A 72,089-nucleotide genomic window follows, 5' to 3' on the forward strand; every position below is an offset into this window, starting at 1 on the left:
ATCAACATTCATTGAAATTGACACTATAGAGATTCAGAGAAGAGAGAAAAGAGGGAAGAAAGGTATCAGAGAAGACTACCTGTGTGTTCAGAAACTTGCTTGAGTAAGATTCCATGTCCCTTGATCGATACTCCCAAGACGTAGCCTACACATCAATTTTTATGCAGAAATGAGGTCAGCAGAGGGGTACATCAGGCGCTATCAGCGGTGTTGTGTGATTCTATGGTATGGTGACTAAGATAGTGTGTAGTATATTGAAAGCATCCAAGGTTAGTGATATCACTCAAATTACCCTAATGAGTGTTACTCTCATCAAAAGAGGTTCAGATGTAGTACTTAGGGATCAAATCCACAGAGACTCTAGGATTACTCAACAGACTTAAATAATTAGAAATGAAGATAGAATAAAAGGTTTTAATAGTTTTAAAAGCAGTAAATGATAAATCCAAAACAATAGTGATTCAATAGATTGAATTGAAGTGGTTTCAAGATTGGGAAAGCATCTAGATTCAGGCAATTCTCAGGTATAAAATGTATGCACTTAGTTTAGATTAAAGGGTTTGATGGTTTTTGAACTAAACAATAATTTAACCGGATAGGTTATCTTCGCTAGATTTCGGATCTCAACTGTCGTCTTTTGATCTCGAGAGAGTGTCGATCGATGCGACTTGATGTACATCGACCGATACACCTTTGTAACGATCGACCGACAGAACGATAGTTGCGTCGATCGATGATATTCTAGCGAGCTTTACGAACGGGTTTAACTTGTTCTCTAACCTTCTCAGACCAACTGTCGTTGCGCCTGAGTTAGTTAGATCACGCAAATGGGTTCAGGTATTGAGGGGAAACGGTTAGTTGGACTCAATTAATCCTAAGATCTAAAATGAAAGTGATCAATCTTAATTTTAGCATTAAGTTCATAAGCAATGAAAGAACAATCAAAACACCTTTTTAATAGTCATATTAGCAGTACATAATTTCAACCATGGTGAGAAACCTAAATCTAACAATTGGTTTACTCAAACATATTCATGAGAGACAAAGTCATGATGGTGTGAAATAAACTCAAATGAAACATAGAACACAAATAGATAGATTAATAGAAATAAAAGAGTTCAAGATCTTCTCTGTTTTGCAGTCTCAAATCTATCTCTTCAATCCTAAGCTCTCCTAATGGTAGCCAAAATGCTCCTTCTCCAAAACTAGGTCTTTGCAAGTGTCTGCCTAGAAATGATACAAAACCCTAGTACATATAGCCTAACAGGCGGCTAGGGACTTAAGTTGTAAATAATAGATCTTCTGGGAGATGAAATCTTATAATTTGTGATTTCATTCGTGTGACTGGGCATCGATCGATGCACATGTGTGTATGTCGATCGATGGTAAGTGATTATGATCGATCGATGTTGCTCTTCAAGCGTCGATCGATTTTCCTTGCGTAAAAGCATTCAACAATGTCCCAAAAGTATTATTTCCTTCCATCAGGTGAATAAACATGTATTTGCTTTGAAAAGACTCTAAAACATGATTAATACATCTTAAAACCTTTATATACCATGTATAAAAACGGGTGGAAATTATGGTATATTAACTCCCCCAGACTTATCTTTTGACTTGGCCGAGCTCGGTCGCTACGTAGCGACCGAGCAGGACGAGCGCTCGGTCGCTACGTAGCGACCGAGCTTTGGCTCGAGCTCGGTCGCTACGTAGCGACCGAGTGGGTTGGATGTTTGGTCGCTACGCAGCGACCGAGATCGGCTCGGACTTGGTTGCTACGTAGCGACCAGACAGCGTGTATGTTTGGTAATTACGCAATGATCGAGCTTGGTTCGTTTGCTTTGAATCTTCAAGGATACTTCTTCGTAAAAACTTCGTATTGGTTATTTTTTACGGAAATTATATCTTTCTTTTTACTATCTCTTTCAGAAATGTGATTTCCGAGGGTTTTCGGGTGATAATTCCGTCGTGACCGTTTTTGACCCCAACAGTTAGCCCCCCAGCCTGTTAGGACCGTGCATCGTAAGGTCCTGGCGTGCGGTTAGGCGTGTTTGGCAAGTCAGGCGTGTTGGATGGAATTAATATCCGAAAGTCCGAGTTTGAATAGTAAATCCTCATGCCTATAAGAAGGGAGGTAACTTGTTTCATAATTTTTTCACTTTCTTGTTTTCTCTAAGATCTATCTTAAGAAAAACTTTCTTTCTTTCTCTCCACCCTTTTCCTCTATTTTCTCAAGAGAAGTGTAAAATATCGAGCAAGAAAAAGATTGCAAAAAAGGGTCTTCATCCGCGAGTGCTTACGAAGAGCTCATTGTTCCGAAGATGGAGTTCGTGCCTCACTCGGTAAATCCCGCCGAGAATGAGGCATGGTGGGTTGCGCATTACGGTTCGATGACTCCTCCCAAAGAGAAGTCGTTCCCGGTCCTGAACCATCGTGCAGTCGAGAAAGGGAGGCCAAGCAGGAGTACCGACGAGTTTCTCATGATCATGCGATTGTTCTACCATATCCCGGATGTTGTGGAGTTCCGGGTTCCCCATCGTTGGGAGTGTGCTAACAGCCCCCCGGAGGGTTACTTCACTTGGTACGAGGCGTTCGTAGTGCGTTGTCGCTTGTGGTTCCCAATCCCTGAAATCATCGTCCGAGTGAGGTTGCGATAAGCCAGTTGACTCCCCTCGCCATTCAGCATCTTATTGGAGTCCTGATCCTGAGCTACGAGCATGGCCTTTCCCTTTCCGTTGATCATTTTGAAGCACTTTTGAGGCTACAGCTCGTCAAGGATAGGGACAAGCATAGGCTGGTCCCTCGGAGTTTTATGTCAGTGGTTAAGAAGTTCATCTCAAACTTCAACTCGTGGAAGAATTTTTTCTTCTTTGTTCGTATAGACGCTGCATCTGTCGAAGAGAGTTGTATTCCACTGTTCCAGAGGTTGCCGAACGATCGTCCCTTCATCAATCCTCTTGCTCCGTTCCCTGAGGACATCATTGCGGTGAGGGATCTTCTTAGGAACAGTCCCTTCTTCTGGACTTCCTTTACGCTGAAGAGGGTTCGGAAGGCACTGAGGTTCGTGCACCCCGGTCCTGCTTCGGTTGCGGACACGGGAAGCGACTCCGAACCTGACGACCAGAATCCCGTTGTAGCTCCAGCAGCTGTGCCGGAGTCGAGCTCTTGGAAGGGAAAGGATATCGACCTTGGCGACATAGAATTTTTGATGGATGACTCTATGCTTCCAGGATGTGATCCGGACCTTGCTTATGGCGACGGGAGTGGCTCGAGCGAGGTCCCTATTCTGGATTTTGATGATTTCTTTGCTGGTCTACCACCGGGTTTCGATGCTCCTCCACCTACGAAAGAGTCGGCGAGGCCGAAAGTTGTCGCGGAAGGGTCCCAAATCATCAATGGGGTATGATTTTTTCGAAAATATTTGTGATTGCCTAGGTATTTCTTTTTTTTGCTTATAATACGTTAATTGGTTTCGCAGGGCCTCAACTTGCTTGGCTCGGCCATTGAAGCGAGCCATAGGGAAGCTATGGTCTATCGTTTTAAAGCGGAGAAAGCGGAACGAGATCTCGCTCGCGTGCAAGGCGAGATGTTGGAGCGAGAAGCGCAACTTACTCGTGATCATGCGCGGGCTGTCAGTAAGGCGGAAAGGAAGGGCAAAAGAGAAATCGTCGAGGTGATGAAGACTCGTGCTTCTCAGTTCCAGGTTGAGTATGGGAACCTCAAGAATGCATTTACCTCAGTGGGTGATTTCCGTGAGTGCCGCGGTTCAGTCGGAAGTCTTTGGAGGACGCAAGCCGATGACTATGTGTTTGAGAAGGAAATGAGCTTGATGAAGAGTGGCATGAACGAACGTGCCCACGCTAAGGCGCTCATTCCTTCGATCGACGAGCGGATTCAAGGGTTCTGGGATTTCATCCCGGTTTCCCCTGATACCGACGAGGTTCCGACCGGGTTTCCCGATGGTGGCGAGGAAGTGGATCGTCCCGCGGATGCGTTCGGTGCTTCGTTGTCCGGGGACTTTGACTTTGGACTATGAGACGTGGAGTGGTTATCGAATAATGCTCGTCTTTCCGTTTTATGTTTGTGGCCGAGTGTGTCCTTTATTACGAGAGATTTGTATGGGCCTGTTTTGGCCGTTTTTATTGCTTATCGGGACTGACCGTTGGGTGATTTGAATCCCTTACCGCTTTACGCGATTTTATATATATGACGAATGTTTTGTTTCAAGTTTTTCTTGAGTAGGTTTTAGAAGTAGATATGAGTTGTCGTCTCATATTTAATTCTGATGAGACGTTCAGTCTGTTGGTTCGTTCGTGATTTTCGTAAAAAATTTACTTATCTTTACGATTTTCGGGAACATTGAGATGTGAACGGAGAGACATGGTTTAGGATCTCGTATCTTTTAGATATCATGTCTTGAGATGTTTGAGACCAGAGCGTTGGGTTTAGGGCAAGACCTAGGTTTACTTTCGGTTAAGGTTTGTGCGGTGACTCGCCGGCTATCGTTTTTCCTGTTGCGATTTCTTCCTGACTCGTACCGATTTAAAGTCCGCGATAGGTTCTCGGCTTATATGACTTGTATGGTACGAATCGAGCATCTTATCAGAGGCAATTTTTAAAGCCAACTGGAAGTGCTAGACCAAAATTTTGGATTTTTGTTGTAGCGCGCTTTCATCCTTGTGTTGGACGTTTTTGAAGATCAAAAGAGTGATCAAATTGCGTTTGTTTAAGACGGCTGGCGTGTTCGTCGGGGCCAATCGATGAACGGGGTGTAAGGTTTTAGTGGTCACGTTCGGACAATTTGTTCGTATTATCTTCGAATTTTAACTTTGCGACGTCTCGCAGTAGTTTCGAGGATTATACGTGTATCTTTGAGTCTTTGAAAGATGACAATTTTACGATTTTGGGCCGGATGAGGCCGCAGACAAGAGTCTTATCGTTTCCAGGGGTGTCCTGAAAGTGTTTGCGTTTAACTGAAGCGTTACTCGTTTTCGATAAAAAGGGAGTAACATAGATTGTAGTAAAAGTTTTTGAAGTTTCGCAAAACTCGATTACAATAATGATGACTTTTCTAAGTGGGAGTATACGAGTATACGCACCCACTCCCCCCCCCCTTTTTAGAGAGGGGGATAGCTGAACTCGTCTTTTGACGAGCTGCCTACGTACCCCTTTCGAGGATCAAGCCATCTCGTAGTTCTGTTTTATGCCGCGAGCGTTTTAACTCGGCGGTAGACGTCGCGCTGTCCGCCTTGACTGTGTTGATCGTGGCTGGGTCAACGCTGTTTTCCGGATGTTCCGGTTGAGTTGTAGCGTCGGCTTCGGACTCGTGTTGAGTTTCGACGTCCGATGCGTTTGCGTCGGCAGACGATTTTAATTCGTCTTTCCTTGGGGCGTTTTTGGCCGAAGATCGATCTATCTTCGTGCGTTTGCCGTTTGCAGTTGCAGAAGTCTTGATTTGCCTTAACTTGTGCTCTGCGAGGAAGCATAGCCGCGACTGTTTTTAGCATCCCCAGATAGCCGCGACTCCGCTTGGGGTTTGGAATTTGAGACCCAGGTGGTAGGTCGACGGAACTGCCTGCATGGCGTTGAGCCATGGGGTTCCCATGATCACGTTGTAGATAGCGGGATGATCGACTACCGCGAACTCGACGATTTTCGTGATCTCCTTGGCCATGACTGGCAACTGGATCGATCCAAGAGTCATTGATACTTCGCCTGAAAAACCCATGAGCGGTTTTGGCGTCGGAATTACGTCTCCGAGTTTGATGCTCATCCGCTTGAGAGTGTCGCGGAAGATTACGTTGATCGTGCTTCCCGTGTCGACAAGTACCCTTCCGACTTCTAAGTCTCGTATGACGAGATCTATGACGAGCGGGTCGCAGTGAGGTTGATCGATGCCGCCGGCTTCTTCCTTTGTGAAGGTGATCGAGCAATTTTGGCCATCTCGGGGAGGAGACCATGTAGGCCAATTTGCACTCGACTCTGCCTTCCGTTGGTAAGCCTTGATGGCTGACACAGTATCGATGCAGTATTGTGATCCTCCGATGATCATGTTGACTCTGCGACGATTGTTATCGTTCCCCTTGTCGTCCGGCCTCCTACCGCGTTTATCCCCAGGCTGGTTTCGTTGAGGGTATTTTTCAGCGGGCGGATTTCTGTCTGTTTTTGGAGGGCGATCAGAATCGAGGATGAGATCCTTGACGCTAGTTACTTCCGAGAGCTCTCCAGCGAGTAGCTTCGCGGCCAGCCTTGCTCCCAAGACTTTGCAGTTGGTCGTGGAGTGTCCTCGGGACTGGTGGAACTCGCAGAAGGTGTTTTCATCATACCCTTGATTGCGAGTCCATGTGTTGTCCGTGGTTCGGCCTTGATCCGAATTGATCGCATAATTATGCGCCCCTTGGAGATCTTCCCCCTCGTGATGGACGTACTTGTCGTTACGAGAGTTCTTCTTTCTCGTTTACGGATCGACGTCCTTCGAGGATGGTCTTGCCGCCTTATGTTTTTGCGATAAGACTTTAGTTTCTTCCTCGACTATGATGTAGTCCGCTGCTTTGTGGAGGGCGTCCTGGATCGTTCGCGGTTTGTCGAGGGTTATCCACTTTCTGAATTTCGACTTGTACCAGAGCGTTTTTCTCAGCGCGTCAATGGCCACTTTGTCGCTTATCCCGCTGAGCCTGGACATTATCAGCTTGAACCGACTGATAAACTTGCGGAGGGGTTCATCTTCCCTCTGGGAGAGAATGCAGAGATCAATATCGGATGTTTCTCTGTCTATGAATACAGAGTACTGTTTGAGAAATTCCGATGCGAGCTGTCGGAAACTCCCGATGGTGTTGCGATGAAGGCGTGCGAACCATTCGAGCGCCGCTCCTTCCAGATTTTCGACGAACAGGCGGCAGTAGCCGGCATCCTTTTCGCTGTCCTTCAGCCTAACTCTTCCCATTGCAATGTGGAAAGCCTGAAGGTGCGCTTTCGGGTCGGCCGTACCATCGTACTTCGGTACTTTGATTTTTCCCGGATCGGATACCCTCATGTCCGAAATGCGACTGGTAAAAGGGGTCTTCCGAGCTCCTTCCAGCAGTCGATCGATTTCGGGGGCAGCACTAGTAGCATGATGGATTTGAGACTTTACGGCCCTCACTTCCGCCGCAGTCTTGGTGATGTAGTTGCGAAGATCGCGGATATCCGATGTCTCGTCAGCAGATTTCCGAGCCTGTCGGCGTTTCTGCGAGTGAGCTCGGTTTTCCTTTCAGCCAGCTCCTCTTGTTCGTTCCAATAGGCGATTTCCTCTTCTTCCGTCATTGGTTTTTCGAACGGGGAGCCTTCCCGAGTAGATCGGCTTCTGGTCCTTCTTGGATGTCTGTCCACGTCCTCGTCGGTGTCGTTGGAGACAACGCTAGGATCCAGGTCAATGCGCTAGGCTTTGTTTCCCTCTGAGTCCTTTGCAGGGGGCAGAGGACTTTCAGGGTTCCCCTTTTTGATGGGAGATTTCTCGCTAGGGTTTTGACCCGAAGGTCGTTCCCGAGCGACTCCAGATCTGTCGAGTGAGGTAGCGAAGTAGAGCTTCTTCCCGCGGATTTTGGTGGTTCCGCGGGGACAGATCGCTCGAGTCCTTGCCGTTAAGGTTTCGACCTGTTTGGTCAAGGAACTCACGAGCTTATCCTGTTCTTCCGACCTTTTCTCATAGGTGGCGAACATCTTTTTAAACTCCTCGAGCGTCGCGGCATTGGCTGGTGCGTTGGCCGCGGATACGTCCGCTGCTGGAGTGTGGAGATCAGTGCCGCTGCCTCCGTTAAGAGGAGTCTGCACGTTATCCGCGTCGTTAGTTGACATGTCTGATTGAGCGTGATGTGGCTTTTGCGGGTTAGATTGATCCGTATCCCCCTCCTTCTAGCGCCAAACTGTGGGAACCGAAATTCGCACTGTTGATTTCCGTTTAAATAAGGAAACTAGGAAACCCCTAATTTCCCAGAGGATCCGGATATCTGCTAATTACCACACGTCAAGCAATTAGAACACGAGAATAACAACGATAAAGTATAAGAAATCGAAAAAGAGAGCAAAGAAGATCTTATTCCGAATTTGCGTATGAGCGTTTACAACAAGGTATAAGCCTGGGCTCGAGAGCTGTCGGCGAGATTCCTAGTTCTACCAACCCTAAGACGGCTAAACCTAATTGAGTCGTAGCTCGAAATAACAAAAACGGAAAAATGCCTAAATTGCTCTAAGTGCTAAGTTTGCTCTGAAAAAGTTCTCCTCCATGCTCCTCGCCTAGGACTCCTTATATACTAGCTCCAAGGTCGGTTTACGCTTTTACTCTTCTGCCCTTAAGCCATCATAGCATAAAAACGGAGATATTCCATTTTCCCGATCTTCACAATTATCTTCAAAACTTCCGTATTTATCCGCGGAAACTTGACAGTTATCCTTCCTTGTGGACCAAGCGTAAACCGTGCTGTGGTTTACGGGCCTTTGGTTAAGAAATCGTAGGATGGGCCTCGAGTCGTGTCTTAGGTCCCTATGGACCGTCTTCCGACTCGACACGTTTACTACGATTTCTTTCGATAAAGAACAAACTTTCCGCGGTTTTTAATCCGCAAAGTTTGATCGATGATTTAGAATAGCGGAAAACATAGATTGAGCTCGCTACGGTCTTCGGGAGATAGTATTTGAGGGTTTGACGAGAATGCATGGACTGGTGTCGTATCGATGTTTGAAAGAGCTCGGTCGCTACGCAGCGACCGAACTTTGGCTCGAGCCCGGTCGCTACGTAGCGACCGAGCGGGACGAGCGCTCGGTTGCTACGTAGCGACCTAGCGGGACGAGCGCTCGGTCGCTACGTAGCGACCGAGCGGGTTGGATGCTTGGTCGCTTCGTAGCGACTGAGATCGGCTCGGACTTGGTTGCTACGTAGCGACCGGACAGCGTGTATGTTTGGTAATTACGCAATGATCGAGCTTGGTTCGTTTGCTTTGAATCTTCAAGGATACTTCTTCGTAAAAACTTCGTATTGGTTATTTTTTACGAAAATTATATCTTTCTTTTTACTATCTCATTCGAAAATGTGATTTCCGAGGGTTTTCGGGTGATAATTCTGTCGTGACCGTTTTTGACCCCAACACTAATCTTATTATCAATCTCCTCAACTAACCTCATTTCTTAATGTAAAAAGTGTAGGCTTTACCTAGGGAGTATCGATCACAGGATGCGAGGATTTCAGACAAGTATCTGGAACTGCAGGATTGCAGGATAAGTGACCAAGATTGGACAGGCTTCCATGAATCAAAACTTAATGGTGGTTGCCACCAAGCTCTGTTCACTTCTTTTTGACCTATATCCAAGAGTTCTTTGCGAAAGCGAGCCTTGAAGATTGCCGCCTCCAAGTCCCGTTTCGAACTCTTTTATTGGAGTCTTTTATGAATCAAGCCTTAATGGTTTTAACCACCAAGTCCTGTTCAGACTCATCCTAATATATATATATATATATATATATATTTTTTTTTTTTTTTTTGAAACATACTAACTAATCTAGGGTCGAAATTAGAGAGAGGAATGTGATATATAATTCTACACAAGGCTTTAACTTCCAGACTTGTCTGAAAAATCCGATCCCATGTATACCAAGCCCCAAGACAAGCAGTGAAGTCAGGTTAGTGTTGGAGGTTAGCTTCGGTTCTTTCTAACAAGCTAGCAAGTGTGTATAGATGACTGGTTGATCCACTTTAGCATCTATAGTATTATCTGCAGTCAGTGAATCTACAATGGTGCTAGAAAGTGGTTAGACATTCAAGTAGAAATCATTAGTTCATAATCCCCTTCTTGACTCAATAAAATTATTTTTGAAAAGATTTTTGACAAAAACTCAAGAAAGTGGTGTTAGTAACTACCTCCCCCAGACTTAAATTGCACCGACTGGGTGCAAAGTGCCTAAGGGTAGGTTAAAATCAAGTTAGATGTTTGAGAGTGTTAGACTGAGAATGAAGTACCTATCCGTACTACACATCGATCGATGTAATCCTCTCCATATCGATCGATGTTACTCGCCCATAATCGATCGATGTAATCCTATCCATATCGATCGATGGCGAATCACAGAAATTTTTGCATGTGCTTGGAGTCAAACTCGAAGTTCCTTGCCTAATGTTAGCTCTGTTAGACAACCAAGCATAAGAAATAATAAGCATCGTCAAACATAAAATATAAGTTTAAAAACATAAATCCTACTAGTTCAGAAAATAAATAAACAAGTTCATAATAGGAGGAGAAGAGATAGAGATGTGAGGACTAGTCGGTGTCCTCATCAGTCGCCTCATCGTCCTCGGGGGAAGGGTCCCTGCGAGCTGCTCCTGCTCCGACAAGACACTCTAGCCCAGATGGCCTGAAGAGCGTCCACCACGAACCTCTGAAAGTCTCCCTGTTCGTGCATAGGGATGTCCGGTATGTTCGGGAAATCGGGGAGAGGAAGTGCCTGTGCGTCCTGAGCTCTGGTACGACGAATGCTAGGAGGTCGGCGTGACATGTTCCGCGGGTTGCGGAGGAATGCCTTGTCTGGAATGCATCGAAGCTGCTCCACGTTGTTGCCGAAGTCAGTGATCCTCCTGTCTGGTAGGGGTAGAAGGTGATGCTCATCGTGGATCCTGAAGCGCCAGAGTTTCCCTTCCTCGAGCCATAACGAGTGCACCAAGTGCTGCTCGTCGAGGAAGGCGTGGTCGCGGTCGGCAGAGTGAGTGTGATAACCCGCTCTTTGGGATAAAATGGTCGAGAGAGCAAAAGTCAGAATCCAGAGCCGAGCTTTTGGGAATCAAAGCAATTGAAGGAATGTTAAGTTTTGATCACTTAAGACTCAAGATCTTCTCTGTTTTGCAGTCTCAGATCTATCTCTCCAATCCTAAGCTCTCCTAATGGTAGCCAAAATGCTCATTCTCCAAAACTAGGTCTTTGCAAGTGTCTGCCTAGAAATGATACAAAACCCTAGTACATATAGCCTAACAGGCGGCTAGGGACTTAAGTTGTAAATAATAGATCTTCTGGAAAATGAAATCTTTTAATTTGCGATTTCATTAGTGTGACTGGGCATCGATCAATGCACATGTGTGTATGTCGATCGATGGTAAGTGATTATGATCGATCGATGTTGCTCTTCAAGCGTCGATCGATTTTCCTTGCGTAAAAGCATTCCAAAATGTCCTAAAAGTATCATTTCCTTCCATCAGGTGAATAAACCTGTATTTGCTTTGAAAGACTCTAAAACATGATTAATAAATCTTAAAACCTTTATATACCATGTATAAAAACGGGTGAAAATCATGGTATATCAGTTAGTAATGATTCACTTCCACCTATCATATTTTTAGAAGTTGGAGTAGTGATTTTAAATTATGTGAGTCCCTGCTGTTTTCAAACCTCTTTCAGAGAGACTGTCGCTTGTTTTGCTTGAGGACAAGCAAAATGGTAAGTCTAGGGAGTTGATATGCCATGGATTTGACCCACTTTTAACCATAGTTTGTAAGTGTTTTAATATATATTTACTACAATATAAAGTCTTTTTAGAGTATTTTTCAGGTTCAAGGACGATTTGGAGCAATGCGGTGATTTTGGTGTCTTTTAGAACCCTTTTGAGTGCAGAACTGCACAGACATATCAGATGTCTAGCTATGGATGAAGACTTTCCCACCATTAGACTGAGACCATTACTATTATCTCGGTTTATATGTTTAGAAAGTTATCTTAAGACTAACTGATATGTAATAAAATAAAATAAAATTAGAAAGCTTTGTTCATAGATCAGCTTTTAAATAATGATTGGACAGTTTAGGGTTATGATACAATTATAGTGTAGGTGATAGTAGTGGTTGGAAGCCAGGGGCGAATCTAGACTTTTATTGTACTGGGTGCATCAATGATAAAAAAAAAAATATACATGCAGAAAGAAGAGACTCTGAACTTGTAACATTATGGGTGCACCAATGATGTTTTTACCATTATACCTATGGATATTTTAATATTTCACACACAAAAACGTAAATATAAATATTTTATTGCGTGCACAGGCCCCGTAGTCTATACTGTGGCTTCGCCCCTGTTGGAGGCTGTACATACATGATTCGATTCTTCTCTTCTTACAATTGATTGAAATAAATATAATCATTATAATGTATGTTTATATATTTTTTTCTAAATTACATTTTCTGTGGTTGCCAATTAAGTGAATATTTTTATATAAATCGTATTGAAGTAGTTTATGCTATCGATGTGTATAAGGATGATAATTTTTTGAAAACTATTTATCTTATTTTTGTTACATGATTGAAGAATATTTTAATGTCCATATTAACCTAAATTAGTTTTCTATATAATTGTGATTTCGTGTTATCCAATCTTATCATTAATGTGTCTCATTATCTTACCAAAATTTATCATGTGATTACAACAATATATTTGGAACATTCTAAACTATATAGTAAAGATTCCTAATTTTTTTTTGAATATATTTTGTTAATCAATACAATAATAGTTAAGTATTATAATCACATTTATAAAATTATATTTTTGATTTTTATATGAATATAGAAAGCTGACTTTGACAAATCAATTAATTACAAATCTTCAATCAACATAATCGTAAATAATTTAAATCATCTCATATTAAAACTAATCAATGAACTACTAATACTCATATAAGATATTAATTTTTATTACCATAATGTGTAAAACGTTAAAAACGCTCTATAACTTGGAATTCCATATGCTCTCCTAAATCATTAGTAAAAGTTGAATAATATATATAAACATGAACTTACCAAAATTTTACACATTTATATGAAATTTGGAAAGGAAAAATTATGCGCGCTTTCAAAATATAGTACATATTTAAACTAACAACCAAAGTTTTTAAAGACAAAATCTTTACAACCATAATTGTAAAACCAAAGCATTAAGCAAAAGTCTTTACTAATCTGAACCATAATAAGCTAATTTTCAATGAATCATGTCATTGTTTTAGCGAAAGTGATGTGATGACGTCGTATCAATAGATCTTAACATAATTTCTCAGATAATTTTCCAATGTTAAAGGGACAGAAAACAATTATAATCTTTTCACCACTATTGCCAGTTTCTCAATAATTATTAAGTTGCCTGATCTTGATGATAGCAAAGTGAGGTCTATTTTTCAGAAATCTAATCATAACCAAAACACAATGTTATAAATATTTTTTTACCATTTTTGTTCACCATGTTTGTACTCCAAATGCTTGTTTCTATGGCTACTACTGACTCTACAAGCAACAAAGAACAGAAAGCACAAAAAAAAAGAGAAATAAAATAGACAGCAAACATAGGAAGATATTTTAGTCCACTAAAATAGTATCATTATGAGGGTTTTGAGGGGAAGTATCGGCAAACACTTGAGCTTCGTCTTCATCTCTCACATCTCTAAACATCGACAGAAACGAGTTAAGTCCTTCTGTGGGAGCACCGCCTAAAATTCTTAGTAGCATCGAACTGAACGAGCTCATCGCGCCTGCTTGTGGGTTAGGCACTGCGGGAATGGTATTTGCTGTGTTAACTTCTTGATGTTGATGTTGATGTTGCATTGGATTCCCGACTCCTGCTGCTGCTGGAGAACTTGTTTCTGTGTTTTGGTTTAAGGTATTGTTGTTTGGACCAGATGAAGATCGGTTTCTGTTCAGCCGTGTGATGTGAAGATTTGATGCTAGGATTGTTGAGGAAGTGATGTGGAAGTCTGGGTGTTTGTTTGATCGGAAAACGGTGATAAAGAAGATGTGGGTTTAACAAAGACGTTTTATTATGGTCGGAAGAGACGATTAGTCGGTTACAAGAGAGATAAGAAAGTGCGACAGAGAAGAGGCCGGTAACTCGGAGAGCTACCGGAAAAGTACAAATAACGGCAAGATGAAGTAAAGGTGAAAACCCTAATCTAGCCGCCAAGTGTTAGTCAGATGATTTCGGATCCCTTTCTCGTTCCTCTTCCTTCTCCTTATATAGTCCTCTGATGTGTCGTTCTTGACCTAACTTAGGTCGTCTTCGTGGGCCTTCCTTATTGGGCCGAGAGGCCCGCATTCATCCGAGCGGTCGCCGAGCTGGGTGCCTCTTAGTCGACGTCACTCGACTCGAGATACTGTAGAAGCGAGCCGAGAGATTGACCCTTTAAGCCGACTACCCAAGCCATCATTTTCTCTGGTCCGGGCCAGGCCTTTTATTCCTTGGGCCTTGTGGGATGATTAAATCCATCCCCTACAGTAAGTCCCCCCGGTCCATCAGTGAGCGAAGAGTCGCCTAGCTCATGATGGATTCTGGAACTCGAAGGTTCAAAGGAATAGAAGTCCTGTCGGGAGATTGAAGTGATGGGTCGATGGATCGCGGGAAAGGCTGCGGTAATGCCTTCTCCCGGAGTCGTTGAGTCGCAGGCTCCCAGATCTTGATCGGCAAATCTTGATTAATTTATCGGTTTAGCCGATTTTAGGATAACCGTCGGTTAATTAAGATGAGAAGCCGGAAAGTCGCGGGAGTCGTTGGGGTCTTTGGGGGAAATTCGAGGCCCATTTAGGCCCATTTAGGCTTAATCATGACATCTCGAATCTTTCCCCCTTTTACCCCTCATAAGTGCATCGAGGAGTCGAAACGCCGCGAGGGTCCGCTGGGTTAATAGGGGGAGTTTCGAGGCCCATTTAGGCCCGAATAGACCTAATGATGACGCCTCGAATCCCTCCCTCTCTTCTCCTTATAAATACGCGGACTCCCCTTCATTTCTTTAAGTTTCCTCCGCGATCAAAAGGTACTTTCTCTCTCCTTCCTTTATCTCTCTAAGCATTTGTTAGATTCGTTCAAAGCGCTCTTCACTGTTCCGTTCCGCGATGTCGTCGGGTCAGAGACTATCGAGGCAGCAGAAAGGGAAGGGAGTCGCCGCAACGCCGAATCCGACAAGGAATCCCGACGGGGATCGTGTCGAAGATCTGGAGGTGATTCATCGCGCGGCGATGATGGATACGGTAAATCTATCTCGTTCCCAGAGACTTCTGGTCGCGGACGCTGCGAGGCTCGCGAGAGAAGGAGGTGAAAACGTCGTTGCGAGAGATGCGATGGAATGTTCGAGGGACGGGCAAAGCGGAGCGATGCCTATTGACTCGGTCACCCCGAGAACTCACCCTGCGGGAGGCGGCCCCTCGGAAGGCGATGATTCTGAGGCCGAGTTACTTCCGACTACCTTTTACCCTGAAGGAATTTTTGAAGAGCTTCCTCAACTCCATCCCGATGTGAAGAAGGTTCTTCGGGCCAAGGGTGCCACCGGCGTGACCTTCCTTATCCCTACGAAGGAGCAGAGGCCTTGGTCTCCTCCGATTGGATATCAGACGGTATACGAGTCCTACTTCCAGGAGGACACTCGCTGTTGGTTCCCGATCCCGCGATTAATCACCGCATATGCTAGGCGGCGAGATCTCACGATTAGCCAATTATTGAATGGCTCGCTGCGATTGGCCGTCACCCTATCGGTTTTAGCGGAGCAAATCGACATGCCGATGAGCGTCAGGTCTTTCGAGGAGATGACCTCGATAACCGATATGAAGGATGGAACCTACTCGGTGAAGATGCGACCAAACTGCAACGTATGCGCCGGTCATCCGAACAAAATGCAGAATTGGCAGCGTTCTTATTTCTTCCTCAAATCCGACGACTCGGCTTTCGAGGAGCCTCCTCAGGAGGATTATCGGGTTCTTTGGAACCGTTCTTGTGGTAGAGTATCTTGTCGCGAACTACGTCTGACTTTGTTGTTCTTAATGAAACTCTCTTTTCCTTTTGTTCGCAGTTGGCCATCCTACGTCTCCTGTCTATCCCGAGGACTTCCTGAAGAGCGTTCAAGCCGTCGCTTTGCTTAGAATCTACCGTTGGTCCGAGATCACCGTCGAGAAGACCTACGAGCTTAAAGACCGGATTGCTCGAAGTGCGTTCTCTCGCCATATCTGGTATTCTTTCGGCAGTATGGTTTATTTATCGCGTGCTGACCTTTCTGCCTTATGTTTTCAGGGGGGTGGAGATCTGATCTTACGACAGCCCTTCCCATTCGCAAGAAGAGACTAGAGATCTTTCCGAGGGACATCCAGAAACAAGTCACCGAAGCAAAGAGAATGGGAACTCTCCCTGACTTAAGCGCGATACTAGCTGCCCAACTGGGGCTGACTAGCGGGGGCGGGCCGTCTACCGCTGTCCCTCGTACTGGCGAGGTTCCCCCTTCCGGTGCTGCAACTACGGGGAAGAGTAGGAAGAGGAAGAGGGGCAGCTCGGGAGTCGAGGGGAGTGCCGAGGAGGCGAACGACGTTCCTCCTTCCAGTGAACTTCAGAAGAAGAAGAAGAAGAGGAAGAAGACTAAGAGGTCTGTTGACGCGCAGTCGGAGAATCTCGAGGGACCGATTGAAATTCAGGGGGGAGGCGTTCAAGAAGAGGAACTTCGATCCGAAGAAGAGGTTCTTGAAGACGGGGCCCTAGGAGAGAAAGATGACGAGGAGGAGGCCGTCAACGAGGAAGAGTCCGAGGCTTCCCTCGGAGACGCCGGCTCGGACAATCTTGAAGAGGAGTCTGAGGGGTCGCCACTTCTGATACGGAGGCGTGGCGACGAAGCAGGTAATGAGGCGTGGTCTCCTGCTCCGATGTCTCCTCATGCAGAGGCTCCAGTTCGTCCGAACATCGGAGCTGTTCAGACTGGTACCTCTTCTCCCGGCGACGCCATCTTGAGAAGGGTACCCGGAGTTAGCTTTCCCGACAAAGTCGACTTTCACTACGAGGGACCGGCTCCTTTGGCGTACGTCCCGGAGAAATGCGGGGAGCTCCTTCGTCAGTTTAGGGGAAGGGCGAAACCTTTGCCCGCTGTGGAGGATCTTATCTTCGGGGGCGAGTACGAAGAGGCTGCAAGGGCCAAGCTGTTGGTAAATAGTTTTGACTTCCTCTTGTCTTTTCCTTGCTCCATTCCCCTAATGCTAATTTCTTACGGTTTTCGTTGCTTCGCATCTTTTAGGGGGATAGCGCGATGAACATCGTGATTGACAAGTACGATACCGCGCTGAAGGGAGCTTTGGGCGAGCTCGAGCAGGCCAAGAAGGAGTATGCGGAGAAAGAGGAAGCTTCTGCTCGTCAGCTAGGTGCATCGAAGGCCAACGTCGAGAGACTTAATGGGATGGTCACTCGCGCAATTGCTCGACGGGACGAGCTCAAAGCCGATTTGGTGGCATCTCGCGGAATCATCCACGAGCTCGAGCAGAAGAATGCCGAGCTTGAGAGCGAGAAGGCTTCGCTTGCTGCTTCTCATGAAAGAGAAATGAAGCGCCTTAGGGATTCCAGAATCCTAGAGGTCACAAAGGAAAGGGGAAGAGTTGAGGCCGAGATGGCTGCGAAAGCTAACCATCGCTTCGCGAGGATTCGTTCCCGAGAAGAGCAGCGAGGTCCTTACGACAAGGCCCGGTTGCTTCATAGTCAAGCCTTTGGGACCAGGAAGTGCCTTGAGGCCTTGAAGAGGGCCGGGAGCGACATCTTGCAAGCCACGATCGATCTGTTCGCGGAGCAAGAGAAGAAATACGAGCAGGAGGCCGAGGAACTCAAGGTGGGCGAGATACCCGAGGGAGACCTTGCACTTTCTCCTCTTGTACTGGATTCTCAATTCGTGGATGCTCAGATTCTGGCAAGTCTCGACCATTACGGGTCCAATGCCGGCCTGATCGACCCAGAAACCGCAGCGAATCTTCTCGTTCTGCCTCCTCATCCGATCGAAGATCGTCATGGTGACCCGACGCCCTTCGTTGAGGGTTCTTTGGCTGCGTTGGAGGGAGAGATGCCTAATCGAGGGACCAACACTGCCGAAGATGATGCCCCCGTCCATGTACTCTCGGATACTTCGGCTGAAGGATCTCGTCGAGGCAACGAGGAAGCCGTTGCCCGTGAGTCGAGTGTTAGGGCTTCGGAGCTATCTGCCCTTGATGATCGCGAGAGTGACCGAGAGGATTAGCTTCGCCTGTGTGTTGTTTCTTTTGAGTCCCATATGACTCATTGTTGTAGCTTTTCGAAACTCTGCCTTTGAGGCTTTTATTTTGTTGTTTTGTTTGCAATCTCGACCTCTTTTAGTCGTTTGAACTGATTTACTTAACTTAGATTTGTCTATCAAAAATCGTGATTTCTCAAGATTTGAAGTGACTCTGTTCGTTCGGTGTAAATGCTGTTCGAGACGTCGAATCGTTATAATTTTAAGCTCATTATGACTTTGTCTCGGTCGATCTCTTTGAGTCGCGACCGTTTGCCACTTTGAGTTTTAATCGTTAATTAAGAATTTTCGACTTTGACGGTTCCAAGTCGATCCTAACGTAATTTTCAAGCGTTTGGTTGGCCAGACCTTACTTAGTTAATTATAGGATGAATTGGAGTCATTGTCTCGGCCGTGTTGGTTTAGGTCGCAACGCGGTCGACTCCCGTGAATATGTGTCTGATCAGGACGTATTCAACGTGGGATGCGAGTGCCGATACATTTGTTCGACGAGCCGGGGCGTACTCGTGTAGGCATCGCTTAAGTGATCGTCTGCTTCGGAGATCGATTCCTCGGGGAGGGGTTTGTTTTTTTATTTTTATTTTGGCTGGACCCTTTTTCTTTGGGCTGCCTACGTATCCCTTTGCGGGAATCAAGCCATTCGTAGTTCTTAGATTGCGAGTAAAAGTGGCCTTTGGGGCGCATTTACTCGATTCTTTTTTTTTTTTTTTTTTTTTTGCGAGTAAAAAAGGCTTTTGGGGCGTATTTACTCGATTTTTTTTGCGAGTAAAAGTGGCCTTTGGGCGCATTTACTCGTTTCCTAGGTTGCGAGTAAAAGTGGCCTTTGGGGCGCATTTACTCGGGTTGGTGTTTGCCTTGATTAAGGATGGAAGAGGCGGAGATGTTTGGAGTTCCAGGCTCTCGGTACTGCTTCGCCTGTTGAAGTCTCGAGGCGGTATACTCCTGGCTTGATGACTTCGACTATCTTGTATGGTCCTTCCCAGTTGGCTCCGAGCTTGCCGGCTTTCCACTCCTTAGTGTTTTCGAAGACCTTTCTTAAGACAAGGTTGCCCATTTCGAGAGGACGCGACTTGACCTTTTTGTTGTAATAGCTCTCGATTTGATGTTGGTAATTCTGGATACGGAGTAACGCTTGGTCGCGCTTTTCCTCGATGTCGTCGAGTGCGTCGAGGAGCATGTCGCGGTTGAGTTCGGCGTTCTGTGGCATTCGCGATCGGCGCAGACTCGTCACGTTCACTTCTGCGGGAGCCATTGCCTCGACGCCGTAGGCCATTGAGAAGGGTGTAGTCTTTGTCGCTCCGCGAGGAGTGGTTCTGTGGGACCACAGGACACCATCTAGTTCGTCTGCCCAGCAACCTTTCTTTAAGTCGAGTCGTTTCTTCAGACCGTCTATGATGGTCTTGTTCGTCGATTCGGCTTGACCATTACTTTGCGGGTTTCTCGGCGTCGACATGTTGAGTCGATGCGCCATCTGTCGCAGAAGCCCTTGAAATGATGCGAGATGAATTGCGAACCGTTGTCCGTGATTATCTCGTATGGGAGCCCGTGTCGGCAGATTATGTTCTTCCAGACGAAGTTTTGTACCTCCTTGTCGGTTATGCTGGCATAGGCTTCGGCTTCAACCCATTTTGTGAAGTAATCGGTGAGGACCAGGATGAACTTCTTTTGCCGAGATGCCGGCATCGGACCAATGATGTCCATTCCCCATCGCATAAATGGGTATGGAGCAGTCAAGGTGTGGAGAAACTCCGTTGGGCTGTGTATGGTTTTGGCGTGACGCTGGCACTTATCGCATTTGCGCGCGTATGTCTCGCAGTCGGCGTTCATGGTTGGCCAGTAGAATCCGAGGTTTTTAACTTTTAGTGCGAGAGCTCGCCCGCCTGAGTGGTTGCCGGCTGCTCCTTCGTGTGTTTCGGCCATGACGAGTCTCGTTTCTTCGCCGGCGATACATTTGAGTAGTACCTTTGTTGCAGTCCATCGGTGTAGTTCCCCATCCATGACGACGTAGTGTGCGCTGCGTCGTTTCAGTCGCCGGGCGTCCCATTTCTCGACGGGCAGTAAACCTTCCGCGAGGTAATCGATGAGTTCCTTGCGCCAATCTGTTGGGTGATCGTCTTGCGAGGGAGATTCCGCTTCGTCGATGTCCATCGCGTCGTTGATCGCTGCTATTATCGCTGCCTGTTCTGCCTTCGTGTCGATGCTTGGTTTCTCGATTTTGTGGATCGGGATTGTCCTTTTGACTTGGTCGTGTAGCTTGCTCCCCAGAGCGGCGAGGGCGTCGGCACAAACATTTTCTCCGCGAGGAACCTTCGTGAGTTCGAAGAACTCGAAGTCTCGCGTAAGGTCCTGGACGAGTTTGAGGTAGGCGTCCATCCTTTCGTTGCGGACGTCGTAATCGCCGAGGTATTGGCTTACGACGAGTTGAGAGTCGCAGTAAGCGCTGATTCGTTTGGCTTTCACCGCCTTGGCGAGACGGAGCCCCGCGATGAGGGATTCGTACTCAGCTTCGTTGTTTGACGCCGCAAAACCAAAACTGAATGACTGCCGAATGAGTTCTCCTGTTGGTGATTGCAATTGCACTCCTGCTCCTGATCCTTTACTCGTGGATGAACCGTCGACGTGGAGGATCCAGTTTACACTTGGTAGGATGAGGTCTTGCTCCAGCTCTGGCGTCAACTCGATCAGGAAATCGGCAAGGACTTGTGACTTTGCTGCTGTGCGATTCTTGTATGCGATGTCATGCTCGCTCAGCTCCATCGCCCATTTGGTCAACCGTCCCGACTGGTTAGTATTTTGCATAACCGTTCTGAGTGGTTGGTTGGACAGTACTTCGATCGTGTGCGACTGGAAGTAGGGTCGCAGTTTTCTGGCCGAGGTGACGACGGCTAGGGCCATCTTTTCGAGTGTTGGATATCTCGTCTCTGGCTCCGTCATTCTTTTACTTGTGTAAAAGATTGGTTTCTGTTCTCCCCTATCTTCCCGAATCAATACGCTGCTGACGGCGGAGGATGTGACGGCGATGTAGAGAGATAGTGTGTCGCCGGCTTCTGGCTTCGATAGCACGGGTGGGGTCGTGAGATAATGCTTGAGTTGATTGAACGCCTCTTCGCATTTTTCATCCCAGACGAACCTCTTGTTTCCCCTTAGTAGCTCGTAGAAGGGAAGACACTTGTCGGTCGATCGCGAGATGAACCTGTTGAGAGCTGCTATGCGTCCCGTTAGTCGCTGCACTTCGCGGCTGTTTTTCGGGCTTGGAAGGTCGAGAATCACCGAGATCTGCTTGGGGTTAGCTTCGATTCCTCGCTGAGTGACGATGTAGCCGAGGAATTCCCCAGAGGTGACACCGAAGGTACATTTGGCCGGGTTGAGTTTCATCCCATAGTCGTTCAAGATCTTGAAGCAGTCGCGTAAGTTATTTAGGTGGTCGTCGGCCTTGAGCGATTTGACTAACATATCGTCGATGTACACTTCCATGGTGTTGCCAAGCTGATCAGCGAACATTCGGTTAACGAGTCGCTGATAAGTCGCACCGGCGTTTTTAGCCCGAAGGGCATCACCTTGTAGCAATAAGTCCCTCTGTCGGTGATGAATGCTGTCTTCTCGCGATCATCGGGATGCATCAAGATCTGGTTGTAGCCCGAGAAAGCGTCCATGAAGGTTAGGAGTTCGTTACCAGCGGTTGATTCGACGAGACGATCGATGTGAGGGAGTGGGTAACTATCCTTTGGGCATGCCTTGTTGAGGTCCGTGAAATCGACGCATATGCGCCATTTGCCGTTCTTCTTCTTAACGACGACCGGGTTGGCTAACCATTCAGGGTATCAAACTTCGGTAATAAAACCCGCGTCGAGGAGCCGGTCGACTTCGTCGTTCAATGCCTTTGATCTTTCTGGACCGAGTTTCCGTCGCTTCTGTCGGATGGGTTTGAACGTCGGGTCGACGTGCAGTTCATGGGAGGTAACTGCGGGGTCGATCCCCTTCATGTCGGAGGTCTTCCAGGCGAACGTTGAAGCGTTGTCTTTGATGAAAGAGATGATCTTTGAACATATGTCGTCGGACAGGTAGACGCCAACTCGGATGATTTTCGTTGGGTCGGATTCATCGATTGCGACTTCGCGAACTTCCTCCTTCTGGGGGTATATCTTGTTGAGTGGTTTACTGACGGAGTTGACGAGGGAAGCCTGTTGCTGCATCTTTACAGTTGCAATCAGCAGTTCTCTCGCGGCTTGTTGATCTCTCCGAATCGTCTGTGTTTTTCCGTCTTTGCCGGGAAACTTGACGCATTGATGGTACGTCGAGGGAACGGCTTTCATGGAATGCAACCATGGTGTTCCGAGGATGGCATTGTAGGGTGCTTTGGCTCGGATGACGGAGAACTTGACGGTACGGGTTATACCACCTGCGTATACTGGAAGACAAATTGTTCCGATCATTTGCTCCGAGGCCCCGTTGAAGCCAGTGAGCGTGCGAGAGGAAGGCTTCTTATCTCTCAAATCGACTCCCATTTTGTCGAGTGTGTCGCGAAAGATGAGATCGACTGAGCTGCCGGTGTCGATAAGGACTTTTGCGACTAGGCATTCTCCGATGTCAAGGTCGACGAGGAGAGGATCGTTGTGTGGCGTGTGGACGCCCTTGGTATCTAGTGCCGAAAAAGTGATCTGGTGATCATTTTCGACTGGAGGCGGCCACTTCTTGGAGGTGGTGGCTTGTCGTTTGTAGTCTTTGACAGCTCGAACTGAGTCGCCGCAAGGAGGTGATCCTCCCATGATTACGCTAATGTGTGGATTGCGGGTAGCTCGCATTGATTCGAGTTGCTTCCTTAAATCATCGGTTGTGTTCTCGAATTGAAGAGTTTCTGCGGGCTTTTTCTTTTTTGATTCGAGACGTCGTCGCAGATCGGACCCTTTTGAACGGTTGAGTTGGATTCGCAGGCCATCGGCCTTTGAATTGAGCTGGTCGCGAAGGTCGCCGTTTTGACCTATTCTCCTGGCGCTGGATTTTGAGATGGTCGCGCGGAGGTCGGCGCTTCATACGTGTTCGTTCGTAGCGCTCTTTCGCTTCAATAGGGTGCGCAGATCTTTGTCTGTTGTCGGGGAAGTGAGAGATTGCTCGACTTTGCTGTTCAGTTTGTCGCGTAAATCTGGTTGCATTGTCGAGGAGTCGTCGTCAGAGGAGTCACAAGGGCGAGAGAGTATGACTTCCACTCGTCGCCGGCGACGCGGATGTTCGTCTTCTGATGAATTGTTGGCGGGGCCGACGTTGTTGACAGCAGTGCGCTCAGGGCTCGCTCTTTCCTCGCTAGGGGCCGTGTTCTGTTGAGACTTCTGTGCCTTCTTCTCCTTGTTCTTACTCCAACTTTTGGTGTTTTTCGGTGTCGTTGGAGAGGTGGGCATTTGAATTGTCCCGTTAGTGATCCCGTCGAAAAATTGCCCGATGAGGACTTTGCACTCTTTCGTATCATGGGAATCCCTTTTGTGGTAGAGGCACCATTTCTTTGGCTCCTCGGAGTTTGAACTCGCTGGTTCGGACGACTTTGATTGCTTCGAGGCGGAGTCTCGATCCCAGTGGTTCCAGGCTTTCTCTCGCGTGACGACTGCTGTTTTTGGCGATTCCTCGTCGCCGACCGAGCTAACGTAGCCTCGCTTCTGAGTGGTGTTCCCACCGGATGAGTGCTGGCGGGGCTCAGGGCGGGTGTCGTTTGTTCGGGCGGGTCGCTGTTTCGCTGCTGCTTCTTTTGCAAACTTTGCTCTTGTGTCTTCTTCCATGCGGATGAAGTTGTTCGAGCGAGCGATGGCGTCAGACACAGATTTCGTCGGGTATCGGTAAAGATCCTGACGGAACGTGGAGTCAACGTGCAAAGTGTTCATCAGAGACTCGACAGTGATAGGATCAGGAATATCAACTTTCGAGACGATAGCCTTGAACTTCTCCATGAAGTCGCGGAGGCTTTGGCCGCTGGTATGAGTGAGGTTCCACAAGTCGGACACGGTCGTTTCTTGGTTTGTGAACATGATATAAATCTTCAGGAAGGCCGTCGAGAGGTCGTGGAAACAATCGACGGAGTTTTCTCTAAGGCCTGTGAACCAAGTAAGGGCCGGTCCTTCTAGGGTTTCGACAAAGAGTTGGCAAAAGCCGGCGTCTTTGTCTTCGTCGGTCAGATTTGCGCGTCGCATCGCTATGTTGAAGGACGTGACATGAGTAGAAGGGTCGGAGAGACCCTTGACGGTTGGAAGACGAAGTTTCTCCATCTTCTGGAGCCGTACGCCGGTGACCCTTTGTGTGAAGGGTGTGCGAAGAGATTCCGCGAGTACGTGCTCGATTTGGGGCGCCGAGGTCGTCACCTGGTGGATCTTTGAGTTGATGTCGAGGACCGACTGTTTCAACGCGGCTAGCTCGCTTGCGGTGTCTGCGTTGATGTCGTTACCGGCGCTCTGGTTATAGTTACCGGCGCTCTGGTTGTTGTTACCGGCGCTCTGGTTGTTGTTGTCCCGCGCAGGTGCTACGTTGGTGGTTCGTTCAGTGGCGAACAGGTGTCGACGGTACTGCGCCGTTGAAGCTTCGGCGTTTGCAGCGATAGGAGCGAGTATTTTTGCTATCGCTGTGATTTGGTCGACCGCCGCCTTCTGCGCCGCTTCTTGCAGGGCGAGGCGTGCCAAGATGGTTTCCATAGACGCAGGAGGGGGTAGCGGAGTTACTGGTGTAGGCGTAGGTGTTACCTCGGGAGCCGGCATCACCTCGAGAGCTTCGCGCTCCTCGCCTGACGAAGAACTGTCGTTGCTGACAACCATAGTACTAACGTTACTTTGCTAAAAAGGCCCCACGGTGGGCGCCAACTGTTTGATCGGAAAACGGTGATAAAGAAGATGTGGGTTTAACAAAGACGTTTTATTATGGTCGGAAGAGACGATTAGTCGGTTACAAGAGAGATAAGAAAGTGCGACAGAGAAGAGGCCGGTAACTCGGAGAGCTACCGGAAAAGTACAAATAACGGCAAGATGAAGTAAAGGTGAAAACCCTAATCTAGCCGCCAAGTGTTAGTCAGATGATTTCGGATCCCTTTCTCGTTCCTCTTCCTTCTCCTTATATAGTCCTCTGATGTGTCGTTCTTGACCTAACTTAGGTCGTCTTCGTGGGCCTTCCTTATTGGGCCGAGAGGCCCGCATTCATCCGAGCGGTCGCCGAGCTGGGTGCCTCTTAGTCGACGTCACTTGACTCGAGATACTGTAGAAGCGAGCCGAGAGATTGACCCTTTAAGCCGACTACCCAAGCCATCATTTTCTCTGGTCCGGGCCAGGCCTTTTATTACTTGGGCCTTGTGGGATGATTAAATCCATCCCCTACAGTGTTGGTGAAAGTGTGACTGTCGGCTTTGAAGGAATCTCTGATGAGCCAGTACCAGCCACTTTTGTGTTTTATTTAGATAAAAAATCATTTCGATTGAAGCTTTCTGGAATCAAACGTTTACCTCAAAACGCTTCCAGAAGTATAGAATCAAGTGTTGCATGAATGCAGCGGTTGTCATAAGGGCAAGATAAGAAAAGCCTGTTGAGAGTAACGCAGTAAGGGACAAATACACTGTGACGACTCTGAGAAATATATACACTAGTAATCAGACAAATATAATGTATAAACTCAGTCCTTACCATATGCATACGAGAAGAAATAAATATGGACCACGAAGAAGTACAGCAAAAAGAAACGTGGGAAGAACTTCATCGATATTGGTGTCCTAACACTGCAACATTTGGAAGATAGATTGTGAGAATATCACGAGTAAGAGACCTCGATAGTTCATATATATGGGTGACTGAGGCGTAAGAGAAAGACCAAACCTTATCAGAGTGAATAATTCGCATAGCCAGACAAGAACTAGAACCATGAAAGCCAACAGCTGGTCGTCGTAAAACTCAAACAGGAGAAAGAGAATCCCAATCATAATCTACAATTTCAAATGATTAGATTATGTTGGTCAGACTCAAGAGAATCCTTTGAGATGTTGGAATAAAAAAAGAACCAGTGATGTTGTAACAGCCCGATCCCCCGGCGTCCCACCGGAGTTATCGAAAGGGCGTTATGGACACGTGTCTACTCATTTAGACAACCCTACGTGTCCTGTTATTGGCCCAAGAGTCGACGGACGCATAACCTTCTTTGAAATACCGTCACACCCACATCCATATACTTCTACTTACAGCCATGCGCACAGGGATATGGAAATGGAGGAATGAGCAACAAGTTACTCAGTGAAATGACTCTAGACCAGCCTGCCTGCATGACACTCTATACTACTCTATGCGGGAACTTGGGCTGACTAGCCACTACAATCAGTTAATGCATCTTAACATTTCATATCATCATCATTATTTCCAAACATTCAATTCCATACATTTCTAGCAACCTAGTGATCAATCAATATAATGATCTCACTCATTGCCACACACGTTAAACCTTAGACTTAACCGACTCGTCTTACCAGACCGACTCAATCCTAAGACACCTTTAACACCCCGTTATCCAACCATGATGCACGTTTTTTTATCCCGCCTCTTGCGGTTGGCACTTCGTTTCTTATCATAGTGGGTAGCTCCCACTAGGCTTCTACCCCATATTCATGTGGATTCGCCACATCTCCTATGGGTGCTTCCATATTCTTGTGGATTCGCCACATCTCCTATGGATACCTAGCGAGAACTACTGCCACACATACTTTCCTTAGACTCTATATGCTTTCCCACCCATGCTTAACCGTAACATTATTCTTTCATATTTTCACTTATCCTTTTACATCCTTATCATTTCCACTTATCCCTTCCCATTCTCATTCACTTTCCTTTTCATTTAGACTTGTACTTGGACTCATTCACTAGATGCCACCCGTTATCGGTGTCACACACAATACACATCGCACTCAAGTTCTACTTCAATAACTTTAACAATCATTACTCATCTATCAGCTTAGCATTCATTTCTCTCTAGCATCCTAACTTTAATCACTAACCACTCATGGGACTACACATCCAAACATACAAGCATAAATCACCAATCAATCATCACTACCACAACTCCATTTCAGTTTACTAAGTCCCATTTAACAATATGAGGGTTCTTATGCATCGTGATCCATTCATCTAACATCCTAGCAATAATCATGTTCTATCATCCAAGCTTTCAAACAGGGTCTAAACAACCCTAACTCCAACATAAAGGAGTATACAGTGCATGAGAATAAGATGGGTTCAAGACACTCCACCTTAGCCTAGATCTGGATCCGGATCTGGAAACAAGACACAAGACACAAGGGAGAGGAGATTGGGATCTGGTCACCACCACCACCACACGGCGCCGGCGAGGAGAGAGAGAGCATGCGACGGCGAGGAGAGAGTGCGACGGCAAGGAGAGAGAGAGCATCGCACGGGAGAGAGAGAGACAGCGCAAGAGAGAAAGGGAGAGCTCGACGGCTAGGGTTTCTGGTCTCCGGGAATTCTCTGCAGAGCTTCGCTTAAGTTTCTGTATGAGGCAAAAGGGAGGCTGCATCTCTTTTTATAGGAAAGGTAAAGGGAAACCCTAGGTCTTTGCCATATGGGCCGTAGAGAATCCCAATCTTTTATGAGAATTTTTGGGCCAGGAACCGGGCCGTTACAATTCTCCCCCATTTGAATGGAATTCGTCCCCGAATTCCGTGTGTCGATAATCCAACTCTAACATCCCGAACCCAAATGGGTTAACAACTCGTCCTTTGAAATCTAATGGTTCATGCAACAGGCCAGGTTCCATATTCCTCACGGAGATCCAACGTCTTCTTAAATCCCAATCGATTCTCCAACCGCGTTCTCATCCCTAGATTGCTTTTATCTCATATGCATTTCCATATCACCACCACTCTTGTCGACGTAATTCTCTAATGGTCATGTACCTCTTCTATCCTTTCATAAAGCAGCTCATCATCAACAATTATATCTGCTAAGCGGTTTCCTGGATCATCTCAGGCTCGAGATTCTGATCTCCCCCACTTTGGTCCAACATAAGGGATTCAACATGGTTGTTCATACAATTCTCATAGGGGATATCCATTTGCTCGACTCGTAGCTAATGTCTTGCATGGATTCAACTAATATCAGATCCATTAACCTATTTCCTCTCTAAGCTCAACACACATGTACACCACATAGGTTGATTGCGATATCCTTGGCGACCCAACAACAAAAATATATTGTTATCATGTTCCATTTCCATTTGACACATACAACTCTTGCATCAATCATATACGGCCTTACACCCCACTGTTCTCAACTAACAAATCTCAACTGCAAAGCTCCATTAAAACCCTCTTTATCTTTAACCATGGCAGTTCCTCTTCGAATTCTGATAAATATGTCTGCTGCCCACTATAATGCCCATTGCGACCAATAACTTGTCCCATGGTCTCTTCCTTCACCGTTGCGTGGTACCCAACCACATCTCCGTTGATTAACTTAGCGAGCACTTCATCTCACGAAACATAACAAGCTACTCCAAAATACCATCACACTCTTCGGTGGAATAGAATATTGTGTCTTCGATCATCACTATCGCGTGCTTATCTTAATACGCTTGCGGCATCGTACATCTACAACTGGTAATGTCCATTACCAACTCATAATGTTGTCTCCTGGATGTTTTTCTTTGATATCAGAATCTGGCAATACCGTAATGTCAAATCGCTCTTAGTGAACTCCAAAACTACTTGCTGTAGGTTCCAACAACTCAACGAACTATATGGTGCTAACTGATATGGTCCCTTTGACTAGACGATGTTCTGTATTTCCGCTCTATGTTGTATGTACTATTTCATTTCCATGGGTCCATAAAAATGCTCAAAAGCGTCTGCATACCCGGCTACTGCAGCAATGGTATCCAATACTTAGAGCTTTCACTTCCAAATACAAATCATTCTCTTTTCCACTTAACTCTTCAGATTTCAACATCAAGATAGCTTATATCCATATCATAATCCTTATTCCAGTAAGGACTACTCTCCTCTCCTATCGAGGATTATGAGTACATGCCCATACAATACATTAACTCCACGTGCTTGGTCCCGGTCTGGTTTCCTAGCCTCTTCCTATTCATTAATCTTTGACCTCCGTATAGATTCTCGCTAAGCCCCGATGCTATTCCTATCACACTGCAACATCCCCGAACACTGGTACACCTCTAAATACGCATCCCAAAATTCTGTCACTTCATATCATTCCAACTCCAACCCCAGCAGGTCTCCATGCAGGCTCACACCGTCGTGAGGTATTAACACTACCACATACACTCCCATGGTCATCATTCTCTATACTCCCTCGGTCCTAACCCAGGTAGCCCCAATTGATGTTGCCCTTGCGGGAACCGGTAGTTAGGATAACACTTCAACCGTGGATCCTACTAGTTGAGTCCAGCAGCCCCGACTTGGTGTTTAGCTACTCCGCACCGAACATATCCTCGTCCTTCGGTCTGACCATTTTTTCCTTGATGAACGAACCTCCTATCATAGCCCTACTGGTTGTACTCGTAGTATGCTCCCATCCATTATATCCTAGTGTGGTTCTTCTCGCACTTCCGCTCTTGTCACAACGAAACCGCCTTGTGGTAATGGCGATGTCGCAAGTTCCCCTTGGGCTCTGAGTATGTAATGCTTAGTTAGCCTATGATCTTCTTACAACCAAAACTATAACTCTGCACCCTTCTAGATTAGCTAATGATCCCAGTAATCTTGCACGTCACACCAATTCTTCAGATCGGTTCTCATTTCCTTCAGGAAGTGGTGAATCAGTTCTCGCCCCCTTAGAGGGTGCCCGAAAAATCTCCTCAGGGGGTTACATCCTTATTGTATTCCCTTACATTCATGTCTCTCTGGCGGATATCCTAAAACTAGCCCTCCATTAGATATATGTCCTTCCTCGGGAAATACCTTCATTGACTTATGACCTCAACTTATTTCACTGCACCTCTAATGTTCCTCCAAACCTATGATATCCGCCACAACCTTCACGTTCTCGGTAGTTACATTAGTCGGGTTTCCATCTCTGGCTTTTCTCCAACCACTCCAACTCATGTGTCTCCAACTCATGTGTCTGGCGATGAAACTTCGTCAATGGGCGTCACCGGTAGGGTACCACCTTTCCTTTTATGGTGCGCTGAGTCCGAGTGTACATCGGGTTCCACCATGCAGGTCTACGGTACCCGTAATTGTCAGTCTGGTCGTTACTGATTGTCGAAGACATCCTTCAAGTAGACATCCGATCAGAACCATACTAGAAGTATAGATATAGTGGGTGGTTTTGAAATCGTTTTCAGAACTTTTAGGAGAATCAAAACTTTCACAAACTTTTTTCTTTTAATGAAAACAAGTTTTTTTTTTTTTTAAACGTCGGAAATGCTGATCCCTTAGGACAGAACTAAGGGATCTTAACCCGCTCTGATACCAATTGTAACAGCCCGATCCCCCGGAGTCCCACCGGAGTTATCGAAAGGGCGTTATGGACATGTGTCTACTCATTTAGACAACTCTATGTGTCCTGTTATTGACCCAAGAGTTGACGGTCGCATAACCTTCTTTGAAATACCGTCACACCCACATCCATATACTTCTACTTACAGTCCTGCGCACAGGGAAATGGAAATGGAGGAATGAGCAACAAGTTACTCAGTGAAGTGACTCTAGACCAGCCTGCCCGCATGACACTCTATACTACTCTATGCGGGAACTAGGGCTGACTAGCCACTACAATCAGTTAATGCATCTTAACATTTCATATCATCATCATTATTTCCAAACATTCAATTCCATACATTTCTAGCAACCTAGTGATCAATCAATACAATGATCTCACTCATTGCCACACACGTTAAACCTTAGACTTAACCGACTCGTCTTACCAGACCGACTCAATCCTAAGACACCTTTAACACCCCGTTACCCAACCATGATGCACGTTTTTATATCCCGCCTCTCGCGGTTGGCACTTCGTTTCTTATCATAGTGGGTAGCTGCCAGTAGGCTTCTACCCCATATTCATGTGGATTCGCCACATCTCCTATGGGTGCTTCCATATTCTTGTGGATTCGCCACATCTCCTATGGATACCTAGCGAGAACTACTGCCACACATACTTTCCTTAGACTCTATATGCTTTCCCACCCATGCTTAACCGTAACATTATTCTTTCATATTTTCACTTATCCTTTTTCATCCTTATCATTTCCACTTATCCCTTCCCATTCTCATTCACTTTCCTTTTCATTTAGACTTGTACTTGGACTCATTCACTAGACGCCACCCGTTATCGGTGTCACACACAATACACATCGCACTCAAGTTCTACTTCAATAACTTTAACAATCCTTACTCATCTATCAGCTTAGCATTCATTTCTCTCTAGCATCCTAACTTTAATCACTAACCACTCATGGGACTACACATCCAAACATACAAGCATAAATCACCAATCAATCATCACTACCACAACTCCATTTCAGTTTACTAAGTCCCATTTAACAATATGAGGGTTCTTATGCATCGTGATCCATTCATCTAACATCCTAGCAATAATCATGTTCTATCATCCTAGCTTTCAAACAGGGTCTAAACAACCCTAACTCCAACATAAAGGAGTATACAATGCATGAGAACAAGATGGGTTCAAGACACTCCACCTTAGCCTAGATCTGGATCCGGATCTGGAAACATGAGACAAGGGAGAGGATATTGGGATCTGGTCACCACCACCACCACACGGCGCCGGCGAGGAGAGAGAGAGCGTGTGACGGCGAGGAGAGAGAGCGACGGCAAGGAGAGAGAGAGCGTCGCGCGGGAGAGAGAGAGAGAGACGCCGCAAGAGAGAAAGAGAGAGCTCGACGGCTAGGGTTTCTGGTCTCCGGGAATTCTCTGCAGAGCTTCGGTTAAGTTTTTGTATGAGGCAAAAGGGAGGCTGCATCTCTTTTTATAGAAAAGGTGAAGGGAAACCCTATGTCTTTGCCATATGGGCCGTAGAGAAGCCCAATCTTTTATGAGAATTTTTGGGCCAGGAACCGGGCCGTTACAGATGTGTGTGCATACCGGTACAAATACAAGGGATTCAATCACGTGCACAAAGATCAACTGAAATGTTGGTAACCGATGCTGAGCATGGTGTTGAAGCTGCACTAAAAAAAAATTTATATCCAAACAAAGATGATTGTTGAGAAGCAAAGATGGGTCGGCTACTGAAACAGAATAAAGACAAACCAGTGAACTTCAACATACGAGTGTGTGTCTCTCGCAAAGTGAATGAGACAGACATTGTGGTTGTGAAAAACACAAAAAGTGACATCATAAGCACACCACATTTCGTCACAAAGTAATCTGCATGCGTCCGGAATAATAATATTTACTTTAGCACATGTTTATACTGAACTAAAGAGAAAGTTGCAAGAGCTACTAATGCCGCCTTAATCATATCTTCCATTCCAACATAATGCTCACACAAAAAAGATTTGAGAGATTCAAAGTAAAATTTGTAACAAATGATGTTCATGACACAGAACATGCCATACCTCCAAATTACGAAGATCCTTCAAAAAGTTCTTGGGAGTAACTAAGATTGTAAAACTCTCTTGTTTGGAAATTGTATAGATAACCTGTAATGGGTAAAGTTCAAGTTATACGAGGTGAAATCTCCAACTTTCACAATAGCATATAGATAAAAATAATCCAAGGAACATGAGCAGGAGACAATGACATTGGTTATTTTACATTATGCATTTTCATGCATGGACCAACTAGTTCATGCATTTTCCAGAGGATAAATTAATTAAGGTAACAATAAAATATAAACAGTCTTTTTTTAGCAGTAGGCTAAAAGTTCAGATGGAGATAGGTTGCACACAAGCTACATGAGCAAGGATAAAACAAATAGTTGTCCTCAACGCAAGGAATCAAAGGCCTAGAAGGATGCAGATATATAACTCGGCTCTGCCTAATTGCAAAATGAAGAGACCACAAATATTTAAACTTGCATGGGCTTTATCAACCAGACAAACAGCTTATACCTACCTTGACCAGCAGAGTTTTGTAAGCTATTCATTATAATTGTATCATATCCTACAACTCTGTTTATAGTAAGTTGTTGCCATCTGTAAAAGTAAATTTAATTTTATAAAGCTTATCATCAGGATCCAGCCTTTCCAATTAAATTTTAGTTGTTTCCATAGTGAGGGACAATAAAATGAGTATTACATGTTGCCAAAGCAGGGATGTCGTGCTGATATGCTTACATTTGCAGTGCGAATGTTATGCCATGACTTTGCTTCATCAGGCAGCAAAAAGTAGCCCTATATAAAAATAAGGCAAAGCAACTGTAAGATCGAACCAAAATTTCAACTTAAGAGTTTCTCATTTATGTATCTTTCTTAACAGAATAGATTATTCTAGGGTATAAGATGCCCATGGATCTTCCACTGGTCAGCATTACTTAAGGCTATCAACAGAGGATAATGTTTACATTTTCCATAGTATATAGATATGTCGGCTCAAATTCTTGAGTTCTTCTCTCAAGCCATTGAACTGTCATAAACAACAGACCAACACATTAATTTCGAGCATAACGGTTAATGCATACATCACCCACCTGAGGCATACCAGTTAATGCAACATGGGTTACTCTTCTAATCAGTAAACCTCTTAAATGAAAAATAGTAGAATGGCTATATAAAAAAAAGGTTTGTAAATAGAGACTTTTGGTAGTTTACATATTTCAAAACAAGAAATGTTTTTCAAGAAGGCAGTGTATGTATTCAGATTCAATTTTTCATTTGTAGAAAGGCACATCATTGTCTGATAGATTCATTTAGATAAGATAAAGAAGAACTAAACGACTATAGACACATAAAATAGAGATTCTATTGAGATGGATTTTACCTGCATAGTAGTTGACTCTAAACTAAGTTCAAGCCAAACACAAAACACAGAAAGAAATCAGAAATGTATCTTGGGAGGATTCTAAATAGTAGACTCCAAACTAAGTTCAAGCCAAAAACCTCATATTTATAGCTTCAGCTCCACAATATTCATATGAACAAAACTACATAAAAATCTGATTAAAATGAGGAATATGCATAACTATGATTTCAGTATTTCAGACATAAAAGTTAAACCATAAGAGTCATTATCTGAGGCAATTTACCAAAACGGCTCTGAAAAACTACCTTAATCACGATTTTGTCAGAATCAGCGTGAATTGAGTGCCTGCTGAACATAATTGGCGTGCATAACAACGAGGATGCAGAACAAAGTGATGGCAACGAAGATAAACGAATACTCAAGGAAAGCCCTAACCCTAGGCTTTAAGATTTGTGAGAACCTCTCCTGAACCCTGATAAACGTCTGCTCCGGATCCATCTTCGATCTAAGATGCACTTCTTCTTCCTCTTCTTATAATTGTCCGCTTCGACGAAAGGAGGGCGTTGACATCGGATTCGATTTGCTCTGCAGTGAGGACGATGATTGCTGATTGCTTTTCTTCAGAAGAATATCAAACCCACGCAAGTGAAGATTAAAGGAAAGATTGAAAGCACTGCAAAGGAATTGTCTACTTTTATTTTTCTTCTTCTGAGAGGCAGTGGCGAGTTTTGTTGAGAGTAGAATCTTGGCTCACGAGGGCGAGGGCGAGGGTTCGAACGTCCTGAATATTTTTTATTTATTTTTAACGTCTTGTCTTTTACGAGACATCATCTTTCTTGTCACTATTTGGCAAGAAGCAATCTCAAATAGACTCAAGAAAAACACACTAAATATATTTATTTTTAATTTGGAAATTATGTAAATTATATAAACCTAGATATTAATTTGAAATGATATAGTATTTAAAAACTTAACTATTTTTTTTATATAATTTATAGATAGTTCAATTTTATTTAAACTAAAAATAATATTAATGGTATGTTTAATTAAAACATATAGAAAAAAATTGCTATAAATCCTCCGTATTGATTTTAGGGTTTAAAACAAATTAAAAGAAACACAATTCACAATAGGCATTGTTACACAACAACGGAATTAAAATATAAATTGAGCGTAAGAATGTGATTTTCTGAAGATTCTCACATGTTTTACTTTAAATTTGTTATCATCATTCTTTGCGTTTGTTTTTACAATTCTTATCCACAAAATTGATTAAATACAAATAAATTTAAATTGAAATATTAAGTTTAGTAAAATAAAAAAATCTATAATATGTAGTATATTTACGTTTATGTGTTTATGAATCTTTGAAACTGCAAATTTAAAAACTAAAAAGGGTTTTTTGCAGATTTGACTCAAAACATAAAGTCAAACACAAAACTAACATCTCCTTCTTTTTTAGTTTTGTTTTGCTCTATTCACCCCCACATGTTCACATTATTTACGAAAATCCCATTAATTTTTATTTATTTTTTCGAAAATGACTTTTTTACTCTCTCAACCTCATCATCTTGAAGTATTTACAAGATTGCCATTGCCATCAATACCCCAACCACCATGAACAACCAATTTGAAGCTCTTAATGCACCTAAAATCGATTTACACTCTCTCTTTCTCACTTGTTATGAAGTAAAAACAACATCTCTTTCACTTTGCCTCCATATTCATCCAAAAAACTCAAGCTTTTGATTCAAAATTTTTTATGATTGATAGAGCCATTCAAGCATACTATTCTTGGTGGGTTACTTTCGTTTGAGATTCTGGGTGGTTGGAGGAGACTCTGTGTGCTAAGGAAGTCATCTCACTAGTTTAAGGTATGAATTTGAATTTTTTTCAAGATCTGTTCACGTAGAAGACTTACCCGTAAGTAGTTTTGCTGTAGAAGACTTACGGGTAAGTCTTCTGGTCAAACGGACGACTTACCTATAAGTCGTCATCTTTGTTTGTTAAAAAAAAATCTAGAGAATACCCTAGACGACTTACCAGTAAGTCGTCTAGGATAAACGGGATAGTTTTGCATTTGACCGATTGTGTCAGATATTTAACTTTTCCTAGACGACTTACCAGTAAGTCGTCTCTGGGTAAACAAAAATTTCAATATTTTATTAAAGCTAGACGACTTATTTGTAAGTCGTCTCAGGTTACTTTTGCAATTGGAAAATAAAACTTAAATATTTAACTTTTCCCAGACGACTTACGCGGAAGTCGTCAAGTCAGACGACTTACTTGAAAGTCGTCCAGGATAAGCAAAGTCGTCCAGATTTATTTCCTAGATTCTGGTCAAACCTTGCTTATCTCGGACGACTTTCTCGTACATCGTCTACCTGGATGACTTTCAAGTAAATCGTCTGGGTAAAGTTAAATATTTAAGTTTCTTTTTCGAATTGCAAACTAACCTGAGAAGACTTACAAATAAGTCGTCTAGCTTTAAAAAAATATTGGAATTTTTGTTTACCCAGAGACGACTTACTGGTAAGTCATCCAGGAAAAGTCAAATATCTGACACAATTCGGTCAAATGTAAAACTAACCCGTTTATCCTAGACGACTTACTGGTAAGTCGTCAAAATTTTTTTTTTAACAAACAAAGCTGGACGACTTACAAGTCAGTCGTCCTATTTAAAATTCAATTGCAAAAATGACCTGTTTGGACGACTTACTGTTAAGTGTTCCAGACGACTTACTGGTATGTCGTATGCGTTAATGTTTAGTAAACTTTCATTTTCTCTATGTTTACTAATGTGTTTTATTTTGAATTTTTGTAGATGATGCGTCAGTTACATGTAGTGTATGGAGAATGGTTGTTGAAAGATTGCCGTTGGGATTTTGTGTTTGATAATGTCAAAGGAGCAAAAATCATTTTTTTTGGGAAGGTTCAACACATGCTGAACTTCTTGCAATGGCTCAAGAAGATTTCAACCTTGACATGAGCACAAATCTGTGGAGATAACCTACTCATTACCAGCATAAATGATGCTGGCTCCAGACACCCCTCCTATTCATGTTACAAGTGATAGACAAGTTTGAAACTTGCTCGAGATAACCAAAACGTATGGAGCACGGCTTTGTGTATCAAGCCGTAGCAAGGTGGAAACGGTTTCACAGTTCAGGGAAGAAGATGATGAAGCTGATGAAGCTGATGAATGTTTTGAAGATGATGATGATGATTTGGTTGAAGATGAAAATCATGATGGGGAGGAGGATGATGGGGAGGAGGACGATGGGGAGTAGGACGATGGGGAGGAGGATGCTGGAATCTCTATTGTTGCTGAAGCGGCCGAGAATGGTGAGGATTACAGTGTTTATGGAAAGGTTGAAGATGAGGATGAGGAAGATGTTGATATGTGTTTTGAAGATATCAAAAAGATTGAAGGAGGAAGATTGAATGGTGACAATATCTATGTCAACCAGAGTTTTGTTAGCAAGGATGCACTGCTTTCAGAGCTGCGGTTGATAGCAGTGAGGTTTAAGTTCTCCTTCAGAATATACAAGTCAACGAAAACTCTCCTTGTGAAAACATGTCCGGTTAGTGGTTGTCAATGGAAGGTCAGAGCGAGTGTGAAACATGGGACAAACATGTTTTGGGTAACAAAGTATATGGAAAAACATACATGCTCAGTGGGACACCGACTCGCTCAGCGGAGACACTGTACTCTGAAGTATGTTGGTAGATTTTTCATTGATCGTGTTGGAATCATTGATGGGTTGAATCCGCAGCATATCACTGATGCAATGAAGAAAATGTTTGGCATGACGCTTGATTACACCACTTCATACAGAGCACTTCTTTATGCACAAACATTGGTGAGAGGATCAACAGAAGTGATATACCTTGGATTTGACCCGTTTTCATCCATGGTATATAGGTGTTTTACTATTTATATATCTATGTTTTCTACTCTTCTAGGTATGTTTTCAGGTTCAGGTGCATTTCGGAGTAAATCTATGACTTTGGAGCATTTTGGAGCTTAAAGGACATTTCATCCGAGCTGACCATGTAGAGGTCAACGAGAGGAAGAACAATCGATCAATGCGCATCCAGTGCTGTCGATCGACACCATGAGATGCCTCGACAAATGAAGATTAAAATCGAACGATGTACACAAGTACCATCGATCGATGTCGAGACATTGGACATGCGACATTTTGGATCCAGCGGACTTGAAGCCCAAGTCCAAGCCAAATTACGAAAATGCCCTGACGAGTTTTTAACCTAGTAGATTATATACTGCCTAAGTGTTTTGACGGCAGGGAGCGCTTTTTGTTACAATTTTACTTTGAGAGAGAGAGAGAGAGAGAGTTTTGGAGAGAAGATCACTTGTGATTGGAACTCCTTGTTTTCATTTCGTTTCATCTATACTATGAATTCCCATTTTTTCATTGTCATGAATTGCTTTGCTATGTCTGAGTAGTTCATTTATTAGATCCAGGGTTCAGATAGGTTTGTGGGATTAGCCCCAAACTATAGATCTGCCTTGTTGTGATATTCATGATAGATTTGTATTCATTGCTTGTTTTAGCCTTGCTAACTAGAACATGATCATAGGATTGCATACTCAAGCACCCTTGTTATCCCATCCTGACATCCCTTCATGTCGGAGGTCTTCCAGGCGAACGTTGAAGCGTTGTCTTTGATGAAAGAGATGATCTTTGAACATATGTCGTCGGACAGGTAGACGCCAACTCGGATGATTTTCGTTGGGTCGGATTCATCGATTGCGACTTCGCGAACTTCCTCCTTCTGGGGGTATATCTTGTTGAGTGGTTTACTGACGGAGTTGACGAGGGAAGCCTGTTGCTGCATCTTTACAGTTGCAATCAGCAGTTCTCTCGTGGCTTGTTGATCTCCCCGAATCGTCTGTGTTTTACCACCTGCGTATACTGGAAGACGAATTGTTCCGATCATTTGCTCTGAGGCCCCGTTGAAGCCAGTGAGCGTGCGAGAGGAAGGCTTCTTATCTCTCAAATCGACTCCCATTTTGTCGAGTGTGTCGCGAAAGATGAGATCGACTGAGCTGCCGGTGTCGATAAGGACTTTTGCGACTAGGCATTCTCCGATGTCAAGGTCGACGAGGAGAGGATCGTTGTGTGGTGTGTGGACGCCCCTGGTATCTAGTGCCGAAAAAGTGATCTGGTGATCATTTTCGACTGGAGGCGGCCACTTCTTGGAGGTGGTGGCTTGTCGTTTGTAGTCTTTGACAGCTCGAACTGAGTCGCCGCAAGGAGGTGATCCTCCCATGATTACGCTAATGTGCGGATTGCGGGTAGCTCACATTGATTCGAGTTGCTTCCTTAAATCATCGGTTGTGTTCTCGAATTGAAGAGTTTCTGCGGGCTTTTTCTTTTTTGATTCGAGACGTCGTCGCAGATCGGACCCTTTTGAACGGTTGAGTTGGATTCGCAGGCCATCGGCCTTTGAATTGAGCTGGTCGCGAAGGTCGCCGTTTTGACCTATTCTCCTGGCGCTGGATTTTGAGATGGTCGCGCGGAGGTCGGCGCTTCCTACGTGTTCGTTCGTAGCGCTCTTTCGCTTCAATAGGGTGCGCAGATCTTTGTCTGTTGTCGGGGAAGTGAGAGATTGCTCGACTTTGCTGTTCAGTTTGTCGCGTAAATCTGGTTGCATTGTCGAGGAGTCGTCGTCAGAGGAGTCACAAGGGCGAGAGAGTATGACTTCCACTCGTCACCGGCGACGCGGATGTTCGTCTTCTGATGAATCGTTGGCGGGGCCGACGTTGTTGACAGCAGTGCGCTCAGGGCTCGCTCTTTCCTCGCTAGGGGCCGTGTTCTGTTGAGACTTCTGTGCCTTCTTCTCCTTGTTCTTACTCCAACTTTTGGTGTTTTTTGGGGTCGTTGGAGAGGTGGGCATTTGAATTGTCCCGTTAGTGATCCCGTCGAAAAATTGCCCGATGAGGACTTTGCACTCTTTCGTATCATGGGAATCCCTTTTGTGGTAGAGGCACCATTTCTTTGGCTCCTCGGAGTTTGAACTCGCTGGTTCGGACGACTTTGATTGCTTCGAGGCGGAGTCTCGATCCCAGTGGTTCCAGGCTTTCTCTCGCGTGACGGCTGCTGTTTTTGGCGATTCCTCGTCGCCGACCGAGCTAACGTAGCCTCGCTTCTGAGTGGTGTTCCCACCGGATGAGTGCTGGCGGGGCTCAGGGCGGGTGTTGTTTGTTCGGGCGGGTCGCTATTTCGCTGCTGCTTCTTTTGCAAACTTTGCTCTTGTGTCTTCTTCCATGCGGATGAAGTTGTTCGAGCGAGCGATGGCGTCAGACACAGATTTCGTCGGGTATCGGTAAAGATCCTGACGGAACGTGGAGTCAACGTGCAAAGTGTTCATCAGAGACTCGACAGTGATAGGATCAGGAATATCAACTTTCGAGACGATAGCCTTGAACTTCTCCATGAAGTCGCGGAGGCTTTGGCCGCTGGTATGAGTGAGGTTCCACAAGTCGGACACGGTCGTTTCTTGGTTGGTGAACATGATATAATTCTTCAGGAAGGCCGTCGAGAGGTCGTGGAAACAATCGACGGAGTTTTCTCTGAGGCCTGTGAACCAAGTAAGGGCCGGTCCTTCTAGGGTTTCGACAAAGAGTTGGCAAAAGCCGGCGTCTTTGTCTTCGTCGGTCAGATTTGCGTGTCGCATCGCTATGTTGAAGGACGTGACATGAGTAGAAGGGTCGGAGAGACCCTTGAAGGTTGGAAGACGAAGTTTCTCCATCTTCTGGAGCCGTACGCCGGTGACCCTTTGTGTGAAGGGTGTGCGAAGAGATTCCGCGAGTACGTGCTCGATTTGGGGCGCCGAGGTCGTCACCTGGTGGATCTTTGAGTTGATGTCGAGGACCGACTGTTTCAACGCGGCTAGCTCGCTTGCGGTGTCTGCGTTGATGTCGTTACCGGCGCTCTGGTTGTAGTTACCGGCGCTCTGGTTGTTGTTACCGGCGCTCTGGTTGTTGTTGTCCCCCGCAGGTGCTACGTTGGTGGTTCGTTCAGTGGCGAACAGGTGTCGACGGTACTGCGCCGTTGAAGCTTCGGCGTTTGCAGCGATAGGGGCGAGTATTTTTGCTATCGCTGTGATTTGGTCGACCGCCGCCTTCTGCGCCGCTTCTTGCAGGGCGAGGCGTGCCAAGATGGTTTCCATAGACGCAGGAGGGGGTAGCGGAGTTACTGGTGTAGGCGTAGGTGTTACCTCGGGAGCCGGCATCACCTCGAGAGCTTCGCGCTCCTCGCCTGACGAAGAACTGTCGTTGCTGACAACCATAGTACTAACGTTACTTTGCTAAAAAGGCCCCACGGTGGGCGCCAACTGTTTGATCGGAAAACGGTGATAAAGAAGATGTGGGTTTAACAAAGACGTTTTATTATGGTCGGAAGAGACGATTAGTCGGTTACAAGAGAGATAAGAAAGTGCGACAGAGAAGAGGCCGGTAACTCGGAGAGCTACCGGAAAAGTACAAATAACGGCAAGATGAAGTAAAGGTGAAAACCCTAATCTAGCCGCCAAGTGTTAGTCAGATGATTTCGGATCCCTTTCTCGTTCCTCTTCCTTCTCCTTATATAGTCCTCTGATGTGTCGTTCTTGACCTAACTTAGGTCGTCTTCGTGGGCCTTCCTTATTGGGCCGAGAGGCCCGCATTCATCCGAGCGGTCGCCGAGCTGGGTGCCTCTTAGTCGACGTCACTCGACTCGAGATACTGTAGAAGCGAGCCGAGAGATTGACCCTTTAAGCCGACTACCCAAGCCATCATTTTCTCTGGTCCGGGCCAGGCCTTTTATTCCTTGGGCCTTGTGGGATGATTAAATCCATCCCCTACAGTGTTGGTGAAAGTGTGACTGTCGGCTTTGAAGGAATCTCTGAAGAGCCAGTACCAGCCACTTTTGTGTTTTATTTAGATAAAAAATCATTTCGATTGAAGCTTTCTGGAATCAAACGTTTACCTCAAAACGCTTCCAGAAGTATAGAATCAAGTGTTGCATGAATGCAGCGGTTGTCATAAGGGCAAGATAAGAAAAGCCTGTTGAGAGTAACGCAGTAAGGGACAAATACACTGTGACGACTCTGAGAAATATATACAGTAGTAATCAGACAAATATAATGTATAAACTCAGTCCTTACCATATGCATACGAGAAGAAATAAATATGGACCACGAAGAAGTACAGCAAAAAGAAACGTGGGAAGAACTTCATCGATATTGGTGTCCTAACACTGCAACATTTGGAAGATAGATTGTGAGAATATCACGAGTAAGAGACCTCGATAGTTCATATATATGGGTGACTGAGGCGTAAGAGAAAGACCAAACCTTATCAGAGTGAATAATTCGCATAGCCAGACAAGAACTAGAACCATGAAAGCCAACAGCTGGTCGTCGTAAAACTCAAACAGGAGAAAGAGAATCCCAATCATAATCTACAATTTCAAATGATTAGATTATGTTGGTCAGACTCAAGAGAATCCTTTGAGATGTTGGAATAAAAAAAGAACCAGTGATGTTGTAACAGCCCGATCCCCCGGCGTCCCACCGGAGTTATCGAAAGGGCGTTATGGACACGTGTCTACTCATTTAGACAACCCTACGTGTCCTGTTATTGGCCCAAGAGTCGACGGACGCATAACCTTCTTTGAAATACCGTCACACCCACATCCATATACTTCTACTTACAGCCATGCGCACAGGGATATGGAAATGGAGGAATGAGCAACAAGTTACTCAGTGAAATGACTCTAGACCAGCCTGCCTGCATGACACTCTATACTACTCTATGCGGGAACTTGGGCTGACTAGCCACTACAATCAGTTAATGCATCTTAACATTTCATATCATCATCATTATTTCCAAACATTCAATTCCATACATTTCTAGCAACCTAGTGATCAATCAATATAATGATCTCACTCATTGCCACACACGTTAAACCTTAGACTTAACCGACTCGTCTTACCAGACCGACTCAATCCTAAGACACCTTTAACACCCCGTTATCCAACCATGATGCACGTTTTTTTATCCCGCCTCTCGCGGTTGGCACTTCGTTTCTTATCATAGTGGGTAGCTCCCACTAGGCTTCTACCCCATATTCATGTGGATTCGCCACATCTCCTATGGGTGCTTCCATATTCTTGTGGATTCGCCACATCTCCTATGGATACCTAGCGAGAACTACTGCCACACATACTTTCCTTAGACTCTATATGCTTTCCCACCCATGCTTAACCGTAACATTATTCTTTCATATTTTCACTTATCCTTTTACATCCTTATCATTTCCACTTATCCCTTCCCATTCTCATTCACTTTCCTTTTCATTTAGACTTGTACTTGGACTCATTCACTAGATGCCACCCGTTATCGGTGTCACACACAATACACATCGCACTCAAGTTCTACTTCAATAACTTTAACAATCATTACTCATCTATCAGCTTAGCATTCATTTCTCTCTAGCATCCTAACTTTAATCACTAACCACTCATGGGACTACACATCCAAACATACAAGCATAAATCACCAATCAATCATCACTACCACAACTCCATTTCAGTTTACTAAGTCCCATTTAACAATATGAGGGTTCTTATGCATCGTGATCCATTAATCTAACATCCTAGCAATAATCATGTTCTATCATCCTAGCTTTCAAACAGGGTCTAAACAACCCTAACTCCAACATAAAGGAGTATACAGTGCATGAGAATAAGATGGGTTCAAGACACTCCACCTTAGCCTAGATCTGGATCCGGATCTGGAAACAAGACACAAGACACAAGGGAGAGGAGATTGGGATCTGGTCACCACCACCACCACACGGCGCCGGCGAGGAGAGAGAGAGCATGCGACGGCGAGGAGAGAGAGCGACGGCAAGGAGAGAGAGAGCATCGCGCGGGAGAGAGAGAGACAGCGCAAGAGAGAAAGGGAGAGCTCGACGGCTAGGGTTTCTGGTCTCCGGGAATTCTCTGCAGAGCTTCGCTTAAGTTTCTGTATGAGGCAAAAGGGAGGCTGCATCTCTTTTTATAGGAAAGGTAAAGGGAAACCCTAGGTCTTTGCCATATGGGCCGTAGAGAATCCCAATCTTTTATGAGAATTTTTGGGCCAGGAACCGGGCCGTTACAATTCTCCCCCACTTGAATGGAATTCGTCCCCGAATTCCGTGTGTCGATAATCCAACTCTAACATCCCGAACCCAAATGGGTAAACAACTCGTCCTTTGAAATCTAATGGTTCATGCAACAGGCCAGGTTCCATATTCCTCACGGAGATCCAACGTCTTCTTAAATCCCAATCGATTCTCCAACCGCGTTCTCATCCCTAGATTGCTTTTATCTCATATGCATTTCCATATCACCACCACTCTTGTCGACGTAATTCTCTAATGGTCATGTACCTCTTCTATCCTTTCATAAAGCAGCTCATCATCAACAATTATATCTGCTAAGCGGTTTCCTGGATCATCTCAGGCTCGAGATTCTGATCTCCCCCACTTTGGTCCAACATAAGGGATTCAACATGGTTGTTCATACAATTCTCATAGGGGATATCCATTTGCTCGACTCGTAGCTAATGTCTTCCATGGATTCAACTAATATCAGATCCATTAACCTACTTCCTCTCTAAGCTCAACACACATGTACACCACATAGGTTGATTGCGATATCCTTGGCGACCCAACAACAAAAATATATTTTTATCATGTTCCATTTCCATTTGACACATACAACTCTTGCATCAATCATATACGGCCTTACACCCCACTGTTCTCAACTAACAAATCTCAACTGCAAAGCTCCATTAAAACCCTCTTTATCTTTAACCATGGCAGTTCCTCTTCGAATTCTGATAAATATGTCTGCTGCCCACTATAATGCCCATTGCGACCAATAACTTGTCCCATGGTCTCTTCCTTCACCGTTGCGTGGTACCCAACCACATCTCCGTTGATTAACTTAGCGAGCACTTCATCTCACGAAACATAACAAGCTACTCCAAAATACCATCACACTCTTCGGTGGAATAGAATATTGTGTCTTCGATCATCACTATCGCGTGCTTATCTTAATACGCTTGCGGCATCGTACATCTACAACTGGTAATGTCCATTACCAACTCATAATGTTGTCTCCTGGATGTTTTTCTTTGATATCAGAATCTGGCAATACCGTAATGTCAAATCGCTCTTAGTGAACTCCAAAACTACTTGCTGTAGGTTCCAACAACTCAACGAACTATATGGTGCTAACTGATATGGTCCCTTTGACTAGACGATGTTCTGTATTTCCGCTCTATGTTGTATGTACTATTTCATTTCCATGGGTCCATAAAAATGCTCAAAAGCGTCTGCATACCCGGCTACTGCAGCAATGGTATCCAATACTTAGAACTTTCACTTCCAAATACAAATCATTCTCTTTTCCACTTAACTCTTCAGATTTCAACATCAAGATAGCTTATATCCATATCATAATCCTTATTCCAGTAAGGACTACTCTCCTCTCCTATCGAGGATTATGAGTACATGCCAATACAATACATTAACTCCACGTGCTTGGTCCCGGTCTGGTTTCCTAGCCTCTTCCTATTCATTAATCTTTGACCTCCATATAGATTCTCGCTAAGCCCCGATGCTATTCCTATCACACTGCAACATCCCCGAACACTGGTACACCTCTAAATACGCATCCCAAAATTCTGTCACTTCATATCATTCCAACTCCAACCCCAGCAGGTCTCCATGCAGGCTCACACCGTCGTGAGGTATTAACACTACCACATACACTCCCATGGTCATCATTCTCTATACTCCCTCGGTCCTAACCCAGGTAGCCCCAATTGATGTTGCCCTTGCGGGAACCGGTAGTTAGGATAACACTTCAACCGTGGATCCTACTAGTTGAGTCCAGCAGCCCCGACTTGGTGTTTAGCTACTCCGCACCGAACATATCCTCGTCCTTCGGTCTGACCATTGTTTCCTTGATGAACGAACCTCCTATCATAGCCCTACTGGTTGTACTCGTAGTATTCTCCCATCCATTATATCCTAGTGTGGTTCTTCTCGCACTTCCGCTCTTGTCACAACGAAACCGCCTTGTGGTAATGGCGATGTCGCAAGTTCCCCTTGGGCTCTGAGTATGTAATGCTTAGTTAGCCTATGATCTTCTTACAACCAAAACTATAACTCTGCACCCTTCTAGATTAGCTAATGATCCCAGTAATCTTGCACGTCACACCAATTCTTCAGATCGGTTCTCATTTCCTTCAGGAAGTGGTGAATCAGTTCTCGCCCCCTTAGAGGGTGCCCGAAAAATCTCCTCAGGGGGTTACATCCTTATTGTATTCCCTTACATTCATGTCTCTCTCGCGGATATCCTAAAACTAGCCCTCCATTAGATATATGTCCTTCCTCGGGAAATACCTTCATTGACTTATGACCTCAACTTATTTCACTGCACCTCTAATGTTCCTCCAAACCTATGATATCCGCCACAACCTTCACGTTCTCGGTAGTTACATTAGTCGGGTTTCCATCTCTGGCTTTTCTCCAACCACTCCAACTCATGTGTCTCCAACTCATGTGTCTGGCGATGAAACTTCGTCAATGGGCGTCACCGGTAGGGTACCACCTTTCCTTTTATGGTGCGCTGAGTCCGAGTGTACATCGGGTTCCACCATGCAGGTCTACGGTACCCGTAATTGTCAGTCTGGTCGTTACTGATTGTCGAAGACATCCTTCAAGTAGACATCCGATCAGAACCATACTAGAAGTATAGATATAGTGGGTGGTTTTGAAATCGTTTTCAGAACTTTTAGGAGAATCAAAACTTTCACAAACTCTTTTCTTTTAATGAAAACAAGTTTTTTTTTTTTTTTAAACGTCGGAAATGCTGATCCCTTAGGACAGAACTAAGGGATCTTAACCCGCTTTGATACCAATTGTAACAGCCCGATCCCCCGGAGTCCCACCGGAGTTATCGAAAGGGCGTTATGGACATGTGTCTACTCATTTAGACAACTCTATGTGTCCTGTTATTGACCCAAGAGTTGACGGTCGCATAACCTTCTTTGAAATACCGTCACACCCACATCCATATACTTCTACTTACAGTCCTGCGCACAGGGAAATGGAAATGGAGGAATGAGCAACAAGTTACTCAGTGAAGTGACTCTAAACCAGCCTGCCCGCATGACACTCTATACTACTCTATGCGGGAACTAGGGCTGACTAGCCACTACAATCAGTTAATGCATCTTAACATTTCATATCATCATCATTATTTCCAAACATTCAATTCCATACATTTCTAGCAACCTAGTGATCAATCAATACAATGATCTCACTCATTGCCACACATGTTAAACCTTAGACTTAACCGACTCGTCTTACCAGACCGACTCAATCCTAAGACACCTTTAACACCCCGTTACCCAACCATGATGCACGTTTTTATATCCCGCCTCTCGCGGTTGGCACTTCGTTTCTTATCATAGTGGGTAGCTGCCAGTAGGCTTCTACCCCATATTCATGTGGATTCGCCACATCTCCTATGGGTGCTTCCATATTCTTGTGGATTCGCCACATCTCCTATGGATACCTAGCGAGAACTACTGCCACACATACTTTCCTTAGACTCTATATGCTTTCCCACCCATGCTTAACCGTAACATTATTCTTTCATATTTTCACTTATCCTTTTTCATCCTTATCATTTCCACTTATCCCTTCCCATTCTCATTCACTTTCCTTTTCATTTAGACTTGTACTTGGACTCATTCACTAGACGCCACCCGTTATCGGTGTCACACACAATACACATCGCACTCAAGTTCTACTTCAATAACTTTAACAATCCTTACTCATCTATCAGCTTAGCATTCATTTCTCTCTAGCATCCTAACTTTAATCACTAACCACTCATGGGACTACACATCCAAACATACAAGCATAAATCACCAATCAATCATCACTACCACAACTCCATTTCAGTTTACTAAGTCCCATTTAACAATATGAGGGTTCTTATGCATCGTGATCCATTCATCTAACATCCTAGCAATAATCATGTTCTATCATCCTAGCTTTCAAACAGGGTCTAAACAACCCTAACTCCAACATAAAGGAGTATACAATGCATGAGAACAAGATGGTTTCAAGACACTCCACCTTAGCCTAGATCCGGATCTGGAAACATGAGACAAGGGAGAGGATATTGGGATCTGGTCACCACCACCACCACACGGCGCCGGCGAGGAGAGAGAGAGCGTGTGACGGCGAGGAGAGAGAGCGACGGCAAGGAGAGAGAGAGCGTCGCGCGGGAGAGAGAGAGAGAGACGGCGCAAGAGAGAAAGAGAGAGCTCGACGGCTAGGGTTTCTGGTCTCCGGGAATTCTCTGCAGAGCTTCGGTTAAGTTTTGTATGAGGCAAAAGGGAGGCTGCATCTCTTTTTATAGAAAAGGTGAAGGGAAACCCTATGTCTTTGCCATATGGGCCGTAGAGAAGCCCAATCTTTTATGAGAATTTTTGGGCCAGGAACCGGGCCGTTACAGATGTGTGTGCATACCGGTACAAAGACAAGGGATTCAATCACGTGCACAAAGATCAACTGAAATGTTGGTAACCGATGCTGAGCATGGTGTTGAAGCTGCACTAAAAAAAAATTTATATCCAAACAAAGATGATTGTTGAGAAGCAAAGATGGGTCGGCTACTGAAACAGAATAAAGACAAACCAGTGAACTTCAACATACGAGTGTGTGTCTCTCGCAAAGTGAATGAGACAGACATTGTGGTTGTGAAAAACACAAAAAGTGACATCATAAGCACACCACATTTCGTCACCAAGTAATCTGCATGCGTCCGGAATAATAATATTTACTTTAGCACATGTTTATACTGAACTAAAGAGAAAGTTGCAAGAGCTACTAATGCCGCCTTAATCATATCTTCCATTCCAACATAATGCTCACACAAAAAAGATTTGAGAGATTCAAAGTAAAATTTCTAACAAATGATGTTCATGACACAGAACATGCCATACCTCCAAATTACGAAGATCCTTCAAAAAGTTCTTGGGAGTAACTAAGATTGTAAAACTCTCTTGTTTGGAAATTGTATAGATAACCTGTAATGGGTAAAGTTCAAGTTATACGAGGTGAAATCTCCAACTTTAACAATAGCATATAGATAAAAATAATCCAAGGAACATGAGCAGGAGACAATGACATTGGTTATTTTACATTATGCATTTTCATGCATGGACCAACTAATTCATGCATTTTCCAGAGGATAAATTAATTAAGGTAACAATAAAATATAAACAGTCTTTTTTTAGCAGTAGGCTAAAAGTTCAGATGGAGATAGGTTGCACACAAGCTACATGAGCAAGGATAAAACAAATAGTTGTCCTCAACGCAAGGAATCAAAGGCCTAGAAGGATGCAGATATATAACTCGGCTCTGCCTAATTGCAAAATGAAGAGACCACAAATATTTAAACTTGCATGGGCTTTATCAACCAGACAAACAGCTTATACCTACCTTGACCAGCAGAGTTTTGTAAGCTATTCATTATAATTGTATCATATCCTACAACTCTGTTTATAGTAAGTTGTTGCCATCTGTAAAAGTAAATTTAATTTTATAAAGCTTATCATCAGGATCCAACCTTTCCAATTAAATTTTAGTTGTTTCCATAGTGAGGGACAATAAAATGAGTATTACATGTTGCCAAAGCAGGGATGTCGTGCTGATATGCTTACATTTGCAGTGCGAATGTTATGCCATGACTTTGCTTCATCAGGCAGCAAAAAGTAGCCCTATATAAAAATAAGGCAAAGCAACTGTAAGATCGAACCAAAATTTCAACTTAAGAGTTTCTCATTTATGTATCTTTCTTAACAGAATAGATTATTCTAGGGTATAAGATGCCCATGGATCTTCCACTGGTCAGCATTACTTAAGGCTATCAACAGAGGATAATGTTTACATTTTCCATAGTATATAGATATGTCGGCTCAAATTCTTGAGTTCTTCTCTCAAGCCATTGAACTGTCATAAACAACAGACCAACACATTAATTTCTAGCATAACGGTTAATGCATACATCACCCACCTGAGGCATACCAGTTAATGCAACATGGGTTACTCTTCTAATCAGTAAACCTCTTAAATGAAAAATAGTAGAATGGCTATATAAAAAAAAGGTTTGTAAATAGAGACTTTTGGTAGTTTACATATTTCAAAACAAGAAATGTTTTTCAAGAAGGCAGTGTATGTATTCAGATTCAATTTTTCATTTGTAGAAAGGCACATCATTGTCTGATAGATTCATTTAGATAAGATAAAGAAGAACTAAACGACTATAGACACATAAAATAGAGATTCTATTGAGATGGATTTTACCTGCATAGTAGTTGACTCCAAACTAAGTTCAAGCCAAACACAAAACACAGAAAGAAATCAGAAATGTATCTTGGGCGGATTCTAAATAGTAGACTCCAAACTAAGTTCAAGCCAAAAACCTCATATTTATAGCTTCAGCTCCACAATATTCATATGAACAAAACTACATAAAAATCTGATTAAAATGAGGAATATGCATAACTATGATTTCAGTATTTCAGACATAAAAGTTAAACCATAAGAGTCATTATCTGAGGCAATTTACCAAAACGGCTCTGAAAAACTACCTTAATCACGATTTTGTCAGAATCGGCGTGAATTGAGTGCCTGCTGAACATAATTGGCGTGTATAACAACGAGGATGCAGAACAAAGTGATGGCAACGAAGATAAACGAATACTCAAGGAAAGCCCTAACCCTAGGCTTTAAGATTTGTGAGAACCTCTCCTGAACCCTGATAAACGTCTGCTCCGGATCCATCTTCGATCTAAGATGCACTTCTTCTTCCTCTTCTTATAATTGTCCGCTTCGACGAAAGGAGGGCGTTGACATCGGATTCGATTTGCTCTGCAGTGAGGACGATGATTGCTGATTGCTTTTCTTCAGAAGAATATCAAACCCACGCAAGTGAAGATTAAAGGAAAGATTGAAAGCACTGCAAAGGAATTGTCTACTTTTATTTTTCGTCTTCTGAGAGGCAGTGGCGAGTTTTGTTGAGAGTAGAATCTTGGCTCACGAGGGCGAGGGTTCGAACGTCCTGAATATTTTTTATTTATTTTTAACGTCTTGTCTTTTACGAGACATCATCTTTCTTGTCACTATTTGGCAAGAAGCAATCTCAAATAGACTCAAGAAAAACACACTAAATATATTTATTTTTAATTTGGAAATTATGTAAATTATATAAACCTAGATATTAATTTGAAATGATATAGTATTTAAAAACTTAACTATTTTTTTTATATAATTTATAGATAGTTCAATTTTATTTAAACTAAAAATAATATTAATGGTATGTTTAATTAAAACATATAGAAAAAAATTGCTATAAATCCTCCGTATTGATTTTAGGGTTTAAAACAAATTAAAAGAAACACAATTCACAATAGGCATTGTTACACAACAACGGAATTAAAATATAAATTGAGCGTAAGAATGTGATTTTCTGAAGATTCTCACATGTTTTACTTTAAATTTGTTATCATCATTCTTTGCGTTTGTTTTTACAATTCTTATCCACAAAATTGATTAAATACAAATAAATTTAAATTGAAATATTAAGTTTAGTAAAATAAAAAATCTATAATATGTAGTATATTTACGTTTATGTGTTTATGAATCTTTGAAACTGCAAATTTAAAAACTAAAAAGGGTTTTTTGCAGATTTGACTCAAAACATAAAGTCAAACACAAAACTAACATCTCCTTCTTTTTTAGTTTTGTTTTGCTCTATTCACCCCCACATGTTCACATTATTTACGAAAATCCCATTAATTTTTATTTATTTTTTCGAAAATGACTTTTTTACTCTCTCAACCTCATCATCTTCAAGTATTTACAAGATTGCCATTGCCATCAATACCCCAACCACCATGAACAACCAATTTGAAGCTTTTAATGCACCTAAAATCGATTTACACTCTCTCTTTCTCACTTGTTATGAAGTAAAAACAACATCTCTTTCACTTTGCCTCCATATTCATCCAAAAAACTCAAGCTTTTGATTCAAAATTTTTTATGATTGATAGAGCCATTCAAGCATACTATTCTTGGTGGGTTACTTTCGTTTGAGATTCTGGGTGGTTGGAGGAGACTCTGTGTGCTAAGGAAGTCATCTCACTAGTTTAAGGTATGAATTTGAATTTTTTTCAAGATCTGTTCACGTAGAAGACTTACCCGTAAGTAGTTTTGCTGTAGAAGACTTACGGGTAAGTCTTCTGGTCAAACGGACGACTTACCTATAAGTCGTCATCTTTGTTTGTTAAAAAAAATCTAGAGAATACCCTAGACGACTTACCAGTAAGTCGTCTAGGATAAACGGGATAGTTTTGCATTTGACCGATTGTGTCAGATATTTAACTTTTCCTAGACGACTTACCAGTAAGTCGTCTCTGGGTAAACAAAAATTTCAATATTTTATTAAAGCTAGACGACTTATCTGTAAGTCGTCTCAGGTTACTTTTGCAATTGGAAAATAAAAATTAAATATTTAACTTTTCCCAGACGACTTACGCGGAAGTCGTCAAGTCAGACGACTTACGCGGAAGTCGTCAAGTCAGACGACTTACTTGAAAGTCGTCTAGGATAAGCAAAGTCGTCCAGATTTATTTCCTAGATTCTGGTCAAACCTTGCTTATCTCGGACGACTTTCTCGTACATCGTCTACCTGGACGACTTTCAAGTAAATCGTCTGGGTAAAGTTAAATATTTAAGTTTCTTTTTCGAATTGCAAACTAACCTGAGAAGACTTACAAATAAGTCGTCTAGCTTTAAAAAAATATTGAAATTTTTGTTTACCCAGAGACGACTTACTGGTAAGTCATCCAGGAAAAGTCAAATATCTGACACAATTCGGTCAAATGTAAAACTAACCCGTTTATCCTAGACGACTTACTGGTAAGTCGTCAAAAATTTTTTTTTTAACAAACAAAGCTGGACGACTTACAAGTCAGTCGTCCTATTTAAAATTCAATTGCAAAAATGACCTGTTTGGACGACTTACTGTTAAGTGTTCCAGACGACTTACTGGTATGTCGTATGCGTCAATGTTTAGTAAACTTTCATTTTCTCTATGTTTACTAATGTGTTTTATTTTGAATTTTTGTAGATGATGCGTCAGTTACATGTAGTGTATGGAGAATGGTTGTTGAAAGATTGCCGTTGGGATTTTGTGTTTGATAATGTCAAAGGAGCAAAAATCATTTTTTTTTTGGGAAGGTTCAACACATGCTGAACTTCTTGCAATGGCTCAAGAAGATTTCAACCTTGACATGAGCACAAATCTGTGGAGATAACCTACTCATTACCAGCATAAATGATGCTGGCTCCAGACACCCCTCCTATTCATGTTACAAGTGATAGACAAGTTTGAAACTTGCTCGAGATAACCAAAACGTATGGAGCACGGCTTTGTGTATCAAGCCGTAGCAAGGTGGAAACGGTTTCACAGTTCAGGGAAGAAGATGATGAAGCTGATGAAGCTGATGAATGTTTTGAAGATGATGATGATGATTTGGTTGAAGATGAAAATCATGATGGGGAGGAGGATGATGGGGAGGAGGACGATGGGGAGTAGGACGATGGGGAGGAGGATGCTGGAATCTCTATTGTTGCTGAAGCGGCCGAGAATGGTGAGGATTACAGTGTTTATGGAAAGGTTGAAGATGAGGACGAGGAAGATGTTGATATGTGTTTTGAAGATATCAAAAAGATTGAAGGAGGAAGATTGAATGGTGACAGTATCTATGTCAACCAGAGTTTTGTTAGCAAGGATGCACTGCTTTCAGAGCTGCGGTTGATAGCAGTGAGGTTTAAGTTCTCCTTCAGAATATACAAGTCAACGAAAACTCTCCTTGTGAAAACATGTCCGGTTAGTGGTTGTCAATGGAAGGTCAGAGCGAGTGTGAAACATGGGACAAACATGTTTTGGGTAACAAAGTATATGGAAAAACATACATGCTCAGTGGGACACCGACTCGCTCAGCGGAGACACTGTACTCTGAAGTATGTTGGTAGATTTTTCATTGATCGTGTTGGAATCATTGATGGGTTGAATCCGCAGCATATCACTGATGCAATGAAGAAAATGTTTGGCATGACACTTGATTACACCACTTCATACATAGCACTTCTTTATGCACAAACATTGGTGAGAGGATCAGCAGAAGTGATATACCTTGGATTTGACCCGTTTTCATCCATGGTATATAGGTGTTTTACTATTTATATATCTATGTTTTCTACTCTTCTAGGTATGTTTTCAGGTTCAGGTGCATTTTGGAGTAAATCTATGACTTTGGAGCATTTTGGAGCTTAAAGGACATTTCATCCGAGCTGACCATGTAGAGGTCAACGAGAGGAAGAACAATCGATCGATGCGCATCCAGTGCTGTCGATCGACACCATGAGATGCCTCGACAAATGAAGATTAAAATCGAACGATGTACACAAGTACCATCGATCGATGTCGAGACATTGGACATGCGACATTTTGGATCCAGCGGACTTGAAGCCCAAGTCCAAGCCAAATTACGAAAATGCCCTGACGAGTTTTTAACCTAGTAGATTATATACTGCCTAAGTGTTTTGACGGCAGGGAGCGCTTTTTGTTACAATTTTACTTTGAGAGAGAGAGAGAGAGAGAGTTTTGGAGAGAAGATCACTTGTGATTGGAACTCCTTGTTTTCATTTCTTTTCATCTATACTATGAATTCCCATTTTTTCATTGTCATGAATTGCTTTGCTATGTCTGAGTAGTTCATTTATTAGATCCAGGGTTCAGATAGGTTTGTGGGATTAGCCCCAAACTATAGATCTGCCTTGTTGTGATATTCATGATAGATTTGTATTCATTGCTTGTTTTAGCCTTGCTAACTAGAACATGATCATAGGATTGCATACTCAAGCACCCTTGTTATCCCATCCTGACATCTATCTATCATATTAGAACTGCTAGAGAGGGCTAACCGCCAATTTAGTATCTGAATAGGGCATATCATACTCGCGCATAGGCCTGGCTAGAACCCGTCGATCGATGTCCTCAACTGACTATCGGTCGACGTAGGTAAAGGTGTATCGGTCGACGTCCCTATCGGACCATCGATCGACACTCTTTCGTTGTCAACATACTAACCGTTGAGACAGGAGATCTAGTTTGTTAACGAGTGAAACATGCGACAACTGATCACTGAGTTAAGCGGTTGAGCTTTAACATATCATGCATGCAACAAATAGGCATTTATAGATATTATAATCTCCAACACCTAAATAGTGGCCCTGCATCTAATATCATTTCCAACCAAGTTACATGTACTATTTACTTCACTTGTTACTATTGCTATTTCATTTAAACATTTACAACTCTTAGGATTAATAAACACTAGATTTAATTGTTCCCTAGCTCCTTGTGGATTTGATCCCTAAGTACAACATCTGAACCTCTTTTGATGAGAGTAACACTCCTTAGATTAATTTGAGTGGTATCAAATTTGGCCAATGGACCTGACAACCTATTCTCACAGCAACGTGGCACTCCAGACGTCATTCAAACCGATCCAAACAAACACGTAGGAGTCGCCGCAACAGAAATCAATCCAGATCTATCATGCCAACCAAAAGGCCAAGCATCGATCGACGGGACAACTCAGACATCGATCGACATGATAACACCAACGTCGACCGGTAAGGATGATCCGACGTCGATCGACAGATTTATGAATTTGGATACCGCGCTTTTGACATGTACGGAGCAAGAAATTTCACTTGGGAACGAAGGGACGAGTATGGAGTCTACAGAGATGAGTGTGGACACGCACGAGGCGTAGCTGGTGAGATGATACCTGTCACAAAGGACGACATCAGGAAATTACTGGAAAGAGCATCTCTTTTTGAAGAGAGACACATCTGTCTTCCAGAACATGCCACTTCCTTCACACTCACAAGACTGGCACCAGAACTCTACACCAAAGATGAAATCAACGAGATGGTGACTGGTATTTGTGGAGCTCAGGAAAACCTGGGAGAGGAGCTCAAATCATTGGTAGAAGATACACATCAACCTTTGGATAGAGGCTACAATGAGCTTTTCAGAAGTATGGTAGAAATGAGGACAGAAATTGAGAGTTTACGACAGCAACTTGAGAAGAAAGCCACGACCTCAACATCGATCGACGCACCACATGCACCATCGATCAACGTCAGTCTTCCGACAGCCCAGATCCCTGCAGAACCGCAATGTTCAGCAGAACACAAGGATGAATGGGAAGTCTCATACATCAACACGAGGATAAACGACGTGTACTACCCTCTCAACAAAAACGTGGACTGGCTGAGCACTAAAATCGAGCTACTACAGCAAGATCTGGCATCATTCGCAAGGACCAACAACCAGCCACATCGATCGACGTGTGTACCATCACATCGCTCGACGCTAAGATCTCAGCCATGGATGATAGGCTGCAGACTTACGAGGACATGCATGACCGCTTCATATCACCAGTCATGCTATATTTAAACAAATTGTCTAGTCAAATACTTCATGCCCAAAGGGATATTGATAAAATTACTAATCAAAATTTTTTGCAGGCAAACTCATCTTCGATCGACAGGCTACGAGGGCCATGGATCGATGGCAAGAATCATGTGGAGTTACTTCCCTACACAGCAGCAGAGGTTGATAAGATCACATCCAAGATCTACACTGTTATAGGCACCATGGAGGAATGACTTGACAAACGCTGCGATGACATCTACTTTCCATTCGACAACAGAATCGGTGGACTAGACAGCCACGCAGAATGGCTACAGAAAGAAGTCAAAGCCATTCAGAGGCAACTCGCAGCTCAACACCAGATATCAGAATCGATCGGCAGGAAGCGAGCAAAATCGCTCGATGGTAAGTCGCGGAGATCGACCGATGAACACTTAATCGCATCGATCGACGCCGAGGCTACACCAGCTGGCGAGCAGCTGATACACAAAAGAATAGAGTCAATGCACGAGGAACTGACAGAACTTTCAGCATACGCCTATGACAACATAGGCTGGCACCATGTCAGCATTGACAACGTTCAAGATAGGCTACAGAACATCTCCAATGCACTTAAGAAGATGGATGACAAATGGACAAGAAATGATGAGGCCACAAGAAGTTTCATTGCATCTTGGTCCAGAATGTGCAGAGATGAAGTGGATGCTTGTTTTCCAACAAGCAGCTGTTTATCCACCAAATAGCCAATCACTACCACAGTCAAGCTAAATGACTGTAACCAAGCGCTGAATGAGAGGCAACCCACTATTAGGTATTTTATTTTGGTTTTATTAGCTAGCATTTATTTATTTTCGTTTTGTTTCTTTCAGATTTAGGAGACCCAAGTAGGAGGACCTGAATATCGACCGCCGACGAGACGTCGACATCGCTCGACATAGACAAACACACGACGATCGATGCAACATTTTCCCATCGATCGATCTCTAATCCGGTCAGATGTATATTCCTTACTTGTTACATTTCGTACATCATGAATTACTCCATCATAACTCCGGCTGAGTTACACCGGGACAGTGTAATTTAAGTCTGGAGGGAGATTTATTGATATAATTTATTTTAATCTTATATAAAAGAAATTTTAATAAATTATGCTTAGCTATTGAAAATGGGACTATAATCTTATATTGATTTAAACTTGAATATCTAACCAATCTTTAGCACCATTTTAGATTTACTGATTGCAGATAGCACTATAGATGCTAAAGCAGATCAACCTATCAACTACACACTTGCCTTGACCGTATGAAGTAACCAAAGCTGATTTCCAACACTAAACCTGACATAACCGCTTGTCTTGGGGCTTGGTATACATGGGATCGGATTCTTTAGACAGGTCTGGAAGGTAACGCCTTGTGTAGATTGTTTATCACATTTTCTCTCTCTAAATTTCGATCCTAGAATAGTTAGTGATTTATATTTCAGTTCAAAAAAAAAATATATAAATATATAAGATATATTGTTTACTTAGGATGAGTCTGAACAGGACTTGGTGGCTAAAACCATTAAGGCTTGATTCATAAAGACTCGAATAAAAGAGTTCGAAACGGGACTTGGAGGCGGCAATCTTCAAGGCTTGCTTTCACAAAGAATTCTTGGATATAGGTCAAAAAGAAGTGAACAGAGCTTCGTGGCAACCACCATTAAGTTTTGATTCATGGAAGCCTGTCCAATCTTGGTCACTGATCCTGCAATGGAAGCAGACTTTGACTCAAGAGAGAAAATTAGAGAGAGAGAAATTAGGAACTAACTTTTACCTGCAGTTCCAGATACTTGTCTGAAATCCTTGCATCCTATGATCGATACACCCAAGGTAAAGCATTCCCTTTATATTTATGCTAAGAAATGAAGTCAGTAGAGGGGATGTCAGACGTGAATTGCTGAGTTGTGTTATGTTAGAAATGGTTGCTAAGCTAGGATATTGCATAGTGTGCTTCTGTGATTATGACTTTTTAGATGTGGTTGCAAAATTGTTGAGGAAAAGATTTCTATGCTTTAAAATCTGTAGTCCCTAATATTTTCAAACCTCTTTCAGAGAGACCGCTTGTATGTTTTGCTTGAGGACAAGCAAAAGAGTATGTCTGGGGGAGTTGATATACCTTGGATTTGACCCATTTTCATCAATGGTATATAGGTGTTTTACTATATATATATCTATGTTTTCTACTCTTCTAGGTATGTTTTCAGGTTCAGGTGCATTTCGGAGTAAAGCTATGACTTTGGAGCATTTTGGAGCTTAAAGGACATTTCATCCGAGCTGACCATGTAGAGGTCGACGAGAGGAAGAACAATCGATCGATGCGCATCCAGTGCTGTCGATCGACACCATGAGATGCCTCGAGAAATGAAGATTAATATCGATCGATGTACACAAGTACCATCGATCGATGTCGAGACATTGGACATGCGACATTTTGGATCCAGCAGACTTGAAGCCCAAGTCCAAGCCAAATTACGAAAATACCCTAACGAGTTTTTAACCTAGTAGATTATATACTGCCTAAGTGTTTTGACGGCAGAGAGAGCTTTTTGTTACAGTTTTACTTTGAGAGAGAGAGGGAGAGAGAGAGAGAGAGAGAGAGAGAGAGAGAGAGAGAGAGAGAGAGAGAGAGAGAGAGAGAGAGAGAGAGAGAGAGAGAGAGAGAGAGAGAGAGAGAGAGAGAGAGAGAGAGAGAGAGAGAGAGAGAGTTTTGGAGAGAAGATCACTTGTGATTGGAACTCCTTGTTTTCATTTCTTTTCATCTATACTATGAATTCCCATTTCTTCATTGTCATAAATTGCTTTGCTATGTCTGAGTAGTTCATTTATTAAATCCAGGGTTCAGATAGGTTTGTGGGATTAGCCCCAAACTATAGATCTGCCTTGTTGTGATATTCATGATAGATTTGTATTCATTGCTTGTTTTAGCCTTGCTAACTAGAACATGATCATATGATTGCATACTCAAGCACCCTTGTTATCCCATCCTGACATCTATCTATCATATTTGGACTGTTAGAGAGGACTAACCGCCAATTTAGTATCTTAATAGGGCATATCATACTCGCGCATAGGTCTGGCTAGAACCTGTCGATCGATGTCCTCAACTGACTATCGGTCGACGTAGGTAAAGGTGTATCGGTCGACGTCCCTATAGGACCATCGTTCGACACTCTTTCGTTGCCAACATACTAACCGTTGAGACACGAGATCTAGTTTGTTAACCAGTGAAACATGCGACAGCTGATCACTGAGTTAAGCGGTTGAGCTCTAGTTATATCATGCATGCAACAAATAGGCATCTATAGATATTATAATCTCCAACACCTGAATAGTGGCCCTGCATCTAACATCATTTCCAACCAAGTTACATTTACTATTTACTTGACTTGTTACTATTGCTATTTCATTTAAACATTTACAACTCTTAGGATTAATAAACACTAGATTTAATTGTTCCCTAGCTCCTTGTGGATTCGATCCTAAGTACTACATCTGAACCTCTTTTGATGAGAGTAACACTCCTTAGGGTAATTTGAGTGGTATCAAGAAGATGGGTATTCGCGTCTGTCATCATATCTCGAGCAAATCTCCTTAGCAAATCCCGATTCTATCACGGCTATAAAACTCGATTCTATCGATAGATTTAAGTATATATTTCTCTCTTTTGGAGCTTCTATCAAAGGTTTTAAGTATCAGAGAAGGGTCATTGTGGTGGATGGGACTCACCTAAGTGGGAAGTATGGAGGTGTTATGTTAGTTGCAGCCGCACAAGATGGGAATTTTCAGATATTTCCATTGGCTTTTGGGATCGTAGATGCTGAAGATGAACCTTCTTGGGAATGGTTTTTCACAAAATTGGCTAGTTGTGTATCTGATGAGCAGCCTCTGGTGATAGTTTCCAACCGGCACGCGGCCATTAAAAGTGCGTGTGATAAGGTGTTTCCTTGGGCAACCCGAGGAATATGTTATTATCACCTTCAAGATAACATTGTCAAAATGTATAAAGGGAAGCATCTCTTGTACTTGGTGAAAGGTGCTGCTTATGCTCATACGGTTTCAGATTTTGACCGGTACATGGCTGAGATACGGAGTGCAAACCCGGACCTTGCAACGTATTCGGAGAATGCCGACGTCAGCCTATGGTCAAGGGTTTATTGTCAGGGGGAAAGGTACAACATAAAGACAAGCAACATCGTTGAATCTATTAATTCTGCTCTGAAGCGAGCTAGAGAATTTCTGGTTCAATTCCTGTTGGAGTTCATAAGGGAGAAGCTAGGAAAGTGGTTTTGAAAAAGGAGAGAAGATATTTGAGTCTCCCAACTCAACATAGTCGAGGTGTTGAATACTTGCTTGCTGTTTGATCGGATATAGCGGATACGATGACGGTACAACCAATTGATGGATGGTGATTCTTTGTGAAAGGTGGCAAAATTGACTGTGTGGTTGATTTGGAACATGGAAAGTGTGATTGTGGTGTCTATGCAGTGGAGAAAATACTTTGCTCTCATGCTATAGCTGCGGGAACATCTATTGGTTTGCGTTTCTCCACACTTGTATGTCCAGTGTACTCAAAGGATTTTCTGTTTGCAGGATACTCAGAGAATATATATCCTTGTGCTGAACAACAAGTTGAGGAACACACATGCTTTCCTCCGGAGGTAAAGCGTGGTCTGGGAAGACAGAAGAAATCAAGATGGCAATCTTGGTTGGAGCTATCCAGGATGAGAGCACGCAAACCCCGGAAGCAACACATGGTTTATAGATGCTCAAAATGCAAGGAAACTGGCCATACGAAACCACAATGTAAGGAATGACATGGACGACCTTCAAGTAAGTCGTTCAGAAGATCGTCCAGTTAGTCGTCCAGGGTTTTTTCTTCCAGAAGACCTTCAAGTTAGTCGTCCACTGTCTAGTCTTCCAGAAGACCTTCACGTAAGTCGTCCAGAAGGTCATCCAGTTAGTCGTACAGGGTGTTTCCTTCCAGAAGACCTTCAAGTTAGTCGTCCAGTGTTTAGTCTTCCATAAGACCTTCACGTAAGTCGTCCAGAAGGTCGTCTAGGGTTTTTTCTTCCAGAAGACCTTCAAGTTAGTCGTCTAGTGTTTAGTCTTCCAAAAGACCTTCAAGTAAGTCATCCAGAAGACCTTCGAGCAAGTTGTTCTGGGTTTTTTCTTCCAGAAGACCTTCAAGTAGGTTGTCCAGGAGGTCGTCCAGGAGGTCGTCCAGTGTTTAGTCTATATATTAAAAACTTGTGTTATGAATTTATATTTGTCAATTTCTTTGTCAAATTGCACTACCAAACAAATTTAAGAAGGTCTTGCCCTTTATATTATCCGAAAGGTTACAACATGTCACTACAAATTAGGTTAAAAAAAATAGGTCGACTACTTATAGTTAAGTCGTCCAACATTCCAGACGACATAAATAGGTTACAAAATAGGGGTCAATTTCAAATACACACATCAGCCTACTCTATCATACAAAATAATCTAACATAGCCTGTTTATCATGCCTCATACGCACCCAGGTCGGCATCATTGTCCTTGTTTAAGAACTCATGCGCGTCAGGAAGCTCTTGAAATATATCCACCGCCATATTATCCCTCATAGTCTTCCCGTTGGCCTTAGCAAAGTCTTTTTAGTAAACTCTATCCCAAGAGCATGACATTCAATGTACTTTAGAGTGTACACGCCACAATCACCAGCTCGGGCTGGAGGTATATTGTCCGGTCTCTCAAATGTGAATGGCTCCAGGCTGTATTGGGCACGTTGTTCGTCTGAGGAAGCACAATCAACAAGTAGATAAGGGACCATGTAGAGAAGGCTCCATTACCACATCGAGTTCTTCTGGGGAGATACTGGAAAAATGCTGTCAAAGACGACTATGTGCCTCTTAGGGATCGATATTCACATAGCAATCCAATGATTGTCGTTGTAGTTCACTGGCGCATAGATATCATCAATATCCGTCCCCCAAACCTTGTTCGATTGGCAAAATGATGGTATAGTGCCTGCATAATAGTTCCACGCCCCACCAGGGAGTCTTCTTCCTAAACCGTTCTGATCGGGCTCCGAGTTCTTAAAATCCTTGAAGTTGAATCTCCATTGCTGAGCAAAGAGATGATCAACAAAGCACATTCTCTTGCTCTTGAAATGTTGTGGGTTAGTGTGGTACCTCTTCCTCAGCACAATAATCCAAGCGTCAATATGCTGCATATAAAATATACAAGTCAGAGGATATTCAGACAAAGTAAGTCGTCTGGTAAGCCGTCTACGTAGACGACTTACCAATAAGTCGTCTGGTAAGTCTTCTACGTACACGACTTACCAGACGACTTATTGGTAAGTCGTCTACAAAGAAGACTTATCAGAAAGTCATCTAAGTCATAGCAGAAGACTTACACAGTCCTCCAGCCACTCTAAGGACGTCCGGAGGATGTGATACCACCAAGTTCTACTTCTACGTGGTTTTTTATCTTGAGCTGCTCTATAATGACCGCAAACACAACATGTTGAAAATCAATCAGTTTTTGTAGACTATAGAAAGCTATTATGGGAAAAACAAACACTTAAGGACAAGTTTTCAACCAATCAGCGAGCTCCTTCAACTTCTTCTTGTCAATTGATGCAAAAGGATTATAGCTTGGATAAAGCTTTTTGTTTGGAATGATCACTTTGGCTATGCGGTTTGCCGTATAAGGAGATTTCTGTGAGGCAGCAAGTCTCCTTGTTCGATCACTGTTTGCACGGCAAAGTACCAAAGCAGCATCCCTCTTATCCTGATATCTAGCATCCTCCTTCTGTAAATCTGAAACAGTGGACTGATTTTTGTCCAATAGAACAAGGTTCGGTTCTGGAGCTTTATCTTTTGAGGAACTATCATCTGCGGGCACATCTGGACCTTTATCCTCTGGCAACCTCTTCCTTCCCGTGTTCGTCCCATTAACACTTTCACTCTGCAATATACTAGATGGGTTTATACAATAATAACCAAAGATCCATTTCAAACAATAATAACCAATGAGTGTCTTCAAACATGAAACAAAAGTCAAATACAAAATCCATACACTATAAACAAAGCACACATGTTCTCTGACATACAAGAAACAAAGCAAATGCAACTTTTCAGTTCTTATTCTTAAGACTTTGTCTAGTCAATCTCTTATTGGGAGAGGATTCGTTACTAACCCCGAGTTCGAGCGTGTTTTTAGGTGGAGAGGTAGTGTTTTGAGATGATGTCCCTGTCCCTCTGTTTTTAGATGATGTCCCTGTCCCTTTCCGTTTTGTGGTGATACCAACCTTCTTCTCCACAGCTTCCACCCTTTCCGACAGATACTTGATCTCCTTAAGGCACGTCCCAAACCCTTCCCTCATGGCATCAACTATGTCCTTGAACATGGTTTTAATATCCTCTTTGGTCAACCCACCAACAGTCGTAGTCACCGCTGAACGAGCCACTGTATGAACCTCTTCACTAGACTCTGCAGGTAGCCTCTTCACTAGCCTCTGCAGGTGCCTCTTTACGAGCTTTCTTCCGAGGTCTTGCCCTGTTTTCCTTCACTACATTTTTCTTTTTTGGAATCACAACCGCCGGCGTTGTATTGACCCTAGTACCGGTGACTTCCCAGTGTTCCAGGGTCCACTTCCACGGTTTCTTCACAAACATGAGTTTCATTATGTTCTCCGCGGGCGTGTCCTCAACATCAAACTCCCATTTTGGAAACATTTCAGCAATGTCCTTCTCAAAAAAGTTGATCACCCTAGTCTGTAGTAAATAGAAGATATGCACTTAGATATTTGACGGATTAAGAAAGATGGAAAGAAAAGACTTCGCATACGACTTATAATAAAGTTGTCTGGAAAGTCTTCCAGCTGGACGACTTAGTAGACGACTTATAATTAAGTCTTCTGGAAAGTCTTCCAGCTGGAAGACTTAGTAGATGACTTATAATTAAGTAGTCTAGATAGTCTTCCCAGACGACTTAATTATAAGTCTTCTACTAAGTCTTCCAGCTGGAAGACTTTCCAGACGACTTAATTATAAGTCTTCTACTAAGTCTTCCAGTTGGAAGACTTATCAGACGACTTAATTATAAGTTTTCTGCGAAGTCGTCCAGATTGAAGTAAATACCTGATCGAGGATAGCCTCTTTAGAGCGTCTGCGTCATTTGCCACCCTTGTAAGCCAGTATCGGTGGAGACGGATTGTTTGGAAGAGGTCTACCATAAGTAGCACCCAATTCTGGCAGAGCTGTGTACACCCAGACCTGGAGAGCTTGCGCAAACCCATTAACAGTGTAACAACCCGAAATATCTTTGCCCTTCACAGAGTCCATCAGCACCTTAAACGCGACTCTCCCCCATGGATAATTCTCAAACCGTTCTAGCTCCATCACTAGCCTTGCCAGACTAACCCATGTAGGGGTTGAATACTTTCTCCCTTCAATATATCCAGTGAAGATTGCAAGGTACGCGAGCCGCTTGCGATCATCCCGAGACCACCCTTTGCATCTCCCTAATGCTGCTATTATCTCCTCAGTAGATGGCCCAGCTTCGACATGAACTCCCAACATCCCCCAGAAAGAAGTCAACTCCTTTGTAACAACACATTGAGGCTCTCAAGGTCCTCGATGTACTTGCAGTTTAGACCAGTGAGGTTTTCAAACTCTAACAGTGAAAACTTCACAGGTTCTGGACCAACGAGACTCCACAGCTCATACTTCTTCTTTATGTCCAGCTGGAAACCGAGCATGTAGTGAACCAGCCTTGAAGCCCATTCAAATCCCAGCTCTTGGAACTTGATGAAAACTCCCAACTTCGACTCCTTCAGCTCTTCATATTCGTCATCATGAAGAGCTTTCTTTAAAGCAGTATGCAAAGCCCAACATGTATGATACGAAATGCTATGCCCTGCAGGGGGCTCTTCCCCTACTGTATGTATCCTATGGGGGAGTTCTGGTATATCCATTTTTTTTGCCTGCAAAACAATCAAAGACTTATAATTAAGTCAACCATCTCAAAACAATCAAAGACTTATAATAAGTCATCTGGCAAGTCTTCCAAGACAGAACATTTTAAAGCCGACCTGAAAATTCGGAGAAGATATAGTCGCCTTCGACATAACGGTTATATATCGGCAAAAATAGACGTGAAAAAAGAACGAGTGTATAAATTGATAGAGACAACGTTTTATGTTCATCTTTTCCTCAATCAATCACTCGACAGTAAGAGATATAACTTACCGGCGGCGGAGTTCAACGAGACGCCTCTGAGAGAATGCGCGCTAGGGTTTCCTCTCAGATCTTAAATAGAGGAAGCGGCTGTGAGAACGGTGGTGAGAACGACGATGATAACGACAGAGAGATAACCGGCGGTGAGAATGATCGAGTAGAGAGAATCGACGGAAATCACCTTTGAGAGAAACGGCGTTAGGGCTTTCTGAATTTCGCGAAAAAGTGAATAAAAAAAACCTTATATATGGCCGGTAAATAATCTGGTTAGGTTTAAAAGTACATTATAAAATTAAAGGTTCAGTCCGGTTTAAACGACTTAGTAGTAAGTCGTCCCAGACCCTAAATTTAACCCCTAAACTAAATTGATTAAATTAACTAACTAACCATGTTATAAAGCCGTAATTATACTTAAATAGTGTTTACTATACACAGAAATAAACATACTTAGGTAAATTTTAAAGTTTTCAAAAAACCATTCATGCATTCCAAAATCTAACCCTAAGAACGCATACAATACTACAACATATGTTGGCAAAACCTAAACCCAAGAATATCATGACTCACTACTTTCACTCATCTATCTTGAAAACAATTAACTTTTGTTATATCTTAATTTATATCTCTTAAAACATATGTTAATTACATGATTTCAATTTTTCACTTATCAAAATATTTTTTACAAAACTTTTAAATTATTTCTAAGTAGAACTAGTCGAGACGACTTTCTAGTAAGTCGCCTGGACGACTTACGGGGGTTAGAAACGTAAAAAAAATTGGTTTTTTGTTTGTTCACAAGGAGCTGGTTGTAATTTCAGTAGCATTTTAGGTTACTTTTGCATTTGATTCAAGTTTGGGCTTACTTTTGCATTATAAATCAAGCTGTGAGTCACATTTGGCAATTTTCCCAATTAAAAATCTAATTCTTTAATTTTTATTTGAAATAACTAATTTTCACCAACACTTGAATGCACAAATTTGACAATATTTATCAATTCTTTCAAAATGACATTGTAGCTAATTATATATTGTCTATGCATATAAACACATAAACATAATGGTGACATGAGCTCATTCACAACAGCATCATAATATTTTATGGCAGTTGTGACATCATCATAAGATGTAGAAAATATAATAGTAAAGAAATTTAGAGCTTTATGAAAAAAAAATTATAATAGTTTTCTTGTATCTCCTATTATGTACGGTGAAAAATAAGAGAGAACTTAATCATATATACAAATATGATTATTGTGATCTTTTAAACACAAATATTTATTATTAAACATGAAATTTTGTTATTTATTAGAAAATATTTGATAACCTTGTTTTACAAATCAATTTTGTTTACGATTTGAAAAACAAATTCTATCAAATACTCTGGAAAATTAAAAAAAAAATTTGTTTAGGATTTTCTGAAAAGAAAGGCTCCTATCAAATAATTTCATCAATAAAATTTTAGAATTATCTTTTGTTAAAAAATTTAGAAAAGGAAAAATACTATGAATAACAATTTCCAATTATAATTAAATAACTTTTAAAATTACTGTTTTAATAATTCATTTTTGTTTCAATTTCTGATATCATTTTATTCATAAAATTCTTATAAAGGTCAAATTATTATCAAATATATCATTTAAATTTTTTTTATTTCTATGATTTTTTTAAAGAAAAGTATTATCGAACAATTTATTATAGATAATAATATGTATTTATAAAAACTTAACACATGTCAATATTTTAATTTCTTATTGTCAAGTGTCACAATAATGTTAATTAGAAACTTTAAAACAATAATTATAAACTAATCATTATAATAATCTTATGTTTAGGTTTTAGAAAAGTAAAATTACTATCAAATAATTATTTCCAGTCCTAACTAATAGTGGTCTGACTGGTTTCTCCGATACCACCTGCAAACGCAACTTTTTCGGTTGGTAGCGGTTGACAGCGTTTCAAAAAAATCATACAAATTACTACAAATCGCTTCAAACCAATCTGGACCTCTTGAAAACAAAAGTTGGTTCCACCTAGCGTTTGCGGTGGCGGGCGGTTGCGGATGGATAAATAAATATAAAATTATTTTCAAAAATATTTCAAAATTTAAAATTAAAATTTTATAATGGAAATATTATATATAAAAATATATACATATTTTATATATTAATTTAAATTCACAAACTGTATCATAATTTTTTTTATTAAAACTTTTAACAATTAATATACATACATATATAAAGATATACACATATATAAAACAAAACAAAATCTTCTTTTAAAAGTGTTAATATAAATGTTCAATAAAATTTATTAAAATTATAACTTCCAACTAATTTAAAAAATTATAAATAACTAAAAATTAATTTATTTTTAATCATATTATATTGATAATCATTACTTTTTATTAAAATAATCTGTTTTTATATTTTTATAATTTTATAATATGTTAATATTGATAATTTATTATTAAACCGCAGCAATATCTTATAATCAATCAGTCACAAATATCCTGCAAATGCAACAATTTTCAAACGTTGTGCGTGTCATACAAAACACTTAATAACGCTTGAGACTGCAACCACCCGCATCCACAACCACAAATATTGCGTTTGAACCAGTCGAGCCCTAAGTTTTCCACATTATTATTTTTACAATTCGTTTCTCATTATTTTAATATAAAAAATTTTCTCAAAATGTTTTTTTAAAAGGAAAATCACTTTCTATAATTTTCAACCTTTTTTTTGTTTAGGAACTGTTTACAAAAATAAAACTAACTATCTTATACTATATTTTAAATAATAATTATATATATATAATTATCTTTCATTTAGGATTTCAAAAAAAAAGAAAATTGCTATCAAATATTTTATGTTAGGTATCTATAAGAAAATTTGGAATAATTACTATAAAACTAGTTAATTATCCGCACCTTGTGCGGACTAATAATATATATATATATATATATACTTAATAATTTTTAGTTTTAATGTTTATTTTATTAAGAAGTTAATATACAAAATTTAAATTACTTTTATAATATAAAACTGATATTCATATTGGTAATTAATGTATTAAATTTACTCTTTTGTTTCATAGTTGTATTTATGGGATATAGATGTTGGATCAAAATCTTATAATAATAATAATCATTTTAGGTAACTTCGATTTGAAGTTAAAATTTATATATATATATATATACACATATATATATATATATACTTAATTTAATTTTGGACTGAAAAGAAAAAAGTTATAAAAAAATCACAATATAATATTATTCATGATATTTTAAACTAAATATAAGATAAGCGTAATTATGATATTATTGGTAGATATTGTTACTATCAATGGTTAATATTTATTTATTAATTAAATGTTCTAAATATCTTGATTAGTATATATATTAAAATATATATTTTTAAATAACAGTATATATATATATATATGTATCAGTTGCATAAGTTAATGTTTATTGATTATCTTAAATATCACTATATTTATTAAATAAAATTTAATAATTATATTAATTAAATTAATGATTTATCCTAAAATAATGGAGAAGATGACAAGTAAGCAAATTCACTTCTCAAATAATAATATAGATAATCGTGAACGGTTATTTGGTTTATGATTTATGAAAAGGAAAATTACTTTCAAATAATTATTTTCGGTTACATTTAAATATTTTTGTAGTTACTATTTTTACAATTTATTTATGCTACCATCTTAATATAATGTTTTCATCAAGTTGTTTTAAAAAGGAAAAATCACTTCCATAACTTTCCAATTTTCTTTTAATTAGGATTTATAAAAAAGAAAAATTTGTATTAAATACTTTATTTTAGATAACTATAATTATATATTTTCAATTATATTATCAAATATTTTATTTACAAAAAGTTAATATTATCAAATATTTGTTTTGAATTAAAAAAAATATTATCAAATATTTTATTTACAAAAAGTTATTATTTTTAACACATGTCACAATCTTATATTTTAGTCGCCATGTGTCACGATCATGTTAATTGTCAACTTTGAAGAACCAAGCTTTATATAAAAAGAAAATAATAATTATATATATATATATATATATATATATATATATTCAATTATCTTTCATTTTGGATTTAAAAAAAAAGGAAATTACTATCAATTACTTTATGTTAGGTATCTATAACGAAAATTTGGAATAATTACTATAAAAAATAGTTTACAGTTATATTTGGGTTATGATTTATTAAAAGGAAAATTATTTTCAAATAATTATTTTCGGTTTCCCTTTAAATATTTTATAGTTAGTAGTTTTACAATTTATTTATTCCACCATTTAATATAATGTTTTTGTGAAGTTCTTTTTAAAAGGAAAAAATACTTTTAAATAAACTTTCCAGGTTTCTTTTAATTAGGATTTATAAAAAAAGAAAAATTACTATTAAATACTTTATTTTAGATAACTATAATTATATATTTTCAATTATATTTTGTTTTGAATTAAAAAAAACTATTATCAAATATTTTATTTTCAAAAACTTAATATTTTTAACACATGTCACAATCTTATATTTTAGTCGCCATGTGTCATGATCATGTTGATTATCAACTTTGAAGAACCAAGATTTATATAATAAGATCCTAGACAAGTTGAGATATTTATTATTTATACATGGTTTTTACCCAATTCCCACCCGACCGAACCTATGATATAACCGAAGATCCAATTCTCTCTTTTTTAACTGTCGGTTGTCTCTCTCAAACTCTAGATCCATTCAATTTTAAATCAAACCCGAGATTTTCTAAATCTCTCCTTTTTTTTTTTGAGTCGATTCTAAATCATAATATGGTGGTTGAAACGAGGCAAGATAAGAAGAAAGAGAATCTGACGGAAGAAGTGGAGAAGTGGAGAATCTCTCCCAATGATTTTTGCCATTTTCTCAGAGTGAAGTACATTTCAGCGGACTCACAGTTCTTCGAATTCATGATTCCCGTTTTTCCATCAAAAAACTCCATAAAGAGTATTTGTTTGAACCTTATTATCTCGTTAGCTTCACCTGAACAAAAATGATGTTTTGAGGCATGAGCTCTTTCAAGAAAGTGCTCATCTGCGTGAGCAAAGAAGGAGATGTAGTGCACTTTCATGTTGAGAGGAGCAGTATGACCATTCATAAATGTCACCTCCTTTGGTTCATATAACTAGGTATTATACAAGCGTTTCTCTTTTCTAAACACCAAATGTCAAAGAGCTTCCTCGAGAAACCGCTTTGAAGACCTCCAGGACTAGCCATAACCACATATGGACCAACATCTCTAAATTCACCGATACTGTTCAATGCAAATATGTGCTTGAACACAAAACGGATTAGAATTTGCAAAATGGTTCCAGATTCTGTCGTTCATGGATAAAATGTAGGTTTGATAAATGGCCATACACGTTTTGGCGAGCGGTGATGCATAGTAGATTGGGATATTGTGTAGATCAGGTTAGTTGGCCCAATACTCATCTAGACTCAAGAGAAGTTGCACAACCGAGTGTAAAAGCTGGGATCAATACACGCCATACCTGAGAAACTGTTGAATGTAATACATCTGTGAAGTGTTTCTCTTGGATGTGACGAGATTGATGAAGTTGAACACCGGAAGTGGATTCAATGATGCATATGTTAGGGCGAATTGAGAAAGTTCATCTGCTCTTAGATGTCGGTCTTCCTCACGTGAGCCTGTATAGAGGATTCAGACACCGGCTATATCCACTATAAACATGGCTAGACCCAAAACATGGCATGCCATGTAGCACCAGAACTTTATGTCGTTCACGTCAACCGTTTTATGGAAATCAATTACCTAGAGAGGAAGAAAACATAAAGCTTATAAACTGATCACTTCTATGAACCGATTGAAAACCGTCTGAACTTAACCTTAACTTAATGGTGTAATCAATGCATCAAAATTAATCAACCAAATATTTCAATAATAAGAATCATATATCTTATCAGTGATTTCAAGTTGTAAGAAGACTATAAGAAGCGCACACTACATACCACACATTCGGAAGGCTAATGTGATCCTTTGTATGATTCTAAGATGTAAACTTCAAGCACCCTACTTTAGTTCATCTTCTCTTAAAGTAGGAAATAACTACATTGAGGAAAGGGGCAAGGATACAGTTCTTACATATTGCATACTGACAGAAATATCATTTCTAAAGCAACA

General features: G+C 42.0%; 2 protein-coding genes and 1 pseudogene across 27 annotated transcripts; all 3 read right to left on the reverse strand.

The window, feature by feature from the left end:
- Nucleotides 1-21,937: 21,937 nt before the first annotated feature.
- Nucleotides 21,938-35,631, reverse strand: LOC125607129. Of its 11 annotated transcripts, none has more exons than XM_048776899.1 (8): nt 34,259-35,631; nt 33,556-33,617; nt 33,329-33,385; nt 32,609-32,692; nt 31,730-32,417; nt 25,879-25,985; nt 25,690-25,781; nt 21,938-25,588 (listed from the first exon to the last, which is right to left on the reverse strand). In XM_048776899.1, exon 8 carries the CDS (start codon nt 24,832-24,834, stop codon nt 23,074-23,076), a length of 1,761 nt encoding a protein of 586 aa, XP_048632856.1. In that variant the 5' UTR covers nt 24,835-25,588; nt 25,690-25,781; nt 25,879-25,985; nt 31,730-32,417; nt 32,609-32,692; nt 33,329-33,385; nt 33,556-33,617; nt 34,259-35,631; the 3' UTR covers nt 21,938-23,073. The 11 variants fall into 11 exon arrangements, with proteins under 11 accessions (XP_048632856.1, XP_048632865.1, XP_048632864.1 ...); XM_048776908.1 differs by adding an exon at nt 33,108-33,187 and having other exon boundaries at nt 25,690-32,218; nt 32,319-32,417; nt 33,291-33,385; XM_048776907.1 differs by having other exon boundaries at nt 25,690-32,213; nt 32,319-32,417.
- Nucleotides 35,632-38,383: 2,752 nt separating this feature from the next.
- Nucleotides 38,384-51,977, reverse strand: LOC106371895. Of its 16 annotated transcripts, XM_048776917.1 has the most exons (8): nt 50,692-51,977; nt 49,989-50,050; nt 49,762-49,818; nt 49,042-49,125; nt 42,318-48,850; nt 42,129-42,220; nt 41,951-42,027; nt 38,384-41,866 (listed from the first exon to the last, which is right to left on the reverse strand). In XM_048776917.1, exon 8 carries the CDS (start codon nt 41,271-41,273, stop codon nt 40,200-40,202), a length of 1,074 nt encoding a protein of 357 aa, XP_048632874.1. In that variant the 5' UTR covers nt 41,274-41,866; nt 41,951-42,027; nt 42,129-42,220; nt 42,318-48,850; nt 49,042-49,125; nt 49,762-49,818; nt 49,989-50,050; nt 50,692-51,977; the 3' UTR covers nt 38,384-40,199. The 16 variants fall into 16 exon arrangements, with proteins under 16 accessions (XP_048632874.1, XP_048632871.1, XP_048632870.1 ...); XM_048776914.1 differs by having other exon boundaries at nt 38,384-42,027; XM_048776913.1 differs by having other exon boundaries at nt 38,384-42,027; nt 42,129-48,850.
- A 17,802-nt stretch (nt 51,978-69,779) lies between these two features.
- LOC106442886 overlaps nt 69,780-72,089 on the reverse strand; it is a 2,490-nt pseudogene continuing 180 nt past the window's right edge.

The sequence above is a fragment of the Brassica napus genome, chromosome A3, assembly GCF_020379485.1.
Source record: "Brassica napus cultivar Da-Ae chromosome A3, Da-Ae, whole genome shotgun sequence".
In the NCBI taxonomy this organism is placed as follows: domain Eukaryota; kingdom Viridiplantae; phylum Streptophyta; class Magnoliopsida; order Brassicales; family Brassicaceae; genus Brassica; species Brassica napus.

Bases quoted from the DNA above. Each gene is read 5' to 3' on its own strand.
- LOC125607129 (XM_048776906.1), bottom strand. From the start codon at position 24,834: ATGGTTGTCAGCAACGACAGTTCTTCGTCAGGCGAGGAGCGCGAAGCT.
- LOC106371895 (XM_048776911.1), bottom strand. From the start codon at position 41,273: ATGGTTGTCAGCAACGACAGTTCTTCGTCAGGCGAGGAGCGCGAAGCT.